The sequence below is a fragment of the Jaculus jaculus genome, chromosome 1 (assembly GCF_020740685.1).
Source record: "Jaculus jaculus isolate mJacJac1 chromosome 1, mJacJac1.mat.Y.cur, whole genome shotgun sequence".
NCBI lineage: Eukaryota > Metazoa > Chordata > Mammalia > Rodentia > Dipodidae > Jaculus > Jaculus jaculus.
Genome location: NC_059102.1, coordinates 256074230 through 256146318, shown reverse-complemented (window position 1 = coordinate 256146318; position 72089 = coordinate 256074230). Strand labels below are relative to the sequence as shown.

The 72089-nt window shown below is 38.0% G+C and overlaps 2 pseudogenes; one reads left to right on the top strand and one right to left on the bottom strand.

Moving 5' to 3' along the window:
• Positions 1-18731: 18731 nt before the first annotated feature.
• Positions 18732-19170, bottom strand: LOC101599973 (annotated as a pseudogene).
• Positions 19171-34248: 15078 nt separating this feature from the next.
• LOC101599681 lies at positions 34249-56435 on the top strand (annotated as a pseudogene).
• Positions 56436-72089: the final 15654 nt, after the last annotated feature.

Genomic DNA, 72089 nt, shown 5'->3' with positions numbered 1-72089 from the left:
TGTATATATTGTTAACATAAGAAAAATGAACTTCTCATTGAAAATATAAAAGAAACAATGCAATCATGCTAACTTTCCACAATTATTTTCACATTTCTTGAATTTCAAAATCTACTAGGGATCACACTGAATTGGTAGCATAATGCTTTATTATGATCTCAAAAGGATACTTGCTTCCTTGTCTTTGATAGCTTCCAGAAGTTTCTTTCATTCACTGACGTTGGGTTCCATAGCCCTTTCAGCACCATCCCATTCTCCAAACTTGGTTCCTATAAGCTGTTTACCACATTAATGTTTTTTCTAACTCTGACTCTCACATCTCTTTCACAGAAAACTGTAATTTCACTTCAATTTTTTTCTTTTTCTTTTTTTTTCTTTTTGGTCTTACTCTAGCCCAGGCTGACCTGGAATTCATTCTGTATCCTCAAGGTAGCCTCGAACTCATGGTGACCCTCCTATCTCTGCCTCCCAAGTGCTGGGATTAAAAGCATGTGCCACCACACCTGGATCTGGAAAATTCTTAAATCTACATCTTCATTGCAATTTTCAAATTTTTTTTTTTTTATTTTGCGCTAGCACAAATGGCCAAAACTGTATCAAATGAATATGAGAGATCTGCTTTAAATTTGGTCTGGTGTTTGGAAAAACTTTCAAGTGCAATATGAGAAAAAAAAAATATGACCTTTCATTTCAAACATGCAGACTTATCTGAGATAGCATAACAAACATTCATCTTAGCTGCAAGAAGCTTCTGGTTTCAGTCTTACCCCTGCAGAGTCAAGACTGAGTGAGATAGCCATGCTGTTTAGATGAGTGGCAGGGTAAGAACGGGGCATAAACTCTTTGAGCAGAGGTATCCTCTTACCTTAATTAAATTAACAAGAGATAAATGACAGACGTAGACCAAGGTAAAGAGATGGGATACACTGATCTCCAACTAGCAGCAAGATGGTCATCCATTTAGTTAGGAATAGAATGTACATGATTCATAGACTTTGGGAGACAGAATGGCATAATATACACATTTTTTTGGCCAGTTAGTGATATTGGCCAACTCACTTTACCTCTGTGGTCTGTAATGAGCTGAGCTCACTGACTTCTAAAATCTTAACTAGCAATAATGCTGAAGGTTTAACCTTGAGGGTTACTGATGTTGCCTCTCTTGCTTAATCTATCACACTAATAGAAATATTAGTTGTAAGTTCTGGGAGAGTGATGTTTTTTAACACCAAACAAAATTGCTACTTCTCAGGAAGTGGTAGCAAAGTATTTATCAAGGCATCTTGCTTCTAGCAATAAAATATGTCAGCAGTGGGAGAAAAAGTGAATTAAACAGTTAAGCATTTTTTAATCTGAGGCTAAAAGATGTTTCTGAGTAGAGACTATTCATATTAAAGGGAAATTCTACTCTTCTAAATCCTGTCAGACATTACGTGCTCTGCACAGATTTTCACTGCTTGCATGACTTAATTTGAGGGAATGTGTGCAATTACTGAAAATGCTGAGTGATTTGGGGCTTACAGAAATATATTCTTTAGTGGCTATAAGAAATAAGAAGTTCTGCCTTAAGTTGTGGGGAGAAATGCACAGGTTCTAGAGTATCATTGCTTCAATACTTACTTGTTGCATTTCCTACATTATTTTATTTAATCAACCAGCAAGTGTTTATTGAATAGATTATGGTGCAGGCTACAGCAGATATTAAAAAAGATATACTGGAAGAAATATAAACCCTGTTATTTACTGTCACATTTAAAGCCACAACTAATGAGAAAAGCAGGTACAAGGTACTATTTGTCTCTTTCCGTGTCAGTTGAGTGTCCTCTGAAGCTAACTGCGATCCTATCCTATCCTAGTTATGATTGCAGCTCAGTAGTGTCCCACTCGAAATATTCATGAAAAATACATAAACAGTATCTGTACCAAACTAATATATGCTCCTAGACATAAGAATATCAATTCCATTTGGAGATGAGGGTAGAGAAAGTGATTTTTAAAAAGGATATATGAATTCTTTGTCCTTTTGTTGTTGTTAGTTGCTCTGAAATTCGGTGACAGGCACAAAAAGTCAACAAAGTCCATGCTTATTAAGCTTCTGCTTTTCTGAATCAGTGTCATTTTTCAATAAAAATAGTTGCAGTACACAGTGGCTATAATGGCATATTCATAGCAAAAAGTTATGCCCAATTAAAAACTCTAAAATATCAAAAGTGAAGGGAAATCACTTCTAGCTGGAGTAATGGGAAATTTTTTATGGATAGAACATTTGAACTGATCTTTAATATTTGTGATTATTTCGGAGATAAAAATAGATGAAGTATTTTTACTTATTAAAGTACATAGCATATATTCAGGAAAACATAGCAGTTTGGTGTGGGGTATGAAATTAGATCTTGGTTTTCACTTGGTCCCCATATTTTAAAATCTGTGTTTATGCTATTCATCTCATTCTTGTGGTCTTCTCATGAAGAAAATGAGGCTAAAAATCTATACTTCTTATAATTATTACAGTGTTAAAATAAGCAGCATGCACAATGGCTTTGTTATAGAAATAAATGCATTTATAGTCATTTAAAATTTTAATTTAATTTTAATAAGTATCAGCACTACTTTAGATTCATTTTTAAAAATCTTACCTAGCACTATATTTCTGAACATCATTTTAATTAACTGACAGTAGTAATTACAAGTACTATGAATTGTGAAATTCCTTTTAATTTAAAATATTATGAAGGAGCACATAAATACCATAGTATAAATCATAGCATCTCAAACTCAGAATGAATTATTTATTTTTAACAATGACAAAAGGCTAATTGAAAAAGAACAATTGGATTCCAGTGATATCGAGTTATTAGGGCAGATTTCTCAAAAGAACACCTACTGGAATTGCATTATGGTGATCAAAAGCATTGGCCCTGCCATACTTGATTTGAGCAAAGACCAGCATAAGAAAAGTCTGGTTAATCTATTTGGTCAATCATTTAGCCAACAATGTTCTATGAATATCTGACCACACTGGGGGAATCTTCTCATATCTTTGTTTTATTATTTGTACTTAATAGCTTTTTGCTGTCTTTCTTACTAACTAACCTCTTTCCTGAAGGCTCCTCTCCCTTCTTATGGAAATTCACCTTTACATATATGGGTTTCATGCTGAATAGCTGTGCTACTTATTTTTCATTTTTCCACCTTCAGTCCAGGCACTCACATATACTATTAACTCTTTTCTTTCCTGTCCAGGAGGCAGATCCCAAAGGCTCCCCTAATTCATACTAATCTTGATTTATGGCATCTCTGTGGGCTGAGCCTATAGGGAATGCAGAGAAAAAAGCTGGGGGAAAATGCTGACTGCAGGAGAAGGATTCATTCTCTCCTACTTTCTAAATGTTCTAAACTTAGCTCTTAGTATGTACCCTTTGCTGATAGTCTTTCCTCCATGGCTCCAGTTCACACTATGCTAGGAACTCTATTTGTTCTGTTCATTCTTCTTTGTCTCAATTTACTTGTCTCTGGATGGTTTCATAACTCTGCTCACATATATGTATGCAGTCACTTGATAGATAGTTGCTCTGGTTCATTTTTGTTTCCTGAGGTCCTTACCCAAGCATGATGCATAGTAGTTAAGTCTGTTATAACTTTTGAAATATATCTGAGACAAGCATAGACTTCTGGTCATGAGGCCATTCACCTAACCATGCTGCACCTCCCATGGAAGGAAAGGCAAAATGTTTCGGGTTCATTGGGTCTTTTAGGGGTGAGAAGACTCTAATAGACCTCCAGTAGGAGGGCGTGGAGGCACAAAGCAGGGAACCTGCTGATTCCCATGCTATCAGGAAGCCCACCAGTCCCCAATCCTGTCAAGCAGCCATCCTAGCCATAGTCCCAGCTGCAAGTTCCTCCTGCATTAACTGCAGGCAAGAGACTCAGGCCAACAGGCTAGCGTTCCCTTGGGGAACCATCACACAGGAAGCCATCCCACTTGCCACTGCCCCCACCCCTGTGCATGGACCCAGGGCAGATGGCTAGTGTCTGCCCCCCTCAGGCATTCCTGCCACTACAGAGTTCCACCCAAGAACTCCACCACCCCCCTACATCCATGTGCACACCCTGGCCAGCATTCTAGCCACCCCAGTGCACCAACTCAGGCCAGCAGGCTAGTGTTCCCCCAGGGGACCTCCACACTGGAACATCTTTCACTTCCACCCACACCCCACCTCCCTACATGGACCCAGATCAGCAGGCTAGCATACCTCCCACTGTCACCAGGGACTTCCACATCCCACTGTGCCCCTGTGGGTGGACCCAGGCCAACAGGGTAGGGCTCCCTGCTCCCTAGGCTCTCCCACCACAGGGAACCTCCATGTCCAGTACTTGCCTGTCACCTGACCCACAGAAGTCCCATTTCCCTCCCCTGCCCTGTTACAGGACCCTACAGTCCCTCCCACTGTCCCAACCTTTCACCCTTCAGCATCATGGAACCACAATGCATTCCCATCCTCCCCTCATCTGCAGCCCAGCCAAAACACCTGTATGCCTTGTCCAATTACCCCCATCCCCTGTCCCCTCAGGCCACCTGAAACTGTAATCCCACACCTTGATTCACAGAACAAGCCCCCCCATCAGGTCCTCGGCCTCCCACCAGACCCTCATAGGCTCTTTCCCTCTGAGCAGGCAGGGCCAATTGCCATCAGAAGCCTAGTAGAAACAAACATAAAAGGGAAAAATCACTGAAGGAACTTCAAGGGTAGAATACTGCTTCCTCCTAAATTAAATAAGACTCCTACACTGTGATGGGAAGACCACAGTGCAAAAGGAATAACATGAAAAATCAAATGCAAGTAAATTCAATAAGATTGCCCAGTCCCACAATGGATGTTTCTAATCAAAACATAGAAGAGACAATAGAATCAGGACCCAATAATGAAGGTGCAAGCTATGCAACCATAACCAAGCAAAGAGCTTAACTTGCAGAAAAGCAACAAAGGGCCCATAGTCATATGAATGCTGTCCTCCCTAGATTAAACCTAATAGATAAGATCCAGGAAGGGTTCCAAAGACAGTTAAATGATCTGAAGGAGATCAAAAGAGGACCTCAATAACCAGCTGGCTAAGCTCAATGAAGGCATAAAGAAATGCAAATATGAATTCCAAGAAGCATTAAGAAAATCAGAAAATGACTTGAAAAGGGAACTACACACGGGGTTGGAAACTATGCATAAAAAAAAGAGAGAGAGAAAATGCAAACCAAATTGAACAAACCCAAAACTCTATAGAAGCTATCAAGAACAGAGTCAACCATGTGGAGGATAGAAACTCAGACCTGGAAGATAAAACAGAAGAAATAGTTAGTGAGTCCAAAGGTTTCAATAAGTTCACAAATTTTGAGAACAGAACATGAGGGAACTGTGAGATACCCTTAAATATCCCAATATTTGGATCAGGGAATACCAGAAGGAGAAGGAATTCAGACCAAAGACGTGGAGAACTTATTGAACAAGATTATTGAAGAAAACTTTCCCACTCTCTCAAAAAAAGTCCCATCAAGTTACAAGAAGCTAACAGAAATCCAAACAGACTTGAACAAAGGAAAAATTCTCCAAGACTTATTATCATTTAGACTCTAAACATAAATACCAAAGCGAAAGTCCTAAAACCAGCTAGGGAGAAACAACATATTATTTATAAAGGCAACCCCATCAGAATTACTTCAGACTTCTCAATGGAAAAGCTGAAAACCAGAAAGAACTGGAATGGCACACTGCCAAATATAAGAACCTATGGCTTACAACCCAATCTCCTCTACCCAGAAAAAGTGTCCTTCATAATAGATGGTGAAAGTAAAATTTTCAATGATAAAACTCAGCTTTACAACTATATTAACACAAAGCCAAACCTGCAGGGAGTAATTCAGAGAATTCAGTACAATCAAATAACCAACCACAAGTGCCTACAAGAAGCAGATCACAATAACCAAACTCAGAGAAGACACAAAAAACCTACAAAGTCCAAGAAAATACCAAACCAAATAAACCATCACAGTATGGCAGAGACTAAATCAAACTTCACAGTTGTTATAGTAAATATTAATGACCTTAATTCACTCATCAAGAGACATAAGATAACTGGGTGAATCAGAAAATTAGACCCTTCCATCTGCTGTCTTCAAGAAACCTACCTCACCACTAAAGACAGACATCTCCTCAGGGTAAAAGGCTGGAAAAGGATATTCCAAGCAAACAGAAATAAGAAACAAGCAAGTGTAACTATACTAATATTGGATAAAATAGATATTAAACCAAAAGTAATCAAAAAAGACAAAGAAGGCCACTTCCTCCTTATAAGGGAATGATCCAACAATAGGATATCACAATCATCGATCTTTATACACCAAACATAGGTGCACCACAATTCATAAAACACAGCCTACTTGACAACAAAACAGAAATAACCATCAACACCAACATAGTTTGGGACTTCATAATCCACTATCATCAGGAGATAGATAGTCCAAACAGAATATTAATAGGGAAGTGAGAGAGCTCAACAAAACCATAGATCAACCAAGACCTAATGTACATCTACAGGACATTGTACCCAAAATCCACAGATTATACATTCTTTTCAGCAGCCCATGGAACCTTCTCTAAAACAGATCAGATACTGGGTCATAAAACCTGCCTCCATATATTTAGGAAGATCAACATAATTTCTTTCATGAGATTAGATCACAATGCTGTATTGTTAGAAATTAACAACAAATCATGCGCCATGATTCCCATCAGCTCCTGGAAATTAAACAACACACTTTTAGTAGATGAAATAAAAAATAAAACTGAAAAATTTCTAGAAATGAATAACAATGGAACATATGGTACCAAAACTTATGGGACACAATGAAGGCAGTCCTTAGGGGAAAATTCATAGTACTAAATGCCTTCATAGCAAAGACTTAGAGATCTGAAATCAATAACCTAACCATTCACCTAAAAGCAATGTAAAAGCAAGAAGAATCCAACCCAAAAAGTTTTAGATGGAAAGAAATAATTAAGACCAGAGCAGAAATTAATGAATTGGAAAAAAAAATTAAGAAAATTGGTGAAATAAAGAGTTGGTTCTTTGAACAGAAAAAAACAAGATTGATAAACCCCTTGCCAACTTGATCAAGAAAAAAAAAAAAAAAAAAACAGAGAGATGCTTCAAATTAACAAAATTAGAAATGAAAAAGGAGACATCACAACAGACATAAGTGAAATTAGGAGAATCATCAGGACTTATTTTAAAAACCTCTACTCTACAAAACCAGATAATATGGAGGAAATGGATGAATTTCTTGACACATACCACCTACCTAAACTAAACTCAGAGCAGATTAATCTCCTAAACAAAACAATCACACCCATCGAGATTGAAAAGGTAATCAATAAGCTCCATAAAAAGAAAAGTCCAGGACCAGGTGACTTCTCAGCTGAATTGTATCAAACCTTCATGGAAGGACTGAAACCAATTTTTCTCAAACTGTGCCATGCAATCAGAGAACAGGGAAAGCTCCCCAACTCCTTGCATGAAACTACTATCACCCTAATACCAAGAACCAGGCAGAAATGCCACAAGTAAAGAAAACTACGGGCCTATTTTCCTGATGAAGTTAGATGCAAAGATCCTGAACAAAATCCTCACAAACTGAATTCAACAACACATAAAAAGCATTAACCACCTTGATCACGTAGGCTTCATCCCAGGAGCACAAGGGTGGTTCAACATATGTTAATCTGTCAAAGCAATACACCATAGAAATGAGCTTAAACAAACAAACCACATGATCATTTTGATAGGTGCAGAAAAGGCCTTTGACAAAATGCAACATCACTTCCTTGTCAAAAAGGAAGAGAGAACAGGCATGGACAGTTTATGTTGCAATATAATAAAGGCTATATTTAAAGCTCCTAAAGCCCAAATAATACTTAATGGGGAGAGATTGAAAGAATTTCCATTGAGATGAGGAACAAGACAGTGGTGTACACTCTCACCTCTGCTCTTCAATATAGTAATTGAAGTACTTGCTCAAGCAATAAGACAAAAGTAAGAAAAAAAAGGATGCAAATTGGATAGAAGTAAAGTTAGCCCTATTTGCAGATGACATGATTCCATACATAAGAAACCTGAGAACCTAGATCCCAAATTTCATAAAGGTGATTAACTCCTTCAGCAAAGTAGCAGGATAGAAAATCAATGCACAAAAATCAGTAGCCTTTCTATATGCAAAAGACAAACGTATAGGAAAGAAATGAGCAACATTGTCCCATTATCAATAACAACAACAACAATAAAAAAATACCTTGGAATAACATTAACCAAGGATGTGAAAGACCTATACAATTAAAACATAAAAACACTCAAGAAAGAAATTAAGGAGCACCTGAGAAAATGGAAAGTCCTCCCATGCTCCTGGATAGGCAGAATTAGCATTACTGAAAATGGCAATCTTACCAAAGGCAATATACAGATTTAATGCAGTGCCAATAAAAGTCCCAACATTTTTATTCACAGAGATAGAAAAAAAAATGATCTCAAAATTCACATGGAATAGCAGAAGGCCTTGGATATCCAAGCATCCTCAGCAAAAGAAACATCTCTGGAGGCATCACCATACCTGATCGAAAGCTATATTACAAAGCCATAGTAATAAAAACAACATGGAACTCGCATAAATACAGAATTGTAGAACAATGGAACATAATTGAGCACCTAGACTTTGGGTCAAGTAACAACAACTACTACTTGATATTGACAAACGCCCTAGCAATGTTGGCTAAAAAAGGACAGCATCTTCAACAAATGGTGCTGGAACAACTGCATATTCATATGCAGGAAAATGAAAATCAACACATCTCACTATGCACAAAAATCAAGTGCAAATGGATCAAAGACCTCAATATAAGATTAGAAACTCAGCTACTACTGAAATAAAAATAGGAGGAACTTTCCATGATATAGGAATGGGGAAAAAATTCCTGAATAAAACCCCAGTAGCTCAGGAACTTAAACAATCACTCAGCCATTGGGATCTCATGAAGCTGAAAAGTTTATACATAGACAAACATACATTAACCAGAGCCAATAGATTACCCACAGAATGGGAGAAAAGTTTTGTTGGCTATACAACAGACAGAGGCCTAATTTCTGGAAACTACAAAGAACTCAAACACCTAAGCAATGAAAATTCAAACAACCCACTCACAAAATTGGGCAAAGAACTGGACAGGGAGTTCTCAGAGGAAGAAATACAAATGGCAAGCACACTTAAGAAAATGTTCTTCATTCCTAATCATCAAGAAAATGCAAATTAAAACAACCGTGAGATTTCACCTTACCCCAGTAAGGATAGCAAACATTAAAAACTCAAATGAAAGCAAATGCTGGTGAGGATGTAGAAAAATAGGAACCCTCATTCACTTTTGGTGCGAATGTAAAATGGTACAACCACTATGGAAAGCAATATGAAGACTCCTAGAAAGGTTGACTATAGAGTTACCAACAGACCTAGTTATTTCCTCACTGGGCATTTAACATAAAAGTTCTATGCTTTAGTTAGAGAGATTTGCATATTTGTAGCTGCTCAATTCATAATAGCTAAGAGCTGGAATCCACCCAAATGTCCATCATTGGACAAATGGATAACTAAGATTTGGTATGTCTACACTATGGAATTCTACACAGCAGGAAGGAAAAATGACAAAATGAAATTTGAAGAGAAAAAAGAAAAGAAATGTAAGAACCTGGGACAGATCATTCTCAGTGAACTCATCCAATCACAGAAAAATAACCATCACATGTTTTCACTTATCTGTGGCTCCTAACCTGAATCTGCCCCAGATGCTGAAATACCTAATAAGCACCTAGAGGACTAGAAAATAGGGAGGATGGGGTGGGCGGGGAGGGTAAAAGTGGGGGTGGGGGATACAAAATTGGACCCAAATGTCAATGGTACCTTAAAATTGTATATCCAGAAAGACAAGTTAAATGGTTTAACCTTCAGGTCCTTATAGTAAACACCTGAATCATAGGGTCCTAGAGAAGGTATGATGACGACTAACTAATCTCCTGCTTCTCTCTCTATCCTCCTCTTCTCTGTATTCTTTCTATCTCTTTTATATAACTTTTTTTTTCTTCCTTCTTTTCCCTGGTGGTTGCCTGTAACCAGAGTACCAGCATGTGATTAACAGCCACAATGAGCTGTTGATCAGAGAGACCTACAAGGTTTCCCAAAAGAAGACAGATTTCTACAGATTTCTATCAGAGTACTTGATGACCCACCAAAGGTACTAACCTATTGCCTAAGACACCATATGCTATTGGTACTGAACATGGAGTGATCTGGCTAGAATCTGAAAGAGAGTCAGTCCCCAGACAGCTCGTCTAGTGCCAGAAGGTGCTACATGAGCAAGTGGGGGAAAATGACCAACATCTGTCCAAGCAACTTGTGGTCTAAGCTACTCAGTAGCAAACAATCTGATATGATGCTCACACAAGTGCTGTAGTGTCACACAGCCATAGTGGGTAACCAACTGCTCTTGATTTGGCTAACTGATCTGTGCAGTGGAACCTAATCTATAGCTGGAGCTGGTAAACAAGTCAGAACCATATTAAAAAACTAGCCCACTCTCCATTATCAAGCTCCCACCAATTGTGGGCTATAAGAGGACATACACATATTAAATTTTCTCTAAAATAATAATGATCATCCCATTTATCTGGTGCTGACTTCACTCTCTGTTGGAGAATTTGCTTCACTTTTTCAGATGGATGCAGATCCTAGGGAGGGTATCAGCCCATCACAACTCACTCAATAGGGCCCCAGCTGAAACCAAGAATAATTGGGGAAATGAGCAAGAGTGCTGCTTTCTTGGTAAACCTGGTACCAGCACAGCGGTGAAGTAGATAGACACATAGAACACTCAACTCCTATGAAACCAAATATCCCAAGGCACAGGAGTTCCTAATATCTCATCACTGAAGTAGACATAAAATGGTCCCAAGATGGTTCAGGGAAATTTGTGGAAGAAGGCATGGAAAAAGGTGCGGAAAGATTGTTAGAGCCACATATTAGGACATTTGGCACAGAGACATTTCCTCTTGCCCTTAACTGATGGCTACCCCCAAAATGCATGACCCAAATTCCCCAATGAAGAGGGTACCTATGGAGTGGGGAGGACAGGAAGGAGGCCAAGGATGGTACCAACATGGTTGTATACACACTGTGTACATAACTATTAAAATAAATTAAAAATTGAGACAAGCAATCACAGGAAACAACTTAGTCACTCAGTATACTCTTGATTTGGACAACAAGCAGGTCCTTTTTCTCACAATGAACTTAGAGACTGGTAAACAAACTGGGACCCCTCCCCCCGTATGGAGGTTCCTGTACATCCCACTCCAAACAATGCGATTAGTTCTTCCTCCCATACTAACTATTGGCAACTCCCCTTCTGTGGTCAATATATATCTAAGTATGTTCTGAGATATATCTTAGGGACAAGAACAAGAAGGGGTCATCCAGCCTGCACTGCTTTGGAGTACAGGAATCCTAATGAAACCTGGATCATCTAAGCTAATTTTTAGGGCGTCCTCTATTTAAAGCTTCCATTGCAGTAGAGAAACTTACATAACCGAAGTAGGTCAATCAAAACAAAGGACCACCCAAACTATGCCCCCTATTAACCAGCTCATCTTTTCTCTTAGTCCCAATAAAAAGATCCCCAGATATACTAGTTTAAGGTGACCACTGATTTCTTATAGCCTATTTCCTCATTATTTTTTCTTTTTTATTTAAATTTTTGTTTATTTTTATTTATTTATTTGAGGGTGACAGACAGAGAAAGAGGCAGATAGAGAAAGAGAGAATGGGCATGCCAGGGCCTCCAGCCACTGAAAATGAACTCCAGATGTGTGCGCTCCCTTGTGCATCTGGCTAATGTGGGTCCTGGGGAATCGAGCCTTGAATCAGGATCCTTAGGCTTCACAGGCAAGTGCTTAACCATTAAGCCATCTCTCCAGCCCATATATATATATATTTACTACTTAAGTTTCTTGTGGCTTTACTTTCTGTGTGTGATTTTTCTGATTGTTTGACTAAGAGTTAAGAACCTGAAAACACCCAGACAGAGACACAGGCAACAACAATATGCTGAACTAGTGAAATATGCAAATTTTCTAAGAAAGGAGTTTTTGATAGAATTCTATTCTTGTATAGAACAGTGCCTAACATGCAGCAGGATTAGATAAATTCTTCATAAAGCACACAAATCAATGCTATCCATATGTGTATCTACATATGGCCTTTTCCAAAAATTTTTTAAAACTATTAAAGAATTTAAGTTTAAACAGATTATGCAGAACACTTTATACCCAGCAGTAAATGAAAAATAAATGCTGTGTATGTTGTTTAATGCAGCAAGGATTAAGAGGAAAACAAAGTAACAGCTAGGTTATTTTAAAGTGCTGAGAGTATGTCTCAAGGCTATTTGAAAGATACACTATGCGTTTGAGAGAGGTTGAGGTTAGTTGAGCTGGTTCAGCATCCTGGACTCTATGTTCTTATAAGAGGACATGAAACCTATTGAATCCTCATGTTTTACCTGTGAGCAGATACAGACCTGCCTCTAGCTTTTGGCAGGATGTGTAACCCCAACTGTGTCAACTTTGCACACACTGGTTCATGAACGGAGTGGCATAATTGAAAGAGTCTTCTTTAGGACATTCCTGTTCTCAATTCTCTCTCTCTCTTAAATAATCCTATTGTGCAAGTTGCTTCTTTACTTTGAATTCTTAAAAAACAGCATGGGACATGAGCTTTGCAAATGATGGAAAACAAGAGACAAGTCTATTTTCCTTTTTGCCTTTTCTACATGTCATATAAGTTTTCTCCATTCATTTATTCCCCATAATGCTTCTATGTCAAGTGAATTCTGCAGCCAAGAATACTTCAGCTGTGTCTTTTTGCAGTATTTTCTGGAGCATAGTGTGCTAAAGCTATACGTTACAATGTGGTTCATCCATATTTACCTCAATTTTTTGAGACAGGAGTTTTTCACTTTTGTCCAGACTGGCCTCAAAATCATCACGTGGCCTGGGCTAGCCTAGAACTTTCAGAAGTACTTCCCTAGTTTCCTGAGTACTGTGACTACAAACATGCATTTCAGTACCGGTTCGTTTCCTTCCATTTTATTTTCCACTTCTCTTCACTGTCCTGGTTTTTGCCTTTCAAAAGAAGCAACCAAGCAAACAAAACCCACATCTTACCCCTTGCTCCAACTCTGCTTTTAGAGAAACCTAGTCTAAATCACAGGCTCATTTCATATTGTTGTTAAGACTGTACAGACAGAACTCTTTTGCATAGCGTTATACCTGTAGAATGCAAACCTCTTGAAAAGAGAGTTTAACAAAGAATAAAGTAAACAAGGAAACATTAAAACAGGGAAGAGATGGAGCAAGAATTATACTTAATTACAGGGATTCTGTCTGAATTAATGTGCAATTTATTATGGAATATTTCAATTCTATCCCTCTTTTGTGCTGTTTAAACCTCTCTTTCCAGTGATAGCGACAGAATTCTGTATAGATATTTTAAATTTCAAGTGAAGGAAAACCAACTTTCTGGGTCTTAAACAAGTCTTATTGTTTAAGGAATTTCTACAGCCTGAGTTTCCTATCATCGACAGAGCATGTGGAAAGAGTGACTGAGACTAGTTGATTATAGTGAATATGAAGTTTTGAAAAGTAAGTTTCTTTCTTTTTGAAAGTGAAGAGAGTGATGAGGGAGATATTTCTGCAAAGAAGATAAGACTGAAAAAGTTATGTTTAGTAAAATAGATACATAGAAATCTGTGAGGTTTTTTTTTTTTTTTTTTTTTTTTTTTTTTTTTTTTTTTTTTTTTCCTTACTGAGAAAACAAATGATCATATTTAGACCTAGCCTAAGAGATACTGGATTTGTAGTTATGTTAGTCGAAATCCCAAATCCAGTCTTTCTGGACTAAACTCAGGATATCAGCTGATCTGTTGCTTTCTGGAGCCTCCAAGAGAAAATCATTTCCTTGTATTTCCTACATTCCAACATATTCCCACACTCTTCAGTTTGTGGCTCCCTCGCATCTTCAGAGAAGCAATGGTCAGTTGATTCTCTTTCATATGTCACTGTAGGTCTCTTCCTTAAAAGACCTGATAACTATATAGGGTACCAGATAATCTAATGTTATCTCTCTCCTTTAAATGCAAATGAAAAATCTTAATTCTTGGTGTTTCCATAGTGAGCACTTTTCTTGAAATGCAAAACAGCTACAGGCCCAGGGATTAGAGACTGGATTTTCTTACTCTGTTTAACAAAGTCAGCAAAGAATGATCCTTGAATATCCAGCTTCTTAGAAGAATAACAAATAATCTGATATCTATTAAAATGGATGTTAGCAGAAGATGGATGAGTAAAAATTTGTTCAATAAAGAACAATAGTATAGACCTTATTCATTCCAGATGTTTGTCAAAGGGTAGCTTTTGTTTTATTATTTGTGTAATCTAAAAGACTAGTCCAAATGTAAGGATATTTACCTATGAAAATATTTACAGACATATGTTACCATATAAAGTGCTTTATTACTGGTTCAATGAATAAAGATATTGTTGGGCAACAATTAGAAATTCTTCCTAGGATTTCCAGATCTTTTAAAAACATATTTTAATTAATTTATCTATTTACTTATATATTTGAAAGAGAGAAGCAGACAGGAAGAGAGAAAAGAATGCATATGTCAGAACCTCCAGCCTCTGAAAACACTCCAGATGCATGTGCCACCTTGTACATCTGGCCTACATGTGTCCTGGGGTATCGAACCTGCGTCTTTTGGCTTTACAGGCAAGTGTCTTAACTGCTAAGTCATCTCTCTAGCCCCACAAAATTTGAATATATTATTTTCATTAGAATGATTCAGTCCCTTGTCTATAACTGCCAAACAGATAGTAAGAGTTTTGACATGTGTCATGAGTAAATTTTGGATCAGCACATATGGAAACTTAGTGAGACTAATAAGACTTTAAAACGTGCTGTGTGCCAGAATGGGGTCCAGATAATTACAGAACAAAATAGGACAAAGAATAGCAACAAGTGATATAGGGTCTACTGAAACATCCCATTTTATAGATGGGAACATTTTATAAAGGCATATGACAGATGAATTGCTCATGTTAGCATCCATAATAAGTGGTATTATCAGATATGAGACTAAATTTTATACACAAATTTAAGATGTTTAAAAGATACAGATTTTGGATTAGTAGTTTCTATATTATCAGGAAAGCTAATATCTAAATTAAAGAATAATCTTTTTCATTATAAAGTTTTTATATACTTAACTTGAATATCTGTTTACAGTATAACAAAGCTTTCTGATGTAGGTAAAATTACAAGTCAAATTGACATGCTTTCTATGAACAATTTTATGAATTTTTATATTTATGAATCAATCATTGACCTACCAAAATGTTAAATATTCCATTGTACTCTCTGTTTTGAGCCTTGTGCCTAAATCTAAAAATTAAAGATAGCAAATGCCTTTGCTGTTGATACTAATTATCATTTAAATAAATTATTGGAATTATTTGTAAATATTGAAAATTTGACATTCTTCAAACATCTGCTAAATCTACTATGAGTTCGGCAAACTTACATTTCATCTCATGTAAAAGCCTCAGAACTGCATCAATGATAACATAAAATAGTACATTATTTTCCTGAATATAGTCTTTAAAACATCTCTATTTAAAACACTGTAATCAGTCAATATTCACTTTGGTAAAAAAAGAGGAAACATTAGCTGGGTGTGGTGGTGCATACCTTTAATCCCAGCACTCGGGAGGTAGAGGTAGGAGGATCACTGTACGTTCAAGGCCACTCTGAGACTACATAGGGAATTCCAACTCAGCCTGGGCTAGAGTGAGCCCCTACCTCAAAAACAACCCCCCACAAAATTAATAAAGTAAACATTACAATAATTCAAAATAAGTGATGGACTGGAGAGATGGATTAGCAGTTAAAGCATTTGCCTACAAAGACAAAGGACCCTGGTTCGATTCTCCAGCACCCATATAAGCCAGATGCGCAAGGAGGTATATGCATCTGGAGTTTGTTTACAGTGGCTGGTGGCCCTGGTGTGCCCATTCCCCCTCCCTCTTTCTCTCTCTCAAATAAGTAAATAAATGAAATATTAAAAAAGTGACAATTGAATCTTATTATAAACACTTATTAATTGCAATTAATATTTAACAGTTTGAAAGGCATCTGCTATGTTGCCATATTGATCTTATTGCATGTGACATGCTGCACATTAAAACTCAGCAGAGGTAAACTCTATGTATTTTGGAAATAAAAGGAGAGAATCTGATAAAATTATGTAGTTTTATTAATATTTGCTACACAAATAGTTTTTCTTTTAAAATTACTGATGAAATATATATGCCTCTGGAAAGAGAAATAAACTTTCTCCTGCCATGTTATGAGTTTACCTGGCACTGATGTGCTTTATAATGCCATGCCTTTACTCATCACCAGTTCCAGTGAGGGAAATCAGGCTATTTAGATTACTCTAGACTGTTACTAATGACATTCTAAATGAACAAATGAGTGAAGCAAAATCTTATTTCCATAGGTCATGGATGCTTGTATGGCACCTGTCAGAAATCACCTCCCCCTTCCAATCTGGAATGTCAATAGTGCCAAGATATGAAGCCGTTCCTTAGATCAATAATGAAAATAAAAATTCAGGTCTTAAAATATCAACATATTGACATGGGATAGAATAACCTTGACACACAAAGTATATAGAATAAACTTTATAAATACAAATAAATATATTTGAATCTCATGTATCTTTATTCTATAAATGTGTGTATGAGTCATCTTTGAAGGTAGTTTTCTTCCTTTCTTTCTAGTGCTGATTGATTTTGCAAGGCTGTATTTCACAAGGTGTTGTGTTCATCTAATAAAATATTTAAATGCCTAAGTAGAGTTGCTTAATTTAGTATAGTACATATGTGATTATACTAAGAGAATAATTTAAATGCAATGTAAATACACAAACATATATATATAAATATATAAAATAAATATATATAAATAATCGATAAATAAATTTTCTGTGTGTGTGTGTGTGTGTGTGTGTGTGTGTGTGTGTGTGCAAGGAATGGACTGATTATATTATTTAAGTGACCTGTTTGTTAGGAAACTTCAAGGGAAGATTTTGGGGCAAGAAGCAAGATTTTCAAGCTCCATACATTTATTCCTTTAGTTGTTCCTTTATAACTCAAGTAGGTCCAACACAATATCTGATACACAGAAGTCAGTCAAATAATTACATGCTAACATTTTTAGTTTGCTGCATAAAAGGGATCAACAGACAAAAATAGAGCAAAAAAAACCCCCTAAAAGTCAAAAACACAAATGTAATAAAACCAAAAATGAATAATGACAAAAACAATGAAAAGCTATGAACATTCTTTTAAAATAAAAATCACTTAATATTAAAGTATGGGGGCTGGATAGATGGCTCAGCAATTAAGGCACTTGCCTTCAAAGCCTAATGACCTAGGTTAGATTCCCCAGTAACCATGAAGGCCAGGTGCACAAAGTGGTGGATGAATCTGAGTTTGTTTGCATGGCTGGGGTCCTGGCATGCCCTTTTATTCTGTCTTCTCCCTATCTCCCTCTGCTTTCAAATAAAAAAATATATTAAATAAAACATGTCTCAAATATGTCATATCTATACCCATATTTTTGTCTTTTCTAGAAGCCTTTTTCCATGTTATGTGCTGAGCAATTTGCTCTATACTTCTATGTGTGCATGGACACAGACAGCGCAGAATCCACCTGATGCATAAACACAACAAATCAGACTCTGACCTGGGCACCCAGATCACTAGTACTGCTGACAGTGTTAGTCTAAGTTTTTCTATACCTTGATTATTTTAATTCTTATGATAACTTCACAAGTGCCTTAACCTTAACCCTGCTCTGACATTCTCCATCAGATTGGCAGTGCCTGGGAAGCATTCTCTTATTAGTTCACCAAACCTGACAGCTATGAAAGTTTTTCCACTACCTTGGGATACTCCTCTCTAAATATAATATATTTAGCTTTAGTTCCTTCAAAGGTCAAGACAAAATGTGCTATATATATAAAGTATTTCTATTAGTCTAGCTGTAAGAGCTCTTTTTCTGTGTATTTAACATTTATAAGAAAGAAACTCAATGAATCTTAAAATTTTGGTTAAAAGTTCATCTCAAGATATAACTCAGAAAAGCCCTTGGTTAAAATCCTCAAGACACTGGGTTTGATTCCCCATTGCCACACACACCACCACCACCACCACCACCACCACCACCACCACCTGTAGTAATTACATGTTAGCTTTAAGTTCTAGCATTTGGCAATAGGAGCTGGGATGAACTTGGTGGCATTTAGTTGTGGGTTGGTTTATTTATCATCTGTAACACTAGAGCAGGAGATCCATTAGCTAGATTGGATGATGGCAAATGTTGGGCCATTTCTCTCCCTCATCACACATTAGAGTAGCCCAATTCATACTGAACAAGCTTGCATCCAAACATCACACACAAAACCTTAGTGGCAGAAGAGTACTGCACCCATTGCCACCATGGCCATGCTCATTTGTGTATGACATTAGAAACATGTGATGGAGTGTGATAGTTTTAGGAAGAGGGGGAAACAGCTTGAGTAACTGGCCAAGGAGAGGTCAGAACAAGTCTGGAACATGTCACTGATGCAAAACCAAACATCACTGATGTTCTTTAATAGGAACATCCACTAGAAGCCTACGATGGGATCTTCATCATCCTTGAGCTGACCCATGACCATGCTGGTGATGCAGCTATCTGGCTGCTGAAGGTCCAGTACTACAGTGCTGTGCTGATTTTCTGAAATGGAAGGCTAGACAACTTCTCCCCAATGGCAGCTTTTTCCTGTAACTGCTATCCTTCCCACATAGGCATGATGCATCAATGTAAGTTTCATCTAGTTGAGTTCTGTCATTATCAAATACGTGATAGTAATGCTGAATGAAGCTGGATCGAATCAGCTTTCAAGTTGGTTTTTCTCCCATCCTGGAGCATCACTGTTTCTCACTGAGACCCATGTGGCTGACACCTAAACCACAAGAAACTGGAGAGGGTAGGATCAAGTCTAACCTAAATCTTCTACATCTTTCCTCCCTTCCTCTCCCTCCCTTCCCTAACTCTTGTATATTAGTTATCTTTTTCCTCATTTTCTTAGTGGGCACTGACCTGTAACTCCTAGTACCAGCATAGGGCTATCATCCACAATGAGCTTTTGATCAGAGAAACCTACAAGGTTTCCTAAAAGAATGACAGATTTCTGTCAGAGAACTTGATGACCCACCAAAGATCAGAGGTAAGACCCTATTGCTGAAGACTCCATATGCAGCTGACACGTAAAATAGACAGCATGGCTGGAAGCCAGGAGAGAGTCAGTCCCCAGACAATCAGTGTGTCTAGTGCCAGAAGGTGCTACATGGGTGACTGGGGGAAATGACCAATATCTGTCCAAGCAACTCATGGTCTAACCTACTTAGCAACAAATAACCTGTTGTGATGCCCACACAAGTGCAACAGTGGCACATAGCCATGGTGGGGAACCAACTGCTCTTGATTTGGCTAACTGATCCCCTCAGTGGTATGGGACCCATAGCTGGAGCTGGGAAACAAGTCAGAACCATATCCAAACATAAGCCCACTCTCCAATATCAAGCTACCGTCAATCATGGGCTACAAGAGGGCCTACACCTATTAAACTCTCTATTAAAAAAGTAAGGGTTATCTCATTTGTCCTGGTGCTAACTTACTCTCCATTGGAGAATCTGCTTCTCTTTTTCAGATAGATGCAGATCCTAAGGAGAGAGCCACCCTGTCATACCTCAAAAAGGCCCTGACTGAAACTAAGGAAAATTGGCAAAACAAGCAAAGGTGCTATTTTCCTGATGAACCAGATACCAGCGCAATGGGGAAGGAGACCAACACAGAGAAAAATCATCTCCTACCAAATCAGAGCCAGAGCCTCAGAGGCCCCCAACACCTCATCACTGAAGCAGACCAAAAATGAACCCAACATGGCTCAGGGAAATTTTGCAGAAGAGGGGGTGGAAAGAATATCAGAGCCACAGATTGGGTCATGATATGCAGAGACATTTATCGTACCAATAACTGTGGGCTAACTACACAATGCACGACCCATATACATCAACAAGGAGGGGCCATTGGGGAGGGGGTAGGTCACGGATGAGCCTAATAATGGTACCAAACTGCCTGTATTTGCTGAATAGAAAACTAATTTAAAAAAATTAAATAAATAAATAAATAAATGAGTTTAACAAAAAAGAGAATTTATAATGTTGCAAGTGATACAATCACTAAAATTATCTTTAAATAGGATATTTTTGAGTCAGTATTATTTGTCATGGATATTTCTTAGTGAGTGACTTCTCTTCATTGTGAACAACAGATAGGGGCCAAGAAAATGACAGTGGACTGCCCTCAATTATTCTAAATCAAAGATCTAAGGGGAGGATTATTACTAAAATTATATTTATATTTCCATATTACTTTTCTTAGAGACAAAGTTCTAGTATTTTAGACAGGATTGTTTTCTCTGTATGTGAGACCTTGAGAAAGAGGACAGTCTGCTACCTATGCAGATAAGTTAAACCTAAAATGTTGACTAAATCTATGATGCTTTAGACCCACTGTTGGTTGCAACAAAAGACAGTCTTAAAAAAAAAAAAAAAGACAGTCTTGAGGAACAAGTCCTATAGCTGGTGGAGTGGCATATGCATTGTATCTGTTCCAGAGTCATTTCTCTATAAACCTGCTGGAGAATGGAAGGCTTCCTGAGGAAGTCTGGCTAGGAGCAAGTTACAGTCACATGCTTTCTCAGTCCTTCAGCAAGACAATTAAACAAAAGAAAAAATCACAGTGAGGATTAAGTTGGGGGCACAGATGGATGTTACAGAGACAAGTTTTGTTCAAAGTAAGTATGGCAGTAGATTTCATGGGAGATTTCAAAGAAAATAACTTCCATCTTTGGTACCCAATCAGATTTGAATACTAGTTGTAGGTGAAATGAAAGTTTCTTCAAAAGGTAGAACTACATAAATAAAAAGAAAAGGTAAAAGAGGATAATTAATGAAATAACCTCTCCCATTGCCAGAGCTAGCCTATTTCTTCAGAAAGGGCAACTGCAGTCCGAATACTACCTTTAAGATAGCAGTGGCATCAACTTTCTGACCATTCAAGCCATAGGATTTAACTTTGGCAAATATAAGACAAACAGAAAAATGTCTTACCAGTTATCACCAAGGAATTTTCAGCTGGGATATTGAGGGGAATTAACACTGTTAAGAAAAAAGAGAAAACTCATTTAAATAAGCAAAATCAATTATATCCCCACTAATGAATACTGAATACTATGTGGAGACCCATGGATAGTAACGTGTGATCACTAGCCTCAGGAAACTTCAATCTCATGAAAATGGGGTTCTATGCCTTATGCTAAAAAGGTACAGAATAATGAGTTACTCATTCTCACTTTCTTTTATTCATTCTCACTTCATTATGAATCTTGAGTAGCAAACACCATTGATAACTTTCTTATGTTTAAGATGCTGTATTTTATAGAAAGAATTGCACCTTTTTTGTCAACATGCATGTCAGATCTTGTGGGGTTGTCAAGACTCCCACTGAGAAGAAATGTAAGTGCTGAATGGACTCAGTGGGAAACAACATACTAGAAATAGAACTTTGGGTGTAAAAATGGCAGCAGGAATAAACATACACCATGGACTCACCACTTGTGGTGGTTTGATTCAGGTGTCCCCCATAAACTTAGGTGTTCTGAATGCTAGGTTCCCAGCTGATGGATATTTGGGAATTAATGCCTCCTGGAGGGAGTGTATTGTTGGGGGCAGGCTTAAGGGCTTTATAGCCAGTTTCCCCATGCCAGTGTTTGGCACACCCTCCTGTTGCTATGGTCCATCTTATGTTGGCCAGGGGGTGATGTCCACCCTCTGCTCATGCCATCGTTTTCCCCTGCCATCGTGGAGCTTCCCCTCGAGCCTGTAAGCCAAAATAAATCTCTTTTTTCCCAGAAGCTGCTCTTGGTTGGGTGATTTCTAACAGCAATGCGACCCAGACTGCAACAGTAAAGTGGTACTGAGGAGTGGGATTGCTGCTAGACACCTGACTGTGTGGCTCTGGCCTTTTGGAGCTGATTTTCAAGAGGAAAGTGGCAGGATTTGAAACCTTGGCCTAAGAGATGCTTTGCAGTGCTGTAAGTACAGCTTGATGGTCTATCCTGGTCAGAGCTGAAAGACCTGAAGGCAGTAAGAACTATGGACTGTGAGGTTTGGCTTATGAGGGTGAGAAAGAGCTTTGCTTGGACTGGGCTAGCAGTTTGTGTGAGAAGCTTGCTCTTATGCCCATGTCCTGAGAAGTTGTGCAGGGTTGCTTTGCATAGAAATGAACTGGTGTGAGCAGTGGGAGATGGCACAGAAAGAAAAATTTTTGGGTGAACTGCTGCCCGTTCAGCTGCAACTGAGAGATTACAACCTTTGAGACTGGGCTAGCTGACCTGCGCTGGGGCAACAAGAAAAATGTAGACTCTTTTGAAGGGGCCTGAGTGCTCAAGGAGTGTCCTGTTCTTCAAAGTCTGCTTTATTCCCCCCTGGATTAACAAATTGGCACCCTACTTGGTATCGTGGAACATAAGAAATGCTGGAAAGAGGGTCATTGAGTTTGCAACACGGTCTTGTGTTTTGGAAATGGCCATGGGCAGTGTGAAGCGGGTTTGCTGGTTGCCTGCATAGAGACCCCATGGGGCCATGAGGATGAACCGTGGCTTGCAGTGGAGACCCAGTGGAGCTGCCGGGACCGTGAGATGGCTGCCGAGGAGCTGCGGCCCCAATGAAGTTTCCCAGGACTGTGAGTAGCCTAGCTGGAGGGGCGGAATTGGAATGCCAGAGACTTGTTGCTGGTTAGAATTATCAGACTTGAAGATTTGTCACTGGCTAGAGTTGCTGGACTTGAAGCTACAGAGTTTGATGTTTGCCCTGGTTGTTTTAAATCTTGTATTGGTTGAATGTTTCTTTGCTATGCCCAATGACATCTTTTGCAGTGTGAATATTTATTCTGTGCCATTATGGGTTTTTTTGAGGTTATTTTTTGGTATTATGGCTCAGTTAAAAGATCTTGAACTATGGGGATGTATGAACATCATTGGAATTGATAAAAACTATGGGGACTTTTAAAGTCAGACTGAATGCATTATATTTTACATCATGTATGGATATCAGTTTATGGGGGCCAGGGGCGGAATGTGGTGGTTTGATTCAGGTGTCCCCCATAAACTTAGGTGTTCTGAATGCTAGGTTCCCAGCTGATGGATATTTGGGAATTAATGCCTCCTAGAGGGAGTGTATTGTTGGGGGCGGGCTTAAGGGCTTTATAGCCAGTTTCCCCATGCCAGTGTTTGGCACACCCTCCTGTTGCTGTGGTCCATCTTATGTTGGCCAGGGGGTGATGTCCACCCTCTGCTCATGCCATCGTTTTCCCCTGCCATCGTGGAGCTTCCCCTCGAGCCTGTAAGCCAAAATAAATCTCTTTTTTCCCAGAAGCTGCTCTTGGTTGGTTGATTTCTAACAGCAATGCGACCCAGACTGCAACACCACTCCTCGCTGAAAGATCCTTTGTATGCTACAAACCTCTGCTGAAAATGTAGTGAATGTTTAAGTGACCTATGAACTGCTGTGTGCTAAACAAAAGGTAAGGAAAATCAGATTTCACTCTCATGATTTCAATACCATTCCTGTATGTGAGAAGTAGTGAGTCACAATGCCCCAGTGTCACACATGTATTTAAAACCAAAAATCCCAGCTCATGCCGTTGAGAGTAAGTGGTAAAAATATTAATGCTTCCTAACTTCAAATCCTTTAAGAATCTTTCATAATTTAGCCTAATTTATACTTTTGTTTTCATACTTAATAAGTCATAAAGCGCCTTGAAGGACTTAGACTATTCTATAGCAAGATGAGTTTCTTAAGAAGTTATATCTTATGACCTTGAATACAATTTCTACATACTGTGTGTTTAGAAAAGATGAGGAAATTAAAAGAGAATTTTAAAATGCAGGAATAAAACAAATACTGAAAAAAGAAAGGAAGAAAGAGAAAAAAGTAGGAAGAAAGGGGTTAGTTTCTGTTAGGAAACTGGAAACAGGAAATGAACAACTCACACAGTCTGGACTTGTGAAAACACGTGTCCTGCAGCGCTCATATCACCTTTCTACCCCTTACAGGACATGAAGTCTGGGTGAAAGGTGTAGAAATGGATTAAAAACAATGTGTTGCATGTAAAACCATGTACGCTAATATTACATGCTTTTTTGTTTATCAGGTCACTCACTTTTTACACTGTCCTCAGGGACCAAATCACGGAGACATTTAATGTCATGCTTTTGTACAGTCATTGTTTACTTGAAAGCAATGTTTGGACATGCTGTAGACAGTACCTTAGTTAACACTGCCTTGAATAGAGTGGTTTTGGATGGAAATTGATAGCAGACAAGCGTTACATGACCCCTTCTTTTTAATTTTTTTTTTTTAATTTTAGAGATGTAGTGAGAGAGAAACACACACACACACACACAGAGAAAGAGAGAGAGAGAGAGAGAGAGAGAGAGAGAGAGAGAGAGAGAGAGAGAGAGAGAATAGTGAGCCAGGGCCTCAGCCACTGAAATTGAACTCCAGGTATTTGTGCCACCTACTAAGCATATGTAACCATGTACTTGCCTTATCTTTGTGCATCTGGCTTATGTGAGATCTGGAAAGTTGAACACCGGTCTTTATGCTTTGTAGGCAAACACTTTAACCACTAAGCCATCTCTCCAGTCCTGTAATTATTTTTTTAGGACAGGGGATGAATTGTTGTGCCATGGCCTCCAGCCACTGAAATCAAACTCCAGGTATATGTGCCATCTTGTGCACACATGAAACCTGTGTGCTTGTATCACCTTGTGTGTGTAGCATACATGGGATCTGGAGAATTTAGCATGGGTCGTTAGGCTTCACAGGCAAGTACCTTAACTGCTATGCCATCTCACCAGCCCACATGAACCCTTCTTACAAGATGAGAATGTGGAGTCATAATGTTGAAGGGCTCAAAAGGTTGGTGTTGTCTAATGAAGGAGTAAGCAAAATTATTCTTTAAGTAGCTATAAAATATGTATTTTAGGTACAGCAACTATATGTTACTTCTAGCAGCCAACTTTGCAATTAAAGTGGAAAAAATCATACAGAACATATAAGGTAAGCATTGCTGTGTTCCCATAGAACTTTATTTATAAAAAGCAGATGGCTAGCCCAGAAGACATTGTAGATGACAATCTAACATCCATGGGTTACCACAATTATAATATAACTTCACTGCAAATTCTCAAGTCTTTCCTTGAATCTTTGGATATCTCAATACTTTTTGAGTCAGTGGCTCTAAAGAGAAGTGTTTGTGCATGCTTGTGCACATTTGAGTGTGTTGATTTTTGTTATTCTTCTTCAGTTTGAGTGAAGGTCGGGACTGTTTGGAAGCTGCACCAATGTAACCACATATTTTGTTGTTAACTCCTTTCTAAGATTTGTAAATAGGTGATGTGCTTTTCCATAAAACAAACTTTTAACCATAGAATATTTTTGGAGTGACAAAATTACTTTAAAGTTTGAATAGAGATGTCTTTATAAATAATTTTGCTTATTATTAATATCTATTGTTTGTGTAGTACATTTGTCAAAAAGAAAGAACTAATATTAATGCATCATAATTGTCTATGAATTTTTATTTCTTTATCTTTTCTTGTTTTCTTCTGTCCCAGGATCTCATCTAGAATACACTTGCCAGTTATATGTTTTTTTCTCTTTGTAACAATTTCTTAGATACTCCATCGTTATGACTGTTACAGTCCGATTCACATTCCTGGTAGAAATCAACCAACTAAGAGCAGCTTGTGGGAACAAGAGGTTTATTTTGGCTTACAGGCTTGAGCAGAAGCTCTATGATGGCAGGGGGAAATGATGGCATGAGCAGAGGGTGGACATCACCCCATGGACAACATAAGGTGGACAATAGCAACAGGAGAGTCTGCTAAACATTGGCATGGGGAAACTGGCTATAACACCCATAAATCTCCACCCAACAATACACTCCCTCCAGGAGGTATTAATTACCAAATCTCCATCAGCTGGGAACCTAGCATTCAGATCACCTAAGTTTATGGGGGACACCTGAATCAAACCACCACACTGACCTTGACAGTTTTAGGGATTAGTGCTCATATGACTTGTGGACTGTTCTGAAACTGAATTTGATGCTTTTCTCATAATTAGACTGTGGCTTGGGGCTTCAGGAAGACAAGCATATAGGTAAAATATACCATTATTATCATGTCGTATGAGGGGCACACATTTTCAACATGACTTTTTTAGGTTTGGTCTTAATATTAGGCACCTGGTGCTATAGTGTTTCTCATTAGAAATATATTTTTTTCTTCCTTTCCATACTGCATTCTTTGGAATGCTAGTGTGAGGTACAATCATCACTTGAGTAGAGAGGTACAGCCTACTTTTTGGAAGGTGCAGAGGCAATGCGCATTGGAATTCTTCTGTATGGGCTGTTTGTATATCTTCCCATTTAGTATTTATACAATCATTGCCTTTAATCTATACTCACATTTGTTTTATGCTTGGACTGTAATACATTTTGGCTTTACTGTGCACTTAGACAGTACTAGCTTCAGTCACTGGCAGTTCTTCAGTGTCTTCTTGTTCCTGAGGCACATCTCAATGATGTGTGCATTTAGCAGGTCTTGACTTGCTGAAACTATAGGATTTTCAAACTTTAGCTTTTCTATGTCTCACACCAGTCTTAGAGTACGTCCTTTTTTTTTTTATAAAAGGAGCAGTCTTTTTTTTTTTTTTTTTTTTTTTTTTTTTAGTTAAAAGTGATATAAGAAGTTAAGTTCAAGGTGCCAGATGCTCTCAATGCCACTGAGATTCTATTCCTTCTAGGGTCGCTCAATGGGCCAAAGGTGTGTGTGTGTCGCCTATAAATATTTATGTGGATATATTATTTCTAATCTATTGCTACATAATTCATTCTATTGATTATCTGTAATAACCTGCTTCCACAGAGAGTACCTCCTCTCTGCCATCCATTTATTTAATTGTTCAATTCCAGTACACATATATTGTGGATTCCCAATTGTTAATCTACATACCCTTGGAAACCATTTTATCAGTTCATCTTACTGACTTCATTTATTCTTTACATTATCTGTATCAGCACCTTATTTCACCATTCTATCCCTCATAATCCACTTGAATTAATTTTTGTGTTAGATACCAGGTCTGGCTCTAGCTTTATCTTCATGATTACTATCATTTTGCATTATTATAGATCTCAATGCTACTCAGTTACTTTTTATCACAAAGACCTTTTCTCTTGGATTTCCTTACTTATATTTTTGCCACAGATGTGTTGAGACTATTACTTGTCTCTCTCTTCTGTTTTACTTGTCTATAGTCCCATTTATTAGTAATATGATACTGTAGGGTTTACAGTAGCCTTACAGTATATCTTCACTAGAGGTGGTCTAAGCCACCTAGCTGTGTTACTGCTCAGTATATGGTGGTAATTCTTGGATTATTTCCAGCCCACATGGATGCAAAAACTGGTTTGTCAATATCCATGAACTGTATTTGACTGAGATTTTTAGCTTTTAGGGTAAGTTTAGGAAAGGTGACATCTTAACAATATTGATTCTTCCCATTCATGGATAGTGGTTGTAATAGTTAAGGTGTTGTCAACTTGATCTGTTTAGTAATCCACAGGCTGCTTCTAGGAAGGATCAGCTAAAGGAGGAGGTCTTTCTCCCAGGGTGAGCCCTTCCCCCAGAGTGGGTGCCCCACTCAGAGAGGGACTTGATATAAGGAAGCCCAGGGTAGAAGAGTTCCCTTTTCCTTCCTTCCTTCCACTTGGCTGCCGGAGTTGCTCCCTACCTTCTAGCATGGATTGAATACCAATGCAGACTAAAGACCAACATCAACTGAAGACCCATGTGGATCAAAACCCAGCGGCTCCTCAGGAAGCCTCCAGGCTTTCCAGCACCATCTGCAGTGCTGGGTCGGGACTGCTGAGGCATCTGGCCACGTGGACTGAGCAGTTATCAGGTTCAGTGATTCTCGGGCCTGCAACTTTAAAAATTCCCTTTTTAAAATAATTCATTCTAGCAATTCTGTTCCTCTAGGGAACCCTGACTAATACAGATTTTGGTACCAGGAGTGGTTCTAGAGAAACAGAATTGTAAGGATGGATTTCTCTAGTGGGCTTGGTGCTATCTGGGGTTTGCTCTCCAATTTCAGTGCTACTAAAGGCCCTACTGGTGATAAGGAGAGCGCCTTTACTGGAAATAAGGAGGGCACTTATAATCCATGGTGTGCACTATTTAAAGAACTCCATGAGATAGCTGTATTTAAAACATTTGAATATTTGTGGAAAAGACCAATGATGAGGCTGGTTGGTTGCTTTTAGCATCTCCGGACAAACTACTGAGGGAACAGCAGAAGCTCAAAAAGGAAAATTCCACGTTTAAGACCCACATACATGATCTCAAGGTTTCTAAAGGTGCCCTGGAGGAGAGTCTCCTCTCTAGCCAGAACAGGGCTCAAATTGCAGAAAACCAAACCCAAGCTCTCATTGTGAGATTGGCTAACTTGCAGCGTAAACTTAAATCCCAGCCTCACCAACTATCAGAAGTTAAAGTGAGGGCACTGATTGGAAAAGAGTGGGATGCTGTGACTTGGGGTGGTGATGTGTGGGAAGACCCTGAAGAACCTGGGGACATTGAAGTGAAGATGTTTTGGATGAAAATATGACCTGCCCTTCCTTAGCACCAGTTGTATCCCCACCCCCACACCCTGAAGTATTATCCTCTCCACCCTTGCCTGAGGGAATTCATCCCTCTTTGTCTGAGGAATCAGCAGAAAATGCTGGTGATTCTCAGCTCCCACCATCTTTGCCTCTAGGCCTATAACCAGACAAAAGGCTAGGTATGCTCCTAAAGGTGAGATAGAAAGTGTGACACAGGAGGAGGTGAGGTACACTCCTAAAGAACTTTTCTAACTTGTACAAACAGAAGCATAGGGAATATGTGTGGGAATGGATTTTAAGGGTGTGGGATGATGGAGGTAAGGAAGAGTATGCCTGGAGTGCAGGAGATCCTTTAGGGCGTCTGTTAGTGTTACCATGTCCTGTTGTCAAAGCCAATGGACAACTGCAACAACCCAATAGAAGTAGTGAGATAAATGGCCCAGATCCTTCAGGAATGAAGGTATGGGTTACCCCTCCAAGTAAAGAACCAAGACCTGCCAAGGAGCTTGCTGAAGGTGGAGGAAATACAGAATGGGTAGTAGAAGAAGGCAGTTACAAATATCAGCTAAGGCCACGTGATCAGTTACAGAAACAAGGACTGTGATTGCAATGTTTCTGTCCTGCCTTGATAACAGAGTGTTTGTATCTACACCAATATTAAGATTATATCATTAGCTAACTGTTGAATTTATATTAGACCCATTGTATTAGAGACTAAACTTGTGTTGGGGGGAAGATTTTGCGGTTCCGGTTGTACATGGGATAGTTATGCGATGTAAAGCGGAATTATGAGCTTGTTACTGTTTTCATTTGGAAATTAAGTATGATGTAAGGAGACATGATTTGATGCCAAGTTGACAAGGAGTGGACTTGTGATAGTTAAGGTGTTGTCAACTTGATCTGTTTAGTAATCCAGGGGCGGAATGTGGTGGTTTGATTCAGGTGTCCCCCATAAACCTAGTTGTTCTGAATGCTAGGTTCCCAGCTGATAGAGATTTGGGAATTAATGCCTCCTGGAGGGAGTGTATTGTTGGGGGCGGGCTTATGGGTATTAAAGCCAGTTTTCTCTTGCCAGTGTTTGGCACACCCTCCTGTTGCTGTGGTCCACCTTATGTTGGCCAGGGGGTGATGTCCACCCTCTGCTCATGCCATCATTTTTCCCTGCCATCGTGGAGCTTCCCCTCAAGCCTGTAAGCCAAAATAAATCTCTTTTTCCCAGAAGCTGCTCTTGATTGGGTGATTTCTACCAGGAATGTGAACCGGACTGCAACAGTGGTATATCTATGTATTTAAGTCAGCCTATTTTATGTAAATATTTTGTTTGGACTTATATCTAATTATGTTATATTTTGGGCTATTGTAAATAATACTTTTTTAAAGTTGCATTGTTCAATGTTGTTGAGGAAGTCAATTGACTTTTGCATATTAACCCTATGCTATATTCTGATATTTGCTCATTAGTTACAGGATTTTGCTGTTCATCTGATACTGAATCTTTAAAATTTTTATAATGGTATATGCTTATGTGATTGCTCCACCTAGTACTTCAATATATTTTTAAATAAGTACAGTGACAGAAATTATATTACCTTGTTTCTTGGGAGAACAGCATTAAGTTTCTTACCCATAGGTGTAATTTTAGCTGCAATATTTATATAGATGTTCTTCATCAACTTAAAGAACTTCTCCCTTGGTCTTAAGTTGATGTTTTTTTCATAAATGGGAGTTGATTTTCTTAAATTAATTTTATGTCTCAATTCATATGATCATAGGATTAGTCTGCTATACTATGTTTCATTCACTTGCTTTTTCAACATTTTAATTTAACTTCTATTTTGACATTTTCATTCATATGTATTTTATTCTTATTTCCCACAATTACCCTTTCTTGCCCTCATCTTTTTCCCCTTAATCCCCCTCTTCTTCCCCATTATTCCCTATTTAAATTTATGTCATTTTACCCACTGAGTTAAGTAAAGATTACTTACAATAGTATGGTGGAAGGTTCTTTACCATGGAATGAGCAATTTACCACTGATGAACTTACACTTCCTCTCCCAACAACCAATAGACACCATCACTCTGAGAGATATGAAATCTTATGTAACCTAACCCCGTCCTGGTGGAGTATTGAGACTCAGCCTTGTGCAGGAAACCACAGCTGGTGTGAGTTCATGAGTATAATAACAGCAATGTCATGTCCCGATGGGCAGTGTTTCACAGCCCTCCTACCCATCTTAATGTACTTGAATTCTTTCTACCCCATCTTTCATAAGCTTGTTGGGACCTTGGAGAGGTGATTTAGATGTTGTATATGAAACTATGCACACAGTAGTAATTTATTCTCAGTTATTTTGCTAGCTGTGCATCTGTGTGTAAACTATTTCTCATTGTGTCAGTATTGAAGCAACCTTAGATGTTTGCACTGAATCCCATTTGGCTGTGATGCATTATTTTTTTTTTTTTACCTACTATTAGTTCAGTGTACAGATACTTTGTTTAGGATTTTTCATCTATATTCATGAGTACATTTTTCTGCACCTCACAAATTTTCTATATTGTACTTTGATTTGCATTTATTGCCATATATTTTAGAATTTCCCCAAGACTTTTCTTTAAGCCATTTGTCATTTTTTTAAAAAAAATGTTGAGAAACTCCACAAAAAGATGAATATAGAGTTACCAACAGACCCTATTATTCCATTACTGGACATTTACTATAAGAGCTCCACATCTCAGTTCAGCGATATTTGCTCAACCATGTATGTAGCTGTTCAATTCATAATAGCTAAAAACTGGAATCAACCCGGGTGCCCATCATTGGATGAATGGATTACCAAGATGTGGTGTATATACATGATGGAATTCTACTCAGCAATAAGAAAAAAAAAAATGACACATTGAAACTTGTAGAAAAATGGTTGAACTCAGAACAGATCATTTCAACTGAACTCACACAAGCACAGAAAGACAATCGTTGCATGATCTCACTCATCTGTAGTTTCTAACTTGGACAGCCCAAGTTTCTGACATAACATAGCATCTTGAGGCTTGGACAATAGGGAGGGCAGGGCTTGGGGGAAGGGAAAAGAAGGGGGAACCACAAAATGTGAATCCAAATTGAACTGGTACCATAGAATTCTATATCCTGGAAATATGACTAAAAGGTGGAACCCTCAAGCAAACCGTACAAGAAGCACCTGAATCAATGGAACCTGGAGAAAGTGAGACAAAGCCTAACCTGAAATTTCTCCTGTTTCTCTTTGTTCTCTGGCATTTTCTTTTCTCTTTTCCATTGGCATTGGGCTGTAATTCACTGTACTAGAATGTGGCCTACATCTGCAATGAGCTGTTGATCAGAGAGCTTCTAGATCTCCCACAACTATCAAGACAGACTTCTGTCAGAACACTTGATTACCTCCCACATGTTAATTGTAAGACCCTACTGGTGAAGACACCAATCACTGTTGGCATGGACCATGGAGAGAACTGGTTGGAATTTGAAGGAGAGCCATTCCTCAAATAATTAGGCCATCTAGTACTAGAAGGCACTACATGAGCTACCAGGGGAAAGTGGCCAACATCAGAGTAAGCAACTCAAAGTTTAAGTGACTCAGAAGCAAACAACTTGACGTGATGCTCACGTAAGTGCAGTAGTGGCACACGTCCATGGTAGGTAACCAACTGCTCTTGTATTGGCTACCAGATCTTCTCAGTGGAAAGGAAACCCTATCTGGAACTGGGCAACAAGTCAAAATCTTATCCTGACACTGATTCTGATTTCCCTTGTTAAGTTCTCACTAAACTTAGACTATAAATGTGTCTAAACCTTTGTAATTATCTCTAAATTACTAATGGTTATCCCATTTAACTAGTGCTGACTTCACTCTATATTGGATAATCTGCTTCTCTGTTTCATATGGGAACTGCATTTGAGGAGATAAATGACCCACCACACTCCACTCTGGCCCCAGCTGAAACCACAGAATTAGGGAAATGAGAAAGAATTCTGCTCTCTCAATTAAGGTGATGTCAACACAAGGGTGATGGAGAAAGATACTGGGGACACTCAACAATTACCAAACCAGCCATCTAGAAGCTCCTAAGTGGCCATCACTGAAGTAGACTAAAAATGGTCCCAGCATGGCTCAGGGAATTTTGTGGTGGGGGTGGTGGTGGAAAGATTGTTAGAACCACAAATTGGGACATTTTGCACAGACATTGCCCCTCTCCCATCATTGACTATTGCCCCCATAATGCATGACCCATAATCCCCATGGCGTTGACCTACATCCCCAATGAGGAAGGCCTCTTCAGAAAAGGGGCAGGGAAGAGGGAAAGGATGATACCAACATGTGATGCTTATATACAAAATATGTCCATATCTAATAAAAATGTAATTAATTAAAAATAAAATAAAATAAAAAGAGAGATTATAGGCATGCAGGGCCTCTTGCTATTGCAAACATACTCCAGATGCATGCTCCATTCTGTGCATCTCACTTTATGTTGGTACTGGGGAATGAAGGCCATTAGACTTTGCAAGCAAGTGCCTTTAGCCACTGATCTATCTCCTCAGCCCTCAGAGGGGAGTTTTAACTTTTGCTCTTGGATTTAAGTGAAGGTATTATATAAAATTAATGTATAGGGAGCATGGAAGTTCATTGTTGTTTTTCTTGCTCTGCAGTATAAAAAAATTGAATAATTCCAATGTGATTGATTTTTTTCTTTCTAAAGTGTATTCCTATGCCCACATAAAGATATGCCTCTACATATTGGATATTACAGTATTTCAAAAAGTGAGATATGTCCTTAATTAATTATATACAACCCAAAATGTTTGTGTGTTGTAAGCATTCTTTCTGCTGTTTGTTGCAATTGTTATTCAAATATATATTGCATGAACACATAAAAATAAATAAATAAATAAATAAATAAATAAATAAATAAATAAAAATTGCGGGCTGAGTTTCTGAATCCCCAGCTTCTGGGTCCCTGACTGTCAGTTCCTCTGGGCTGGTGGTTGCCCACAAGTAACATTAGTAGGCCTGGGATCCTGGTTCCCTAGCTCCCAGTTCCCCTGCCACTGGGCTGGGGCTGAATGGATGGTGTGTTCCTATAGCTTGAGCAGGCCTGGGCTCCAGGTTCACTGGCTCCTAGTCACACAAACCACAGTTCCTGAGCTGATGGGTGCAGGTATGCAGCTTGAGTTGGCCTGGGCTCCCACTTCTCCACCTCCAGCTGCCCCTGCTGCTGGTGTAGGTGGGTGGGGCCCTGTGCAGCATGCAGGGTGTGAGTAGGCCTAGGCTCTCGGCTCCCCGATTCCTTGTCTGCTAACTTCAAGATCCCCTGCTTCTAGTTTCGGGTAGCTGGGACCCTACATGTGTGTGCAGTGAGAGTAGGCCCCAGCTTCCTATTCCCTGGTGAGGCAGGGAGGGAACAACTGGATCTCCATATGTGTTATTGATGCAGGATTTAGGGGTTCAGCAGGGATTCCCCAGAATTTATGAACCCCAAGTTTTGCATTCTGTCTTACCTTTATAAAGAATTAATATAGGGAGAAAGACTGCTCGCTTGGAATAGGTAGCTGCTGGGGAAGTGCTCACTGGGGACAGGGAACCTCAGGGAAAACCTGCTTCCTAGATGCAGGTAGACACAGGTGAACCCAAGTCTGGCCTTGGCCGCCTCCACTGATTCGTGCCAAGCCACACCTGCAGCCATCTCTGCACTCCCATGTTGCCCAGATACCTATGCAGACTGATCCCTAACAATAGCTAACTCTGCTGATCCTCCATCAGGCCTTGTCCTTGGCGCCATCTCCACCATTCCTCTCTACCCACCACCCTCATCCCGCACTCCTGCCCTAGATGAGGAGTACTGGAGTGTCTGACAAGCCCAGGGGGACAGCCATGCACCTCCAAAACCAGCTCAGCTTGGGTACAGTGGGGAAGAAAGATAAAGTGTTACTGCTCCTGAGCACCACAGGCAAGGCATGGCTATGACCATGGGCTGAAGATTTTCAGGACCTCCAAAGCAGCACATCTGTGGTTGTAACATCACCACATTCCAATCTGGTTCAAACCTAAAACAGAACATTCACTGAAGGTCCTACAAGTTCAAATACCACCTTCCTCCTTAATAAAATAAGACTTTTACCCAGGGGTAGGTAGACCCCAATGTAAAAAAAACAAAAGCAAAAAAAAAAAAAAAAAAAAACACCAAAAGACAACAAACTGAGAATTCTCCACCAAGGTTGTCTAGTTCCACAGTGGAAGCCTCCAGTGAATGCATAGAGGAAACAACAGAAACTGAATTCCAAAAAGAAAGCACAGTGCGCTATATAAGTAAGATCCTGACCAAGAAAATCACTTACCTGGAAGCAAATCATCAAAAATCAACAATGGCATGAAAGAAATGCATATAGACTTACCAGCCTTACCTTAATTGTGGAAATCTAAAGAGACCACAAAAGAGAGATAAAGGAATTTAAGATACGTCAACAAATAGAGGATCTCAACAAATGAAGACATGATCAAATGGAAAACAAAATGAATTCCAGGAAGCTTCAAGAAAATCAAACCTCAAACTGAAATTGGACCTCAAAAAGAGATGGATACAAAACAGAAAAACACAACAGAAAACAAAAATAAAACAGAGCTGTTCAAAGCTTCTTTAGAAATCCTCACTAAAGGAATCAATCATGTGGAGGACAGAACCTCTGATCTGGAAGCCGAGACAGAAGAAATTGATTAGGAGTCCAAAAACTTTGCTAAGCTCAAAAAGTCATACAAAGAGAACATGAGGGAAATGTGGGATACCCTAAAATGACCACACATCCAGATCACCAGAAGAGGAAGAAATCGAAGCTAGGGTCATAAAGAATATACTCAACAAAATTAATGAAGAAAGTATTTTCAATCTCACAAAACTGAGACCCATAAAGATACAAGAAGCTCACAGAACATCAAACAGGACCAATGAAGAAACTTTCCAAGACACATCATAGGTGAAATTCTTAACAATGAATATAAAGAGAGAGTGCTAAAAACAGTAAGAGAAGTAACTCATTACATACAAAGGCAATTCCATCAGAGTTTTCAATGAAAGCCAGAAGGGCTTAGAATGTCACACTCCAAAACCTAAAAATCTATGGCTTACAATCCAAACTACTGTGTCTGGTGAAAATATCCTTCATAATAGATGGAGAAAGGAAAACTTTCCATGACAAAATCCAGCTTATATTAGACCACAATGCATTAAAGCTAGAAATTAACAAGAGAAACAACAGAAATTGTACCAGCTCCTAGAGACTGAACAAGATACTATTGAACAATGAATAGGTCATAGAAGAAATCAAAAAGGAACTTATAAAATTTCTTGAACTGAATGATAATGAATATACAACATACCTAAACTTATGGTACACAAAAAAGGCGACTGCCTAAGGGAAAAATTTGTAGCACTAAATACCTGCATAACAAAGAGAGAGAAAGAGAGAGGAGAGAGATCTCAAATTTATAACCTAACATCCACCTAAAGGCATTGGAAAAATAAGAACAATTCAACCTAAGAGTTTCCAGAATGAATGAAAAAATTAAGATCAGAGTAGAAATTAATGAACTGAAAACTAAGAAAACAATTAAGAAAGTTGATGAAACAAAGAGCTGGTTCTTTGAAAAACTTAACAGGACTGATAAACCCCTGACCAATCTGATCAAACAACAAGAATGAGAAGTCTCAAATTAACAAAATTAGAAATGAAAAGGGGGCATTACAACAGAAATAAATGGACTTAGAAGAATCATCAGCAAAGTGGCAGGATACAAAATCAATGTACAGAAATCAAGGCTCCTACATGCAAGGTAAATGTACAGAGAAAGCAATGAGGCTGTCTTGTTTTCAATAGCCACAAAAAATTCAAACACGTTGGAACAATCAAGAAGGTGAGAAGCTTATATTATGAAAGCATAAAAACAGTCAGGAAAAAAATCGAGGAGGACATGAGATGATGAAAAGACCTTCCATGTTCCTGAATAGGTAGAATTAACATTGTGAAAATGGCAATTCTACTAAAAGCAACATACCAACTCAATGCAATACCAATAAAAATCCCAGCATAATTATTTACAGAGATATAAAGAGTAATCTCAAAATTTATATGGAGTACTGGAGAGATGGCTTAATGGTTAAGGTGCTTGCCTACAAAACCAAAGTACACGGGTTCAATTCCCCATGATCCACATAAGCCAGATGTATAAGGAGGAGTTTGCATCTGGAGTTTATTTGTGGTGCCCTGGTGCATCCATTCTCTCTCTATCTCTATCTGCCTCATTCTTTCTCACTATCTGTCTTTAAAATAAATAAATAGAAATACATTTTAAAAGATGATATGGAATGGCAGAATGCTTCAGATATCCAAAAATATCCTCAGCAAAGGAAACACTTCTGGAGTTATCACCAGACCCAATCTAAGGCTGTACTGCAAAGCAATGGTAACAAAAACAGCATAGTACCAGAATAAAACAGACATATAGACCAATGGAACAGAATTGAAAACCCAGTTCTTAGTGCAATAAATAACAGCAACTTGAGCTTTGACCAAGGAGCCCATAATGTACACTGGAGAAAAGTCAGCATTTTCAATAAATGGTGCCAGTCAAGTTAGATAATCACAAGTAAAAAAAAATAAACTTAGACCTACTCCTCTTACCATGCAAAAAAATCAACTGCAAATGGATTAAAGACCTCAACAAATGGATTAAAGACCTCAACAAAAGACATGAAACTCTTATTTACCTGGTGTGAAAATAATAGGGGAAACTCTCCATGATGGGAAGAACAATATCCCTGTAGCCCAGAAAATTAAACAATCACTCAACCAATGGAATCTCATAACTCACAACCCCATGGTAAGTATCAGCAATCCTACCGAGGAAGGCTCTCAGTGGAACGGGGGCAGAAAGGAAGGAAATGATGACACTAACACATGATGTATCCATATAAAATTTCTGCTCAATAATAAAAAAAAAATCTTCCATCATTCCCAAATGTCTGGTGAAGGTAGGTTGTTCTAAGTATCTTTCTGTCAACTGAGAAAAGCCATGGCTCTAGTTTGAATATGAAATGTTCCACGTAGGCTCATGTGTTTGATCACTTGGTACCTAAGTAGTGACATTGCTTAGGAAGGTATTGGAGTGTTTAGGAGGTGGGCCATGCTGTAGGATAGGTTAGGGGAAATCCCTGGAGTTTTACATTCCTACTCCACTTCTTGTTCACGCTATTGTCTGACTGTGGGTGCAATGTGACCAGATGCCTCCTTTTCCTGCCACTGTGATGGGCTGTATCCCCTATAACAGAAAGTGAAACAAAACAAATTCCTGCCTTCCCTAATGTTATTTTAGTCAGTTATTTGATCTCAACATTGGGAGAAATAACTAATGCAGACTGTATATGATTTCTATATTTTTACATATATTATGATGAGTTTTGTGGTCTGAACTATGTTCAGTTTCACTGAATGTCTCCAAGAAAGGTTAAGAAGAATATCTTTTCTGTTCTTAGAAGGAGTAATTTGGAAACATCACTTAAATCATGTTGATGAATAGAGCTATTCGGGTAGAGTGCAACCTTATTGATTTCATGACTGTTTCATCTATTAGTTGCTGACGGGGGATGTTGAAATCTCCAACTATCATGGTTGGATTCTTCATTTTTCCTTTTTTTAAAATTTGTTTGTCCTGCATATACTGATGCTCATTTCTCAGTGTAGATTTTTGATAATATATTAGAAGAGAGTTGGTCACTTTATCACTATACCACTCCTCTTTCACACTGATTATTTTTTACATTTCCATCCTCCAGCTAATTTCAATATTATTTTTTTATGTTTTGCATTGTACATTTTAAAATAATGGGTATGGATTTGGGTTTTCTTTTGTGGAACTTGGAGGGTATTTTTCTACTTGTTCTTTTTCAAACTCCTCTGCATTATATGCCATTAATTTTGAAGATGTCTTTTCTTTAATTATTATTTCAAATGTTTTCTTCACTCCTTTCTATCCTCACATTCAACTATTCCAGTTACATTTGTATTGTTATCTTACAGCTCTTAGGCGTTGTTTTCTTTTTCATGAATTTTTCTCTTTGCATTTCTATGTGAAGTATTTATATTAGCCAATGCTTTTATAGTGAAGATTCTCTGGGCTATATTGAGTTATTTATGAGTCTATCACATGCACTCTTACTGTTCGTTACAGCATTGTTGGTTCTCACCTTTTCTTTGATTTTGTATTAGAATCTCCATGTATTTTTGCTTATTTCATCTGTGTACCTTTATATGTCTATGTATTTACTTTTTCCATTAAAAACTTCAATATATTTGTCAAATGGTTGGGGAAAGATTGATTGCTACTCAAGCATGAGGAACTAAGTTCAATTCCTAGCAACCATGTAAAAGGGTTAAGCTATACAGAATCACAACCCTAACACTAAGTTGGCAGAGACAAGAGGAACACTGGAGCTTTTTGGTCAGCTAATCTAACAAAAAAGTAGTGTGATCTCCAGGTTTAGTGAGGGACCCTGTCTCATTGTCCTCTACATGTGTATATATGAGTCACATACATGTGCACATGCACATGCATATACCACACTTCTACAACTATATACCTACATATACCACAATACTATACACCAATACACCCAAAATTGATAAAATAGTAATATAAAAATTAATATATCAATCACAGTTATATATTATCTGATAATCCAACCTTTGTATCATGCATATGTACTTTGATGTCTATGGTGTTTTCTTTTAACTGACTGTATCTTTTGGCCTTTTGAGAACGTTTTTATCATTTTTCAGGGTACATGTCCACTTTTCAATTTTGAAAAACGATCCCCTTAGCTCCACCCTGTGGTGTTGTAGGGTATCCGAAGGAAGAAGCAAGATCTATCTATCCATCTATGGTTGTATGGTGTGTGGCCAAGGACCATTTTGCCAAAGCCTCTGGCTCCAGACACCTGAGTTATGGCTGCTTGAATCATGATGGCCATGGTGGAAGTGGGGCCTCCTCTGTTTCCTTCTTCTGATCAAACATGGGAGTATGCCCCCACCCTCCATCAGAAATCTAAAGCCCTGTATTCCTCCGGATGGGGAATAGAAGAAAAGAGTTAGGAAGAACATGGTAGTCACAGATGGCCAACTGAACAGAAACTGAGCAGCATCCACGTCCACCAGGAGAATCTCCCCAAATACATTTTTTAAGCTCAGTGAGTGTGCACAAGGCAGCTAAAGGCTTCTAGAAGAAGCTCCAATGCACAGGTCTCCTCTCAGCAGGTGCTTCCCACCAGGCCTCCTGGAAGAGTCCTGCTGGGCTCTGGCCTGGCCAGACCTGGCATGGCATCCTCTATGCTCCAAGTCACTTGCGTAGGGCCCCAAACACCTATGGAGTTCTCTGGATATCTCTGACTTGGCATGCCAGCCCCTGAACCAGTTGCAGAGCTCATTCCAGATCCTCGCAGGACCAGCATGCCCTTGAGGCTTATGTCCATGGCTTTGCCTAAGGTGTCCACAAATATTTTATGAGCTGATCATCAATTTTGGAGGGAGGAGGGTTCAAGGAAGGGTTCACTATAGAATTCACTGTGTAGTCTCAGGATGGCCTCGAACTCATGGCGATCCTCCTACCTCTGCCTCCCAAATGCTAGTATTAAAGGAGTGCACCACTATGCCCAGCTATGATCATCAATTTTATAGTGTATGAGTGATCAGGTTATTGTAAAGTAGATCAGGTTATTGACTTTGTGGAAAAATAAAAATATTGCTTAATAACTTTCAGATCACTTTTGCAATTTTAAAATGTATATCAACTTTGTAATTTGTAACTAACAGTTCTCCTGTAGATTATAATGCAAACAGAATAAACCACCTAATGAGATAGTTTGAGGATCATGTTTACTGTCTCAAAATATGTAGGAGAGTGGTTTGTAAGTAGAAAAAAGGAAATTGAATTACGTCTTGTTTTACTCTCATCTTATTAGCAAGCAATCTGAAGATGTGAGAGGATGCCACCATTCCCAGGGACACATAGATAGTAGAAGACTGAGTTTTGCTTTGGGGTCATACTCTATTCCTATCACTCAGTGAGGTACTTTACACATCATAGTATAAATGTTTTAAAGAATCAGTCTTACTTATTATTATTCTGATTGAAAATCCCTGAAATGATATATTTTTTTATATAGGCATGTATATATTTCACAAAAAATAAATTAAGAAGTTTAAGCTAGACCAGGTTTTCTGAAATATAGCCTGAGTAAGTCCCTCCACATTCCCCATATTCTGGGTATGCTCACAGTGGGAAACAACATTGTCTGAGCCTCAGCCACACAGCAGTGTAGTCCTTAATTAAATGATACAGGAACATATGGGAATTAGCAATGAAATTAAGAGACTAATAGAGTAGAACACTGTAATGCTGACATAAAGAGAAAAGCACTCCATTTTAGAAAATTGAAAAAATATATAGATTTATAAACTAGATCAAAATATAGCTAAGAGCCCATCACTGAAGTAGACTTAAATATACCCAACATGGCTCAGAGAATTTTGTGGAAGAGGGGACAGAAGATTGGGACATTTTGCACAGACATTGCCTTTCCCCCATAACCTACTGCTGCCCTCACAATGCATGACCCACAATCCCCATGGGATTGACCTGTATCCCCAATAAGAAGGGCCTCTTAGGAAAAGGGCAAGGATAAGGGAAAGGATGGCACCAAAATATGTTGTTAATATACTAAATATGTCCATATCTATAAAAGTACATTTTAAAAGATGAGATGGAGAGAGAGAGAGAGAGAGAGAATGAGAGAGAGAGAGAGATCATAGCTGAGAGGTGAAGAACACCGGTGCAAATGTCAAGCTCAAAGAGTGGAGTACGGCAAGATGATGGTTGTTATTCCAGGAAAGTAACAGATAAATGTAATATTTGGATTAATAGATTTTAACTATTTTTTAATATATATTGTAGTTAATCATCAGGCTCATGTCTTTGAGCTTCTGGTTTTCAGCTGATGGCAATGTTTGAGAAGGTTGTGAAATTTTTAGGAGGTGGAGTCTTGCTGTAGAAAGCTGATTTCTATTGGGGGACTGGGGGGAGGGCTGCAGTTTATAGTCCAGCTCTACTTCCTATTATTTTCTCTGGTTCCTAACTGCACGGGATGTGTGACCAACTGCCCTGCAATCCTGTGGCCATACACTTCTCTGTCATGATAGACTTTGTCCCCTAAAACTGTGTAAGCTGAAGTAAACTCCTCCTCATTTGGATTGCTTCTTGTCAGGCAATTTGACACAGTAGTGAGGAAAATGACCAATGCATTAGAATAGATGTAATAACAAAGATGTAATGAAAAATGGCAGATAGCCATTGAACTGCTTTCAGATGTTTTGAATATGCCTTAGTAATCTTTGTAAAACAACATGTGGAATTGACACCTTCATATCTCTATTTTGAATAATGTTGATAAAAGGAATATCCAGAGACACAGAGGCTCCCAAGACCTCATCACTGAAGTAGACCTAAAATGAACCCAACATGGCTCAGGGAAGTTTGTGGGAGAAGGGAAGAAATATTAGTAGAGCCACATATTGGGACATTGCCTCTTACCCATAACTGATGGCTAACCCCACAATGCACAACCCACATTCCCAAACAAAGAGGGTCCCTGCAGAGGAGGAAGTACAGGGAGGAGGCTAACGATGGATCAACATAGTTGTATACACACTGTGTACATAACTAATTTTTAAAAGCCTATATAGGCTAAGAAATATACCTAAAGATATTAGGTATCCATAGTCCATACAAAATCAAGCCAAAGTTTTTCATCTAGTAGTCTGATTTCAGTATTAATTCACTGAAACATTAAACTGTACAGGATGAAATATATTCCTGCATAGAGAATATAGTGAAGGAATTGAATAATTTTGTTGCAGTCATACTTCCAAGAGAGATTTGCAAGGTAAAAATATGAATATGAGGTAAATAAGGGAATTGGGCATTTTAGACAAAGCATGAGCAATGTCATGGCATACTCAGGAAATTCCAAGTGGCTCACTCTTCTTTTCCTATAGTAAGTAAAAAGAAATCATGAGGAGATATACTAGGGAGAAGTGTATACCCATTCCACAGCAGCCTTTTTATGTCACACTAACAGTAACAACCCCATTCAGAGTCACTGCATTTTCATATCATTATCAAACTCAAAAATACCAGTCCCAGCTTTATGCTGTATTCCTCACACTTATGCTACTCTAAAGTACAGCTTGCTCAAGGAGAAGGAGAATAAAAATGCAACTCCACAAAGGAATTATTGCAATTCACAGCATCTCAGCACAGCCCATTTACTGTATATGATTTTATATGTTCCTTGGAAGTGTTCACATTTCAGAGCATTTAAAACAAATGAGACATTTATTAGTGTAACCTTTATTCTCAAGATGATTTAAGCCATTTCAAAAGTAACTAAAAGTAGAACAGTATTCCCCTTACGCTTGAGTCTTCCCCATGTCCCCACCAGCCTACAAAATGCTTCAGTAATTTCAATGCTTTGTACATCTTCTGAAATACCTACATAAATAATCTATTGTTCCAAAGGTCACAAAGTTATAGAATCACTTGGAAATGCCAGGAGAGTAAGTGCATTGGTAATGCAATGGCATACTTTTAGATTTGTTCATGACCCCTTATCTTCAGATGCAGGTAGCTATTGGAGAATATGAGGTGGTTAACCTATGCATGAAAGTCTTTTGATCCTTCAAGGAACAGAAGAATGACTAAAGTGTCTGGGCTCTAACAGCCAGCCACTTTCTCCCAGGACAAACACTGTCAGGTGTCTAACAGTCGTGGCATTTTCGCTAGCCCTCCTTGTCTCTGTTCAAAAGGGAGGAAGCTTCATTAAAACACCCGGTCTCAGAGACACAGTTCAGCCACAGATCTGTTTCAAGTTAAAGGCCACCCAATGAACATGGCCCTAAGAGTTCACTTGCAACTTTCAAACATTCCATAAATTTGCTGTTAATAAGATGGCTGATAAATTCTCTTTCAATTTAACTGCTGTTCAGTGCTGTCATCTTTCTGGATAGATGTTACTGCCTAAAGAAGGGGCTTCAAAGATGTTAAATGTCACCACAGGGTTGAACATCCCAAATTATTTTTGCATAATACCTGGGTAACTCTGAAAATCATTCTAATATATATATGAAACATTAATTAGAATGGGGTAGATTATAGAAATCTCATACATAGAAATGCACTGTAAACTTTTTGTTGTACAAGATAGTGTGTGAGGTGAGAGAGAGGGGTACATCAAAGGCCTCAGAAATGAGACTACAACTACAATCTCTTCCCAAATATTCTGTGTTCTTTCTAAGATTACAAGAATGCCATCTCCCCATTTTTGCAAATAAATGAGTTTTTTCTGGAACTGAAGACCAGAAGCTAAATGTCTATAATTACAGCCTGTATGTAGTTTCAAATAAGTAAAAAAAAATTAAGTAAAGACTTCCCATATCACCATCTGTCAGAATAAAGCAATGTCAAACTATATAACTGTTAATGCTAATGTGAAATCATGAATGAAAGCTTTATATCATTTTTGAACGTTTTTTTATCTACAGCAAGAAAATGAGAAATAGATCACATTTTAAGTTTCTTATGAACCAATGTTTGCTCCTGGCATAAAATAGATCATGGCCAGCCTTGCCTAAAACTTTCAAGGACTAATCAGACAATGAGAATGGAATATGTGTACCATCAAGACATACACAATTCTGCTCCTCTTCAGCTTCATGCCTCCCCAAGAATATACTAATCGTCTTTCCTCTACATGAGGCTTGCTGCCACCTCTGGACCATGCCAGACTTGCTCTGCTTCAGCCTCATTTGTCTGGAAGGCTCTTCTCACAGAAACCTCCATGATGCATCCAGGTTCCACCCTCGTCTCAGTCTACTGGCTTACCCTGACTTATTTTTATGTCAAGCAGCATGTGACATTCATCCACCAGTCCATCTGTATCATTTGCTCCTATTTTGTCTTTCCATGGCATGTTAACTTGTATTTGCATGTGTGTTGATGTAGATGCGTTCATATGTCTGTTCGGGTGCATGCATATTAGTTGTATTCTTAGATCACTGTCCATGTTATTTGTTGGGAAACAGTCTATCACTGGGCCCCAAAATCCCCAATTTAGTTAGCCTAGTTAGAAACCTGGCTCTGAGGATCTAGCTTTTCCTGCATCCTGCGCTCTGGGATTACAGGTAGGCCCACCACCATTAACATGAGTGCTGGGGTTCCCAGGTTTGTCCTCATGCATCCATTGAGCCAACTTCCCAGCCCAATGGTTTGTTGACATTTGTATCTTTGGCATATGGGCAAACACCTGGTTATCAACTTTTTAAATTAATTAATGGACTCTTGTTTTTACTCCAGATGTTCCAAGATGCCATGTTACCATTTTTCAAAATTCATCATTATTTATGCCCAGAAGACTTTCAATTCCTAATGACAAAATGATTTACATTGTCAGGATAATAAAGGTCAATAAACCAGAGATAAGGAAAATACTAAATAATGATTAAGGAAATGGCTAAGTGGTTATAGGAGCTTGCTTGCAAAACCTGATTGCCTGGATTCAATTGCCAAGTCACCCAGATAAAGCCATACACCAAAAGTAGCACATGCTTCTGGAGTCCATTTGCAGCAAGAGGGTTTGGCATGTCCATTCTCTATATTTCTCTGGAAAATAAATTTTTTTAAAAAAATTCAAGAAAATAGTAAATAGGAGATTAAAATAATAGGACAACTTTATTGAGCCCTTAATACAAACTCTACAGTACACTGGACTATTCTATAACTCAGTCTTTGTAAACAACTTGTGATAAAGGTGTTACTGGGTATATTTTTACTGCTGAAGACTATCAAGCTGTAAGAAGTTACATATTTTGCACAAGGTTGATGTAAACAACGTGAATTGAATTGAAAGTGATTTGACCAATGTTCTCCTCTCTGTATAGTGAGTGCTACTGGTCTGAATGGCAATGATCACAAGCAAGAAAGATTAAACTTCGTCACCACAGCTCTGTTTTGAATTAGGGTCACTGGTTGTGTTCCATCCTTTGTGAGGTACACAGCCTGAAAAACTAAACTCATAGTAACATCTAGCCATGGTATACATCACACACATCATAAAAGCATAATCTGCACAGCTAACCTGATGATATTTTGATAAAAACAAGTTTATTCCTGAAGCTCTCCCCTATACCATTCCCTACAAGAAACTTGTATTTCTAAGCTAATCAGAAGGGCAAGCTGGGAAAATCCAGGCCCTGGGAAAAGGCTTAGCAATATTCAGATTTTCATATAGCATACCAAATCCTCCTTTTGCAACTTCTTTTTGAATATCCTTCTTTCAAAATGCTTCATGGTTGAACTTTAAATTTTTTTGTTTATTTTAATTTATTTGTTTGAGAGCAACAGACAGAGAGAGAAAGAGGCAGAGAGAGAGAGAGAGAGAGAGAGAGAGAGAGAGAGAGAGAGAGAGAGAGAGAGAGAGGGAGGGAGAGAAAATGGGCACACCAGGGCCTCTAGCCACTGCAGACAAACTCCAGTTGCATGCGCCCTCTTGTGCATCTGGCTAACATGGGTCTTGGGGAATTGAGCCTCAAACTGACATCCTTAGGCTTCACAGGCAAGCGCTTAATCACTAAGTCATCTCTGCAGCCCATGGTTGATCTTTTAATGCAGAAATATTGATGATCATTCTTATTACATGCCATGCTCACTACTAAGTTTTAAAAAAAAGTGTTCTTTACAGATTTTACATTTAGGATTCTTTGCATCCATGGAATCTTCAGCTGTAAGGAAGCAAACAAACATATAATTCCACTTGATTAAATATTGTGAGGTACTCAAGATGTAATAATAGAGAATAGCGACTGAAGGATAAGCTTGGATTCAATTCCCTAATCACACACTTAAAGCTGGGCAGGCATTTGTTTGTCTCACACACACAAGTGTGTATGTGTGTGTGTGTGTGTGTGTAAAATAAATAAAATTATTAAAGGAAGTAAGCGCTAAACAATCTGAGCAGTTGAAGAAAATGCAGAACTTTCTACTTCTTTCTGGCAGGATGTCTATATGCAATATCGTCAAAGCTAATGGCTTTCCCAGAAATGAGAAGAATGTGGAACAACAAAGCATCCTCAGTTATTCCAATAAAGGAAAATGATGGATTGCTGCTTGCTGATGAATTTCTATCTACCAGATTAAAAAAAAAAAAAAACCTTTAAAAATTTCTTGTGTAGTTTTGGTTCTATCATTCAGCTGAAGGAACAGATTGTTTCCTTGTGTTCTCTCAATCATGATAGGAGATCACAGGTACCACCCTTCCTCTAGGTGACCAGATGTTGAATATGCATAAAGATATCAATAGTTACTTCTACATACCTTAAGCATATATACTATTTATTAATTATTTTTATAATACATCACTAGTGCCTACATACTATTTATTTTATTATTTTCATGATGAATGCATATTTCATATGTAACTGGACTCAAACTATATAAGTAAAGTAGTTTTCCCAAAATTTGATCACTATACTCTAGGTAAGCATATTTAGGCTATTCAATACACACTTTGCTATGTAATCAACTGTCCTCTACAGACTTCCTTCCAACAACTGCATGTTGCTTTAACTATTTAAAAACATTTTTATTTATTTGAAAGGAGGGAGAGATAATGGACATGCTAGGGGCTCTTGCCACTGCAAATGAACTCCAGATGAATGCACCATTTTGTGTATCTGGCTTAACGTGGGTACTGGGGAATCAAACCTGTGTCATCAGACTTTGTAAGCAAGTACCTTTAACCCATGAGTCATCTCTCTAACCCCTAACTTTTTATCTTTTTCTTAGTTCTTCTTCCTTGGAATGTTGAATATGATTATTGTATTATTATTGTTATTATTTAAGCTCACTATTTTGTAACAGAAAATGTGCATACTAAGATGACACCTTGGATTATGCCATTATTCTAAGACACCTTGTATTAATCAGGGTTGTCTAGAGGAACAGCACAGATAGAATGAATAGTATTTAAAAGAGAATTATTGGTTTGCCTTATAGCAGTCCAGCAATAGCTGTCTACAGGTTTGAGAGTTAAGGAACCTGGTAGCTGCTCAGTCCACGTGACTGAATATCTCAGCAATCCCAATCCAGGACTGAATGTCTGAAGACTTCCTGGAGAGGCACTGGTCTTCAGTCCACCTCAGAAGGCCAAGATAACTGGGTTCCAATACCAAGGAAGTATAGCTGAACAGGAGACATGCACGTGCAAGTGAAGGCACTCACCAGCAAGCAGCACAGGCAGCCAAGAGGGCGGAAGGAGCTGCTTTCTTCCAGATCTTCCTTACATAAAGCTCCACTCCAGAAGGGCCACCTACTCTGGGGAGGGTCTCACTCTGGAAGAAGAAGTTCCTTTGTCAATCCTTCCTGGAAGCAAAATCAGAGACCTGCCCAAGAGGAATGTCTGGATTCCCAACAGACCAAATTTATAACATCAATTACCATCACAAGTCCACCCCTTGTCAACTTGATACCAAACCATATCTCCTTATATCATACTTGATTTTCAAATAAAGACAGTAACAAGGTCATATTTCCACCTAATATGACATAGCTATTCCATGTACAACCTGAAATGCATAATCTTTCCCCCTCACACAAGGCAAGGTCCCCTGAGGAATGCTTAGTCTGTAATATCCAATAAGGTAAACATAAATTCAACAGTTAACTAATAGTGTAATCTTAATCAATATTAATTACATAATAGAAAGAGGAAAGAAAAACAAAGCCATCTTAATATTTATGTACACATGCACACTCTTAACCAAATAGTAGAGAAACACTCATGGGAATTATATTCCTCATTATTTGAAATTGCTCATGTGGCCTTAGCTGGTATTTATAATTATCTTCTAGTACTTATTCTGTTTTTCTTGATTTTCAGCAAGCACCTCAGCAGGTCTTGTTTCTATACCAGTAGGGGTGACCCATGCCATCATTCCTGAAGTATTTTGGCCATTTATCACACTGCCTTGATTGGATTGTTGTAGTATCCCATTGACCTTGATTACAGGACATGATAAACCCTTGTGGACCTTACTTCTTTTGTGAAGGAGCAATCCAATTTTACCCTGGTAATCTGGATCAATAACCCATGCTAACACTAGAACTCCTTAGCCTGTTGGCTGAAAGGCCTCACTAGCCCAAAGTGGCCAGGGAACACTCTAAGCTTCTAGATCAATGAAAGGTTCTTTGTGCCTCCGAGCAAAAGCACCACCCTGCTTTGGAAACAAGACCTCTCAGTCAGCAGAGCATGAGGTTGCAGCAACAGGAAGCAAAAATTTGGTTAATAGGTCACCTGGGATAATGATAAGTGATACTGTTCCTATTTCTGCCCTTTGATTCCTGGACCATGAATTTGGGCTATGGGGAAAACATTGCCGTATATAAGATGGATACAGATTCAGAGTATATATAGCCTTCTGGGAAAATGCCACAGCCCTCTAAGATATTGCCACCTAGTCAGCAATACAATTGTTTCTTTAAAAGACCATTGAACTAATCTATAAAGCCAGATGCTTCAGGGTGATGAGACACATTTTAAGACCAGTGAATTCCATGGGCATGAGGCCACTGCTGTGCTTCCTTGGCTATGAAGTGAGCTCCTTGGTCAGAGGCAAGGCTGGGTGGAATACCATGATGGTGGATAAGGCATTCTATAAGCCCAGGATGGTAGTTTTGGCAGAAGTACTAGGCAAAGCAAAAGCAAACACATACCCAGAATAAGTATCTATTACAGTAAGGACAAAACAGTACCCTTTCCATGATGGAAGTGGTCCAATGTAGTCAACCTGCCACCTAGTTGCTGGCTGGGCACCAGTGTTGGTCTCTGCTGCTGTCAGATTTGGCACTCAGCAGCAACTGTGGTCAGGTCACTTTAGTTGATGAGATCCATGTTATTGGGCCCATGCATACTGGCATCCATGCCAATACAGCCACTTTTTCATGGGCTCATTGGGCAATGACAAGGATGGCCAGGGAAAGAAGCTGGCCACTATCCACAGAGTGGCTTAGCCTATCTACTTGATTATTGAAGTCATCCTTTGATGAGGTCACCTTTTGATAAATATTAACATGGAACATACTTATATTTATGTCCATTGCCCATTCAGAGAGCTCTACCCACATACACCTTCCCCAAATGTCCTTCTCACCAATTATCCAATTGTGCTACTTCCAAGTCCTGGACCATCCAGCCAAACCATTAGCCACAGACCATGAATCAGTGTATAACCACACATTTGGCCATTTTTCCTTCCAAGCAAAATGCACAACTATGTGCACTGCCCAAAATTCTGCCCATTGTGAAGATTCCCTTTACCACTGTCCTTCAGGGTTGCTCTAAAAAGGGGTTGTAATGCTATGGCTATCCACTTCTGGGATGTGCCTGCATAATGCACTAAACCATCTGTAACCCATGCCCTAGTCCTGTCTTCATCAGTTGATCATAGAGCACACCCCATGACGCCATAGGTGCATGCTTGGGGACATAAGGTATTATAACATAAGTAGCAACTATAAGCATTTGGGCAACTTCCTCATGTAACTAATTTGTACCTTCAGGGCCGGATCAAGGCCAATCACATATATACCACTTACTTGATGATGGACTGCTTCTATGCACATCCAATTTTATGGCCTGGTGGATCAGATAACACCCAGTTCATAATAAGCAACTCAGGTCACATGGTAACTTGATGACCAATTTTCATCCATTTTCCACTAAGGCCCAATATCAAGCCAACAGCTATCTCTTGAAGGAAGAATAACTGTCTGCAGATGATGGCAGGGCCTTGCTCCAAAGGCTCCAGAAAGCATCCCTATCTGCTGCTGATATCTCAAGCGCCATTAGATCTGCTAGATTTATAGCCCAAGTGGCAGATCAGCCTCAACCCATTGAAAGCCTTCTCTTGTTCTGGGCCTCACTGAAAATTAATAGTGTTTTGAGTCATTTTGTATATGGGACAGAGTAACACACCTAAGTGAGGAATATGCTGCCTCTGAAATCCAAATAGCCCCTATGCTTTGTGCTTTTTTCTCCTTGGTGGAAGGGGCCAGGTGCAGCAACTTATCCTTCACCTTAGAAGGAATATCCCTACATGTCTCACACCATTGAACTCCGAGAAATTTCAATGAGGTAGAAGGCCCTTAAATTTTGGTTGGATTTATTTCCCATCCCCTGATGCACATATGCTATACCAGAAACCCCATTAATTATTATTATTTCAGCTCACAATTTTATAACAGAAAATATTCTTACTGATCTGATCCCCTGAAATATTCCTACTCTAAGACACATTACCTGAACTCTGAACTACAACACAGCAGTGGAGAGATGCCCTCTAGCAGAGGGAATAGTTTTCCCTGCTTTTAGAAGACTTTTGCCTGTAAATCCAATAATCCCCTTGAGCACTTAGAACTATCGCATACATTAATATGTATGTATAAATTATAACCAGTTTTAATTTATTGGGAAGAAATCAGAAATTTTTCCTTATTGTAGATTATATGTTGGGTTCAAATGTAAATCAGTTAATATTGTAAATGTTACTGGTTTTGATCTAAGTTCAATATGAAAAAAATCATACCAATGTATGTCCCTTTTCTGTAACTATTGTCAGATTCCATCACATTTTTCAATGGGTATGTATGTGTATGTGTGTTCATGTGTGTGAGTACAGGTGTGTAAGTGCCATAGCATATGTGAGATCAGAATTCACCTGTAGATGTGGTATCCTGCCTTCTGTCTTGTTTGAGGAAGGATGTCTCACTGTTTCATGGGAGTCTTCTGTCTTTGCCATCATCTCATCTTAGGTTCACTGGAATTACAGTGTTAAATAGCAAGTTCCTCTGAACTGAAATAGTCTCTCCTAGAATTTGAAAGAGGCACATCCTCAAGAGGTACCTAGATCCAGGAAAGCTGACAGTGACAAGAGTCACAAGGTCTTGCCTCAAGGAAATCAAAGCAGTAAACAACTGGAGGAGAGATTGTTATTTACGAGTCTTTCTGAAGGTAAGCTTTGTAGGTTTTGTGAGACATCATCTATTCTTGGGTAGGCTGTTTGGTGATACACCTGCCTTTGAGTCCTCCATGATACTGTGAGTCACCCTTGCCCATGCACCTATAAGAAGCCCCAGTAAACTGGTTTTCAAAGCTATACTGGGTGGAGTAATTTCTTTGGTCTGTTGTCAGAGCTCCATCTATGTGTGTAGGGTGGGGGGACAAATGATAGTTCATGTCTCCCAGGAAAAGTTAAGGCTTTATCCATCAAGTCATCTCCCAGGCCCCAGGATGAGATGATATACACCTTGATGAGATATCCACTGAGTCATCTCTGAGGCCCTGGGATGAGATTATATACACCATGATGAGATATCAAAACACAGGAAAAGAAAAAGTGCTTATGCTGCTTCTAATTTCCTTCTAAATGAATGATATTATTTGTTTAACCTCAAATTCCTATTCTCATAGTCCATATTGTTCTGTATCTATGTCTATCTATCTATCTATCTATCTATCTATCTATCTATCTATCATCTGTCTATATATCTATCATCTATCTATCTCTATCAGTAATCTGTAGCTATCTTCTGTCTCTGCATCTATTTATTTTCTTGGCATAGATGCTTAAAAATAATGGCTTAAGTTTCTATTTTAAGAAGTTAAGAAACAGCTGAGACATGTGGCACATACTTGTAATTCTAGCCTTTAAAAAGGAAAGTCCTCAAGTTCAGGGACTGCCTGGGCTACATAGCCAAATTCTGTCTCCAAAAGCAAAAAGAAACCAACTAAACAAACAAAAAAAGTTAAATAGGGATAACCTAATTAAAATCAGAGAATGTAACAGAAGATATATTATTTTTTAAAGAACATAAAACTATATAGTACAGAACAAAAATATCAATACATAAAAGCTGTTTCTTCAAATTTTTAGCTACATTATGAACACCTACCAACTGTGAGCCAGAGTGTTCTTGCTTGCATGAAGGTAAGAGCAAGCTATTTACAGAAACAGAGAGAGAGGGGGTGAATGCAAACATATAAACAATACTAGAAATAAAGAAACAGAAATTAATACTAGATATATTAACCTTAAATGGATAATAAATAAAAGGATACTATGGATAAAAAATGATAAGTTGTATATTTTTCAATGTATGACTCATTACATAAAATTTAAACAGTAACAAAAATTAAATAATATACTCTTTAGGAAGAAGTGATGAAACAGGATAAAGGCAAAATCATAGTCATTAAGAAGGTCAAGATTAAGATTGCCATAGGCACAAGGAGGTTGTGGATGTTATGGGAAGGCTTTAGGGTCCTGGTAACACTGCATATCTTGAGAACACAGGAGATTTTGTGGGCAGTATTCTCTTGGATGTGTGTATCAAATAATCATCTTCAGATGGATATCAATGAAACATAATCCTGATAGGCATGGTTAATGGTTCACCTCAAGGAGAGTCGAGTTATTTGCCCAAGGACCTTTCACTACTCCCATATGAACTCCCCACATTCCTTTCCAAGATTCCTCCTATCTACAACCATCATCATGACTGATAGGATCGTGTTCTAAATCTGCAAATAAGCAAACCACATACAAGTATATATGTTTTTTAAATTATTATTATTCTTGGCCTCATTTAGAATGATTCAAAACCAAAGCCAAATCTTAAGAAGAGAAGACAGTCTCCTTGCACATTTCGAAGTCAGTGTCTTCCCACCATGAACAATTAGAAGTTGCCTTCCTCAATTCTCCCCTGCCTGTTTCTCCACATGCCATTCAATCCCCATGCCTCCTCCATTTCTTTGCACACGGCAGGTCCCCAAATATCTTAAACCTTTTTGAAATCTATCTTTTTCAGGGTTTGAGCATAATGTAAGCATTATATAATTATATATTTATTATATGTAATATATGCTATATGTAATTATGTAGGCATTATAAGTCTGTGATTTATAAGAACCTAGAATATTTATTAAAGGGACAACATATAGCAGTTTATTTTTGTCTTCTCTCTTGCTCATTTCTGAATTCCCCACTCCAGGAAAAGTGGACATTGTACTGGGCATTTTACATAAGTCTGTTAACAAAGTCTTTAACACATGTGAAGAAATCTATCCCAGTGTTGTACTGGTTGGTGAGTTTGGCTCTAGATATCAATCTTTCACATTATGGTAATTCCCCCACACAGAAACTGTAAGCCTTAATGGCTTTATTACTTTATGTGGAAAAGAAAATTGCTGACTAATATTAACCTTGAATGAGACAGAAAAAATAGCAGTAATACTTTAACAGAACATTATAATATTGATTCCACCAAAATACATTTATTTTGGAATAATAAATTAAAGTGGAATACTATCAGGTTGGGTAAATATTTCATATAATTTACTCTATTGATGATAAAATGTAGCTTCAGACTAATTAGTTCAGTGATGAACATTTGCCCAGTATGTGTAAGAGCCAGGGCTCATCCTCACCACTGTAAAGCAAATATACAAACAAACAAACAATTAGAAGGCTGGGCATGATGGTATATGCTTGTAATTACAGAAATCTGGAGGCTGAGAGAGGGTGACTCAGTTTTAAAGGCAAATCTATGCCATACAGCAAAATAAAATAATATTATATAATAAGATCTCAAGATAAAATAATATTATATAATAAGCAAAGTATTCCCAGATATGGTGCATTCATTATGGAGTAATAGTAGCATACAGGTTCATTAAAATTTAAAACTGTAACTATCATATAGTCTATTAATTCATGAGTAAACCTCTGAAGGCGATCAGTCAATATGTCAAATGGACTCCCATGTTAACTGAATGAATCATTATTCAAAACAGCCAAGACATTGTATCAATCTAAATGTCCATCAATGTGTGAATGAAGAAAGAACATATGGTATATACATAATATAATGTTATTTAGTCTTTAAGTTGAGGGTAATATTGTCCTTTATAATATGGGTTTGGGTGTGTGCACACACCCATAATAAAAAAAGAAAATGATCAGAGACAGGGAAAGTTCTCTTTAATCAAGTTCAGTTTGAATTCCAAAATGATTATATAGGAATATGCCTTGATTTTTAGTTGTACCTGTATTTTCACAAAAATAATAACAAGATTATTTTTCTCAGAATGTGATGGGGGCTTGGTTGAATTGTCAATCAAACCATGAGAGCTACTTTTTATCAAACTCAACTGAAATAAAATGCAAAATAAAATTATGTATTTCTTCAAGCAAAACAACTCCTCTCTGGGCTTCCATCTTCAATCACTGGAAAATAAAATTAGTGCAAAAAATGCTATTTTTAAGAGCATTGTACATAAAAAATTCTTATAAGTCATTTAACAACAAGTTGTGTACATTGCCAAAGATCAAACCTGCTAAACACTTCAAAAAGAAATGTTAAAAGGCTTGGCAGACATTCAACGTGTCATTTTCTTATCCACCCTTCCTTGCTGATCCATATACTAAGTCCAATCACACTCCAAATCCTTACATCAAGTTTTATGGGAATTTAAAGCTCATTTATACTATGTTAGATATGTACAAGAGATCTAGAATAAATCTTCTAAATTTTCCTTTAAAAAATTTTTACGTAGGGCCCTCCAGTTTGCAGATTGGCGCGTGGCTTCTCCCCTGCAGTGGCAGCAGCAGCGTCTTGTGGTCTGGGCCTTTGAGCCTGCAGGAGGCGGACGAGCGGCCCCAGCACCCTCTGAGGATCACCTACAGTGGGGGCTGGCGGGGGTGGCGGAAGTGGACGAGCTGGGCAAAGTGCTGATGCCCATCCAGGCCAAGAACAGACCCAGCAGCATTTCCTGGGGTGGCCTTGACCCAGGGAATCGCTGCACCTTGGTCCTCACAGACCCGGATGCTCCCAGCAGGTAGGATCCCAAATCCAGGGAAGGGCACCATTTCCTGGTCATCTACGTGAAGGGCAACGACATCAGTAGTAGGACAGTCCCCTCCGACCTCGTGGGCTCTGTACCGCCCAGGGGCACAGGCCTCCCAGGTACGTCTGGTTGGTCTATGCGCAGGACAGAGACCTGGAGAGCGCCGCGGCAAGGTCTAGGTGGCAACCTTCCGCAAGAAGTACCAGCTCGACCCCCGCCGTCTGGCACGTACTACCAGGCGGAATGGGACGACTATATGCTCAAGCTGTTTGAGCAGGTGTCTGGGAAGTAGGGGCCCCAGGATGCTGGCGTTCTCAGATCAGTGATGCATGCCATTTCTTCTCTCTGTCCTGCAGAGGGGTACCTCAGCTGTCCTCGGGTAGTAGTGGTGTAGGGTGACTTTCCCGTGCCTGTCCTTTACAACTGTAGATAGTCACACATCTGTTTATGTTTTGAGCACATTCAAACGCGGTTTGGGAAGATGTTTGGTACCCTGCTGGGGTCATTAAACTGTAAGAATGGTCAGGTCTGTAGGTAGAAAGCAAAGTGTCAGAGTTGAAGGTGCTTTAAGTACAGACAGATTTCGCTGCCCCTGCCTGTGTGCCAGAGTCCAGAATTGCACAGTGGTGGTGTTTCCTGAATTTTTTTTTAGGGTGCCATCTCCCAGCAAGACTTCCGGAAGTTTGCTTCTCAGCCGTATCCCATCTCTGCTCAGGAGGCTTCTTGAAAGCAGAACTGGCTAAGTGACAGGGAGAGTGGCTTTGAGGTAAGGGACACCATCCTGATGCTAGGTGGCAGGTCGTCAGCAATCCTCTGTATTCAGATCCTGCTAAATTGGCTTTTCTTGCTGGAATAAGAAAAGCAAATCTGGGGTTGCTTGATGTTTCATTCACTCTGTTCATTGTTGAATTTAAAACAGTATTGGTTGAAAAAAATAATTTCTAAATAAAACAATGTTGTAGTGTTTCTACTAACTTCAAATGCTATTATAAACTGTCACAATCAAGACAGTTTGCTATTCATACCAGCATAGGTGCAGAGAACAACAACACAGTAGCAGGAATTCAGAAGCAGGTGTTGGGAAGATGCACAGTGGTTAAACTCACTTGCTTGCAAAGCTTGCCAGTGCGAGTCACCCACATAGCCATATGCTGAATGTGGCTCAAGAGTCTGACATTTGTTTGCAGTGGTAAGAGGCCATGGCATGCTCATACACACACACACACACACACACACACACACACACACACACACACACACACAGTACAATAAGTAGCTACTTTAAAAAAAAGATATAAAAATACACCAAAATATGTTTCAGGAACTATTTTAGCGAAAAGTGCAAAGGAATCCCACTGGGGAAGAATAGCCTTTCAACAAATTTTGACAGATATGCTTAAGGTTAAAAAAATGAATAACAGGGCTGGAGAGATGGCTTAGTGGTTAAGCGCTTGCCTGTGAAGCCTAAGGACCCCGGTTCGAGGCTCGGTTCCCCAGGTCCCACGTTAGCCAGATGCACAAGGGGGTGCATGCATCTGGAGTTCGTTTGCAGAGGCTGGAAGCCCTGGCGCGCCCATTCTCTCTCTCTCCCTCTATCTGTCCTTCTCTCTGTGTCTGTCGCTCTCAAATAAATAAATAAATAAAATTTAAAAAAAAATGAATAACAGCAATCATTCCTTGACACCATTCAAAAATTTAATATGAATCAAAGCACTATTAACTGCAGAATTACTATAATAAAAACTTCACCATTATGGGTGAGTAAAGATTTTATAGTCAAGACAAATAGCACTAACCCAATGATAGCAGTATGATGAAGTAGACTTCATCAAAATTTATATGAACTAACCCACAGAGATGGGGAGTAGGTTAACGATTGCCTAGAGACGGGGGTGGAAGAATTAGAAAGGACTCTTTAATGGTTATGGATATGTTCTGAAACTAGACAGCAATGATGGTTAGGTGATAATTAATCGTGTGCCTTAAGATAATACATTTCATGTTTTATACATTTTCATTAAGGGTCTTTTGCTTTTCTAAAGACTCCACTAAGAAATGAAACGTCGAACACATAGAATGAGAGGGTGTTTGCAGCACAACTAATGGAAAGACTAAAGATCATATGTAACACTAAATAAAACTACAAGCAAGGAAAGTATCAGAAAATGTTTTTTGTGACTTCATAATGACGAAGGACAGGGCCAGTGAGCTTATGAAAAGATGCTTAACACCATCAGTCATTCTACCACCTAATACTACATTCTTTCCTATTATACTGAATAACAGAAAATTGTGACCATGCCATTCAGAATATAAAATTCTCAGTCTGACAATATAAAGATGTATGGAACATTTTGCATATTTAGACACATGTTTGATTCATAATCTATAAGTTTCAGTCAAAAAAGTTATCATAGGATGTAAAAACATGCCTATAGAATGGACAAAGATGTTTAGAGCAGTCTTATTTATAAGAATTAAGGACATAGAAATCCCTAGTCCATCAACAGGTGAAAATATACACACACTGTGGTGTCCAAAAATTGGACTCAATTGTGGATACACCTGCAACAATGATTAATATATCTAATTTTGACCAAATGAATCTGATAGACACATTGGTATATGTACTCTATGATTTCACATGTATCAGGTTCGAAACATACAAAACTAAGCTGTGGTGATGGACCCAGGATTCCCTTTAAAGGGAGAACTGACTTCAGAAAGATCTTGAGAAGATTGATTAGCTCAATAAAAATGTTACATATTTTATTACTTTTTTTAAATCTTTCATTTAGGTATGGAGAAATGGCTTAGTGGTTAAGGCACTTGCCTGCAAAACCAAAGCACCCAGGTCCAATTCCCCAGGACCAGGGTAAGCCAGATGCACATTGTGGCGCATGCATCTGGAGTTCATTTCCAATGGCTGGAGACCCTGGTACACCCATTCTCTTTCTTCCTCTCTTCCTCTTTTACATAAATAAAAATAAAATATTAAAAATCTATTGAATTTATGTAAAAGAAAGAGAGAAAAGGAGAAAGTATGAACACACCAACACCTCTTATGGTAGCAAACAAACTACCAGATATATGCACCACTTTGAGTCTCTAGCTTTACGCTGGTACTGGAGAATAAAACCTCAGTTGTCAGGCTTTGCAAACAAGTGCCTCTAACTACTGAGCCATGTCTCCAGCCCAAAATATGTTCCTTATTTTAATTATAAGTTATAAAATTCACATGTTCATACTTAATATGTTTTTATTTAAGTGGCAGCTATATTTCCATTAGGAAAAAAGTGTGTTTTTTTTTTCTCACCTGATGTCATTTTATTTCAGGAATATGTATTTGCTTCTCTAGTTGCCTTCCTTACAGGACACAGTTAGATGGCACTTCTTCTAAGGGGAAACTTAGACGTGTTCATTTAATAATTGGTTAATCTTAGGAAATATAGATTTATATCTTTGAATATGACTTCTAATATTCTCTAGAGAATTCAGGAATTCCCATGATAGAAAAATAACATGAAGGTATAGTAACATGGAATAGAGCAAGCTCTCTAATCTCTGAGCTAGATTTTGAAGAAAGATATAAACTTCTCTAAGTCACAGTTGTCTCCTTTGTTAAATAATGTTTCGTAGATGCCTAACATACATTAAGAGCCAGGTAGCTTTTTTATGATAGATAGTTAGCTAGGGACTGGCCCACAGAAACATGGATGCCACCTTGTCTGTATTGCCAGGATGAGAACCCACATCTGATCCAGACTCACCCAAGATGGCAGCAAGCAACAACCTCCTAATCCCTCCTCAGTAACATCCCCTGTGGGTGGGCTCTTTCTGATTCTGTGTTCTTCTTGTGCCCACCAACCAGGTGGCTTTCTCCCTATACCTCCTGAACCTGGTGATTAAGGTCATGTTAACTGGGTGCTTGGTTTATATTAATGGACCTGGGACACATGAGCAAGGGCTTCTCATTTCTCTCCTCTTTCCTTCCCCAGGGGCTGCCTTCCCAGAAAGAGACATTTTCCTATGTGAGGGAATTTTTCCTGGTTCCCTGGACATCAGGCTGAGAAGATGGGCACCTTCTTTTGGCTTGGGTTCTTCCCTGCTTTTCTTTTCCTCTCTCCATAAAATAAATATCATATGTTACCCTTTCTGAGTTGGTTTTTCAATTCTTTGCTTATGTGGACAAGAACTTGAGACTCAAGAGCTACTGGCTTGAGAGTTCTAAGTCCACTTAAGTCTCTCCTGCATCACTATGTGCTACTTATAATGTGATAAAAAGCATTAGTTCAGGCTTTTATTCTATATTTTCAATAATACTAGACAAGGGTGAAGTGTACATGCACTCTCTGATACATCTTTTATTGTTATAACTTGTCACTTAACTTTTGGCAAAGACTCTCCTGAAATTTCCCAAACTTACATACAGTTTTCAGAATGCCAGTACTTGTGGTGGAAATAAAAGACCTCTGGACATCTTAAAACAAGGAGATACAAAGATGAGAATAGCATGATTGTTATGTCAAGCCCATGGGTGCCACTCAATGGCATATTCGAAGTTCAAAGAGGGAACATAGTGTCTGCAGTAGGCTTTGTGCTCAGGTTTGGAAAGGCATTGTACTAACAAGCCTTCTTAACAATTAATTACACTCCTGTTTTGCAAGTGTGACTGCTTTGATTTGTGAACTTTATGAAGAACTTCAGGGAAATTTAAATTGCCCTCCAACAACTACCCAGTTCATTGCCCTGCACTATGCAAATTTGATATTAAATGATCAAATGTGAACCCCGGCCCCGTGAGGTCATGGAATCCCTTGATTTGGGACCAGGTGTACAGAGATGTTCAATTATTAAATAATTAGTTTGGAAACAATAACTAGTGTAGTTTAATTCTCTTGCTGATTTCCTAATGTTTATTAATTTAAGCACCTGTGTCTTCCTGTAACACTTTCCCGCCGAATGCTTACCAGGATACGCATGGCATGTGAATTTATAGTGAATATAATTACTTTTGCAGCTCATTCCAGGTGCATAAGTGGGCAGAAATGAATTATGACTTTAATTGTCAGAAAGATTTCAATATTCTGAATCTAATTATTTCAAAACTGTTTAAATTTCTAACTAAGTGATAATATGTTAGTGTTAATTAAAATACAAAAATATGATATTTTTAAGGATAACCAAAGGTCCCATTAAAGAAGATACAGAGAAGTAATTATTTAGTGGAGAGAAGAATTTGTCTTGGCATACCTAATTTGTTCCCAGAATATTTCAAGGATCATTGAAATTGTAGATGCATGCATTTTTTTTTTGCCTTTAGAATTTTTTTCCTTTGACCTTCTCCATTTGTGATGGTAGTGAAAGAACATATATCACTGCCAATGAATATCCTGTAAAAAAAATCAAGCTTGTGCTTATTATTTTCCTTTAAAATCCCATCTCAATAAATAGTGTCACCACTACCACATAACTAAATAAGAATGTGAAAACTGTTCTAGATTTTTCCTATCTTCCTAGAACCACACATCCATCTGTTGTCAATTTTCCTTGGGCACATTACCAAATTCCCATGCAGACCTTCATTGTGCCTCACTCAGTCTATCCTAGCATGGTAATAAGCTCCTGTCTCTAGGAACCTGGTCCCCAGTTCCAGGCTGTGGATTTCAGACTACTTTCTGAATATCAGAATGATTTTTCCCATGTACAATTTAGAATAAGAGAAGGATGGAAAAGCATGTCTCAAAGAATAGTTACAAAGGAGTTGAGAATGGGAGGAGATGATTTTGAAAGATAAAGCAAAGGCATGTTGAAACATGTTGAAACTATCCTGTAGATAAACCTGGTTCACCAGAAAATTTGTCCACATGTATATTATGAATACCCTTAGTGGACGCATACACAGTAAACAAAGTAAAAAGTTTAGCAAGTATAACATCTTCCTGACATGGATATACCCATATATTTCTCCCAACTTTTTGATTATACAGTCAGTACAAAGCAAACACTCATATTATCATGATGGGTAGTTCATCTCTGATCATTATTTTGCAAGTACACTCTAGGTCTTAAGACTAGGTCATGAATTTATGTGTAAGAAATTAAATTTGTTAAAGTACCCTGTTAGCACAAATTAAGAAAATATTAATATTTAATATTTTGGTAGAAAATCAGTCAATATTTTCCAAAAATTGGAAAATATTGACTGATTTTCTACCAAAATTATAAATGAAATATATAAAAATAAAGTATATCAAATATTAAAGTATTTTATAATATTATGTTTACTATATATTATTTATTGTATATAATTATTGTAATAATATATTATATATAAAATATAACAAAGTATATGAAATGTACATATAATATATATAAGGTATATAAAACAATTGTATAAAGGATATACATTAAATTATGTTAATTTAATAGGAATTCAGCAGGGCTACCCCATTATGGAGTATCAAATATATTACCACATTCAAAATGGTGCATGTTAAGATGACAGGAAATAAACAGCAGGATTGGAATAAGAAAGAGGTTGCCAGCATACAACATTTGTTAGAAATATAATTACATACAGCATCATTGAAGCATGAAGGTGGCCACACATATTTGCAGCCACTCTAATCAGTGTAATTGGCCTGCCATTTTCTTTGCACACCCTCCTTCAGTTAAGATATTAGGGATGCTTCTGTTGGCATGATTCAGCTAATGCCTTTTTGTTCTCTTAATGCTGTTAAATCATGTTCTCCTCTGTACATATTGTACATATATCACAGATACTGTTTCTAGATTAGATTCAACTGTAAGGCTTCCAGAATTTCCACTGAAACAAATCCTTCACAAAGGGCCAAAGGAGATTTTATCTTTTTTATCATTATTCCTAGACCCACTTGTGAATAACCCCCTTGTTAGTCCATCTCTTAGCTTGGTTGTAACTAGAAGGATTCATATATTAGAGGATTGGCCAGAGATATTGTACAAGTATTATAGATGAGGACATTAAAAATAACGGATATTTTCAAATTGCTAGAATAACCCAGGAAAATCTCAAATGGAAATCCTAATACTTACTCTAATAATAGATTCCATGACTTTGTTTTAACTGATTCAACCATATATGATAGATTTATAATCGTTATGTTAAAATAGCTTCTTTTAGCCTTTGCAATAAAATGAAATACTCTCAGAAACGTAAGTGCTGATCTTTTTATGTTATTCACTCAACAAAGTGTAAGATGGTTGACAGGCATGATGCTCTCTTGGATTTTAAGAAACTATTGTGCATATTTTATATGATATACAGTAATAACAAAATATTCACTCACATTTTCATGCATTTAGTAATCATATGGTGTTTTCATAAAAGCTACCATATATGTAGAATGATTGCTTTTGCCTTAACCAGCACTGCAGGTCTAAGACAAACATCAATTATTAACCATTTGAATATATTTAAATTCTCTAAATCCATCAAGTTAAATGAGCAGACAACTGAAACATTACTGAAGATATTTAAGTTTTTCTTTACTGAACTTAATTTAGCTTTCACATTATTAGTGAACAGTTGAAAAATTACTGTGTGACTATTTCTGTCTACAAAACATCTAATCTCCCTTGAATATGACTTTTTCATTCTGCATCATTATGTGATTTAGTTCCCAGAACAACTTTGACTCCTTTAAAAACTGGTATGCTTCCTCTTTTTAAAAGGACAAGGTGTCATTTATACAAAAAAAAAAAAAAGTGTACTACAGTCATTAGTATTTTCTTGTCTATCCAGTTTCTTATTTTAGTAACAATGACAAAAACAAGAACATCCACAAAACTCCTATGTGAGCCCTTAGTAAGGACTACTATCCTGAAGATGGCTACAGTGAAGCCACCAAGTATTTGAACTATCTTTGGCTAATATAGAGCACTGTTCTTTACTTTACCATTTTTAGCTGCAAAATCAACACAGTATACAAAATTCTTCTATGTTACTCATTTTCTGTTTGTTTTACTAAGTTATATATATTTTATATTTGTTATAAATCCACTCAGATTGACTTTTGAAGGTCAGGATTTCTTTTCTAAATTAGATTCTTTACTTGTTTTCAAATATGTTATCTATTTTGTTCAATATGTAATACATCCATGGTGAATAATTTTGTGATATGAAAACTCTTGTTCCCATTCTTTTTGCCTCTTTCTCTCTCAAATAAATAAATTAAAAAAAATTTAAAAGCCTGGAGAGATGGCTTACTACTTAAGATGCTTGTGTATGAAGCCTAAGGACCCAGGTTCAATTCCCCAGTATCACATAAGACAGATGCACATGGAGGTGCATGCATCTGGAGTTTGCAGTGGCTAGAGGCCCTGGCATGCCCATTCTCTCTCTCTCCTTCTGTCTCTTTCTCTCTCTCTCTCTCTCTCTCTCTCTGCCTATTTTTCTCTCTCCAATAAATAATTTTTTAAAACTCTTTTTTCTAAATTTTGAAAAGCAATGTTGATTAAAGTGATTTCATTTAAGAATTAAGAGGAAAATTACAATAGTCATATTATACATTATTATTTTACATTGATTATTGTTGTGATAGTGATTATGTCCCAGAATTTGAAGGATAATCGCATATTCAAAACTATTACAGGTCTGGAGGGACGGCTTAGCTGTTAAGGGGTTTGCCTGCCAAGCCAAAGGACCAAGGTTTGTTTCCTTGAGGACCCAAGTTAGATAGATGCCTAGGGGGCACATGTGTCTAGAGTCTATTTGCAGTAGCTAGAGGCCCTGTCTTGCCCATTCTCTCTCTCTCTCCCCCTCTCTCTCTCTCTCCCCCTTTCTCTGTCAAATAAATAAATTTTTGGAAAAAAAAAAAAAACAACTACTACAGATTGCACCTGCATCTGGCCAGGATGGGTTTGTAGGAATGAAATGATTGTGTGAACCCTGGAGAAGATGGCTATAGTATTTTGATCAATAAGAAGACATGATAACGGCAAGCCTCTTGGTCCTATCATTTTTATTCTTACAGGCACATTCCAAACAAGTTGAGAGGAGATATAATCTCACACTTTAAATACTGCTTGGAGTAAAAAGACAAGAGAGAAGAGGTATTGGTGGCTGCATGGAGAAAATGAAACCCTTATACTTTGGTGGGATGGTTTTTTTATTGTTACAACCACTATGAAGAACAATGTGAAAGATCCTAATGAAATTAAAAAGAGAACTACCCCCTGACCCAGATAACTCTCTTTTGTTTATACATAGAAGATGGAATCAGGATCTCAAAGTGATAACTACTCTCTTCTCTTCCTTGTCTCAGCATTTACTTAGGCAAACTATGGGAAATATTGATGTGTCTGTTGATGGATGAATGAGTAAACTGTGAAACACACATACACACATGCACAGACACACACGAGTGGAGTGTGATATTATTCAACTTTATGAAAGATCCCCTCACATATAATAACATGGATGAAATTAAGTGGTATTATACTAAATTAATTCTAGTGTTTATTACTTTCGTCTTCACATTCTTCTTTCTGTCTCTTCCTTGTATGTATTACTTCCTGTTTAGTTTAACTTTTCTTTTTTTTTGGTTTTCTGAACATGATTTATTTCTTTGTTTTATAGAAGGTCTTCATATATCAGGGGTTTGAGTTACACAACTTTTCTAGGTTAATAATTTTTTGTTTAATTTTCATTTATTTATTTGAGAGTGACAGACAGACAGACAGAGAAAGAGGCAGATAGAGAGAGAATGGGTGCACCAGGGCCTCCAGCCACTGCAAATGAACTCCAGATGCATGTGCCACCTTGTGCATCTGGCTTACGTGGGTACCAGAGAATCAAGCCTTGAACCAGGGTCCTTAGGCTTCACAGGCAAGTGCATAACCACTAAGCCATCTTTCCAGAGTAGGTTAATAAGTTTTAATGTCACTTGGCACATAACAATGAAAGATTATCAGAAATAGTGGAGATCTAAAACCTATAAACCTTACCAGTGCCCCATATATAACCATATGTTTATAAGAACTTTTGGAAAGATAAGCATATTAGTTACCAAAAGAGAATTTTAATTAACAAAATCAATATGAGACAAACTCTACATGATAAATATATAAGTGTATGCATTAGGGCAACCTTTATTTCAAAGAAGCCTCTTAAGCATGAGGACATGAGTTGAGTTCAATCCCCAATATGTATATAAAATGTCAGGTGTGGTCACACAGGCTTATAATCCCGGCACTGGAGAGGCTAAGACAGAGATGGGGGAGTCCTTGAGCTTGCTATCTGGTTAGTGTAACTATTCAGCTCCAACCCAATAAGAGACCCTGTCTCAAAATGGCATGGACAGCATATCTGATGAATGACTGCTAAGGTTGTAGTCTGGCCTCCACATATCCCCACACGCGCATGCACCTGTGTACATGCAAGCACACATATCACAAACACACACATACACACAACAGCAGCAATAGCAACAACAAAACTCAACACAGGGGGCAAAGTAATGGAAATTATGTGTAAGTTCTCAGAAGTCATTCTAGTGCCTTTAATTTTCAGATTCCAATTGACTCAAGACCTTACCCAGTCCAAACAGATGAGCAGACACGAAGCTATCACCAGCTCTCGATAGGCTCCATGCTCATCCACCTTTGCTCCTCTTCCTACCTCCATCTATGGGGCCTCCATTATATGCCAGGCACAGAGTCTGAAAACTGTCCCTAAGATTTACTCTACCTTCTACTAATGGGATCTTTCATTAAAACTGAATAATATCAATATCCATTCTCTCTCTCCTCTTTCTCTTTCTTTCCCTTTCTTTCTGTAGTGTGTGTGTGAGAGATATCTTGGTCCCCTCCATCCTCTGCTTCCATCTGGACAAAAATAAAAGAAAGATTTCTTTTCTATGAGGTATGATTTTACACTCAAGTGGAACAGTTGTGTTTCAGATAAATTATTCTGTGGATTATGGAAATATTTAAGAAACAAGAAAAAAAGTTCTGTACTTAATGTTTGGTAGAACAAAATCAATGAAACCTTTTTAAATCTACAACAGATAAAAGGAATATTATATAGGATACAAAAAGCTTCATGCTATCATTATGCTAATAGCCATAACTATAATGATATTAGAAAGTGCATCTTTTAAATTAAATTAAACATCATGCTTTGAATTTGCTGTGGGCAAATTTTAGAGGATTTCTTCTCCTCTTCCCTAGGGGAATTGTGTGGGAGCCTCTTACACAGGCCTGTCTCCTCACCATCCATCATTTCAAAGAGACATATATCGCCTCCAAAGTGCTTAAAGGCAGCTGCAAGCAAATGTCACTTTGAGTTAAATGCATTATTAAACTGTTGGGAAATTTCACATCATGGGTCATTTATCTATGCTAAATTGGGTCAAAAGCCTATACACTTGCCTAGATAAATGAAAGAGAAGAGTAAAATTCTCCTGTGGAAAGTAGTCCTTTGACAAGCCTTATGAGTGTGGTTTATTTATTTATTTACCAAGTAACCATGGGCAAGGGAATTTTTCTTATTTTGCTTGTATATGTGTGTGTGTGAGAGAGAGATTATTTTAGGAGGCAATCAACATTGTACAGAAATAGTATTATCTGATAAATGTAGTTAGATAGTTTCTACCTCTAATGTCTTTGAATTAGATGCTGTAGAAGTCATATACATTAGTCATACAAGGAGCATTGGCATGTGGGCTGTGTGCCATGCAGTGCATATCTAAAAGCAGAAGATGTTGAGAAGAGAGGTCATGTTTGGGCTTGATGCTAAATGAAAAACCCTGAAAGTCTGTCCAGAACAGTGGGAAAGACCTAGTTGATTTAGACTTACATTTAAATATATATATATAGTGTGCTCAGATCAGACATGGGGCCCTCTCAGTGAGAGGGTACTCCATATTCGGTACTGGAAACCAATTTAGAATTCCAGAGTCAGGAAAGAATGGTCTGGCACACCCCAAATCTCCTAAGCAACTTTGCATATCCCCTGCAACCCATGTTGCTCTCATGCTTGATTAGAGAATCTGTTTTATTTTACAAATGATAGAGAAAACAGAGGAGAGGCTGGCTAGATCCATAAATAAAACAAGAATACAGCCAACTCTGCAACATGAGAAGTTCCACCTCTATGACTTCAGCCAGGGCCCAGGAGAAATTTCAAAGGAAGTGATATGAATACTGCTCATACTGTTACTCTGACAACCAGCCCCAAGGTGATGGTGAAAGATATGTATAATAATCCAAACCTAAGCAAGCAGAAGTTCCAAGGCTACAAAGAACTCAACAATAAAGCAGATTGGCAACAGGTCTTCCATGGCTCAGGGAACTTTGAAGAAGATGAGGTGGAAAGATTGTAAGAGCCATAGAATAGGTATGGTTCCCTGCTTCATGACCCCACAGTGACTACCATAATCTCACTGAAGAGGGTTCCCAAGGTAAAGGGAGTTGCTGTATGTAACCTGTTATAATATGTATATTGTAAAATTAAAATTATATATATGTCTATATATCTGTATATATAGACATATATATGAGAAAAATTAGATTTTTTTCCAGAGTTGATAGGAGGCAAGAAAAAGTAAGTGACAAGAGCAGGGAATCCAATGGTATTTAGCAATGGACTTGAGAAAATTCATTTCCAAGAACATCAGAAAAAAAAAAAATATAGCAGGGCAGAAGACAATGAGAGAACAGAGGAGAAGGGATCATTTATCTGCAAATGAAGACACTGTAAAGTGATTAAGGTGTGACAATACACACAGACCACATTGCAAAGAGTCAACTAGATAAGATGGCTAGCTGATGTGCTCCCATGTTTTAGTTCCTATAATGTTAATCATAACATCCTTATAAAGGCATTTTACACACAAGAATTTGAATCGCCTAATGTCACTGAGCTGTACTAGTCCAGAAGCCATAAAAAATGAGCATGATGTCCACCTAAACATGCGCTACGGAAGCACAAACCAGCAGAGGAGACATCATTCCATGTGAACGATTCCCATGTAATTACTTACATGGCCAGTATTATTTTATGATTGAAAGAATTTTGTTATTTTATCTCTAGAACCTCATTCATTTAACATTTTTGTTTGTAATCTATTTCCCTGGTACTCAGGGTCATAAAATAAAAGCTAGAGCAAGAAACATACAGAATTTTCCTAAGTAATCAAGGCTTTTGTATTTTCTACACCAGCAAATTCTAATGACTTTTTGTCATGCTGTCTACGATTGATGTCATGGAAAACTGAAGTGTCATTTCAATCTACTCAATTTCTTTAAAAATTAAAATGACCCATTCTCTGAGTTAATCAAGACATAATTAACATGTTGTAATAATCATCCATTTTATATGTAAGGTCCAGTGATATCTGGAATATTCATAGCACTGTCTGCTTCCAGGACCCCAGAAGAAACTTTGTCCATCAGCACTGATTCTCCACCCACCTTTACCTACTTCCAGTCTCTGGCCCTAGACAATCATCAATCTGCTCTGGCTCTAGAACTTTACATATTTTGTACAATTGTTAAATATAATTGTGAAACAACTTGCCTTTGTTGCTGGGATCTTTCACTTTGCATGGAATTAGGGTTTGTGTGTATGTTGTATCATGTACCAGTGTTTCATTTCTTTAAGTAGCAGAAGAGTATTCCATTTTGTACCACATTGCATGCATTTATTCACCTCTGGATGTTTGACTCGTTTAAACTTTCTTCAAAGAATTATTTATTTATTTAAACAAAGGAAGAGTGAGAGAGAAATGGGTGTGCTAGGGCCTCTAGCCACTGAAAACAAACTCCAGATGCATACACCACCTTGTAAGTCTGGTTTGCATGGGTACTGTGGAATTGAACCTGGGTCCTTAGGCTTTGCAGGCAAGCACCTTAAGGGCTAAGCCATCTCTCCAGCAAACTTTTGATTATTATTAATAGCACTGCTTTGCACATTGACTTTCAATTATTTGTGTGGGTGTATCTTTTCATTTTTCATTGCTGTGCATCTGGGAATAGAATACCCAGATGCAATGGTAATTCTGTGGTTAACCATTTGAGGAAGTACAGGGTTATTTTTCAAAGTGCTCATACCATTTTACATTGCCATCAGCAATGTGTAATAGTTCCAAGTTCTCCACCTCCTTGTCAGTTGCTATTATCTACTCTTTTAATCACAGCCATGCTAGTGTGTGTGAAGTGCCATCTCCTTGTGGCTTTGATTTGCATGTTCCTGATGGCTAATGGTGTTGAGCATCTTTATGCTGCTTATTTGCCATCTGCATATCTTCTTTGGAGAGATGTCTTCAATTTCTTTGCCCATTTAAAATTAGGCTATTTATCTTTCTTATTTGTGAATTGCAGTAGTTCTTTATGCTTTCTAATTTATCAGATATATGATTAGTAAATATTTTATCACATAGGGATTGTTTTGTATCTTTTGTTATGTTTTTTTCAATTTAATTCTGTTGCAGAATGTGCTTTGATTTCATTTTAAATTTATTGAGTCCTGTTTAAAGCCTGCCACATGTTCTATTTTAGAGGACATGCATACCATCTTGAGAAGAATGTAGTCTTCTGCTCTGTTGAGTGATGTGTTAAATAGGTTTCTGTAGACATAGCTGGTTATAGTGGTACTCATGTCTTCTGGTTTTTTTTTTTTTTTTTTTTTTTTTTTTTGTAGAGCTCTCTAGTTGAACTCCCATAGTTGGGGTGAGTACTTAAGGCTACAGCTGATCAGTCAAATTCTGTCAATTTATCTTTCTGGGTTTTTTATTTTTATTTTTTGAGGTTCTGTTTCAGGTATAGGATTATTTTTTATAATTATTGTACCTTTCTGACAGGCTATTTATTATTTTTAAATATCCTTGTTTCTCACTAGCATATTTTTGGTTAATAATCCACTTGCTTGGAATTAGTATGGCCTTCCTGGCTTCCATATGTATGCTGTTTAAATTATTTTTTCTCAACTATGAACTCAATCTATTTCAAACTTTGAATATAAAATGTACATGCACTTCTTATAGATAATATAACTGATTATGCATTTTGCATTACTAAATCTGTTTAATCAATTCAGTTTTATTGCTATTATACATTGTGCCATCATGGTGGTTTGAATCAGACATCATCCATAAACACATGTGTTTTCAAGGTTTGGTACCTGGCTCTTGGCAGTTTGGGAAATGGGGCCCTGCTGGAGAAAGTGTGTTGCTGGGCTCAGGCTTTGCTAGCTCAACTTTCCCCTTCCAAAGTCCAGTTCTCGTGTGCTTTCCTGCTAGCTGCTGTGGCAAGAAGTGGTGTCCAGCCTCTGATCAGCTATTCTTTCCCTGTCATAGCACAAATTCCCTTCAAGACTATAAACTGAAGTAAACCCTTTACTCTCATCATTAGCTTCTTTTGTTTGGGGTTTTGTTGCAGCAATGCAAAGGTTACTATAACAGTCACTGAACTTTTTTGTTCTCCATTTTTATGTGTTCTTGATTATGCTCCCCTATTATTGTTTCATTTGTGTACTGTTATATAAATAGTTTTAGACTACTATTTTAACATTATTTTTCACATTTTTGTGCTTGCTGTAAGATTTTACAACAATGTATGTTTCAATTGATCAGAATTAAGATCAGATTTATAGTAATTTCAATTCAGTGACATATGAAACTGTTACTTCTATGCAGCTCTATTCCTCTTTTTTTTCAAGGTAGGGTCTATAGCCCAGGCTGACCTGGAATTCACTCTGTATTTTCAGAGTGGCTTCAAACTCATGGTGATCCTCCTACCTCTGCCTACTGAGCGCTGGGATTAAAGGCATAGGCCACCACTCCCAACAATGCAGCTCTATTCTTTATCCTTATTTGTTCTTTACTGTTAAATGAAGTACTCTATATGCTGCATGCCCAACTTCCCATTGTCATATCTATTTTATATAACAATACATAAAAAT